Source organism: Hyperolius riggenbachi, chromosome 10 (assembly GCF_040937935.1).
Source record: "Hyperolius riggenbachi isolate aHypRig1 chromosome 10, aHypRig1.pri, whole genome shotgun sequence".
Lineage (NCBI taxonomy): Eukaryota > Metazoa > Chordata > Amphibia > Anura > Hyperoliidae > Hyperolius > Hyperolius riggenbachi.
The window spans coordinates 237,384,349-237,456,437 of record NC_090655.1 but is presented as its reverse complement, the minus strand read 5'-3'; the positions used below and the strand labels follow the sequence as shown (position 1 = coordinate 237,456,437).

Genomic DNA, 72,089 nt, shown 5'->3' with positions numbered 1-72,089 from the left:
TATAACATCATAGTACCAACAAATTAGGAGGAGATACTGTACACCATATGAAAGGTCCATCTCCATTCCTCAGTATAACATCATAGCACCAACAAATGAGGAGGAAGCACCAACAAATGAGGAGGAGATACTGTACACCATATGAAAGGTCCGTCTCCATTCCTCAGTATAACATCATAGCACCAACAAATGAGGAGGAAGCACCAACAAATGAGGAGGAGATACTGTACACCATATGAAAGGTCCATCTCCATTCCTCAGTATAACATCATAGCACCAACAAATGAGGGGATACTGTACACCATATGAAAGGTCCGTCTCCATTCCTCAGTATTACATCATAGTACCAACACATGAGGAGGAGATACTGTACACCATATGAAAGGCCCCTCTCTATTCCTCAGTATTACATCATAGTACCAACAAATGAGGAGGAGATACTGTACATCATATGAAAGGTCCATCTCCATTCCTCAGTATAACATCATAGTACCAACAAATAAGGAGGAGATACTGTACACCATATAAAAAAAGGCCCCTCTCTATTCCTTAGTATAACATCACAGTACCAACAAATGAGGAGGAGATACTGTACACCATATGAAAGGCCCCTCTCTATTCCTCAGTATAACATCATAGTACCAACAAATGAGGAGGAGATATTGTACACCATATGAAAGGCCCATCTCCATTCCTCAGTATAACATCACAGTACCAACAAATGAGGAGGAGATACTGTACACCATATGAAAGGTCCATCTCCATTCCTCAGTATAACATCATAGCACCAACAAATGGGGAGGAGATACTGTACACCATATGAAAGGCCCATCTCCATTCCTCAGTATAACATCATAGCACCAACACATGAGGAGGAGATACTGTACACCATATGAGAGGTCCATCTCCATTCCTCAGTATAACATCATAGTGCCAACAAATGAGGAGGAGATACTGTACACCATATGAAAGGCCCATCTCCAATCCTCAGTATAACATCATAGCACCAACAAATGAGGAGGAGATGCTGTACACCATATGAAAGGCCCATCTCCAATCCTCAGTATAACATCATAGCACCAACAAATGAGGAGGAGATGCTGTACACCATATGAAAGGCCCATCTCCATTCCTCAGCATAACATCATAGCACCAACAAATGAGGAGGAGATGCTGTACACCATATGAAAGGCCCATCTCCATTCCTCAGTATAACATCATAGCACCAACAAATGAGGAGGAGATACTGTACACCATATGAAAGGCCCATCTCCATCCTTCCGTATTACATCATAGTGCCAACAAATGAGGAGGAAATACTGTACACCATATGAAAGGACCATCCTAGTTCCTCAGTATAACATCATAGTGCCAACAAATGAGGAGGAGATACTGTACACCATATGAGAGGTCCATCTCCATTCCTCAGTATAACATCATAGTACCAACAAATGAGGAGGAGATACTGTACACCATATAAAAGGTCCATCTCCATTCCTCAGTATGATAACATGGTTGTGGTAGCTGAGTCAGAGGCAGGTCCATCCCCATTCTATGACATCTAAAGGTACGCATACACTTGCTTGATTTTCCTGACAGATTTGATCTTTATAGTTAATGATTTATTTCCAGCTATAATCAATCAGAACTATTGATCAAAAAGGCTGTAAATATATATTTTGCTGGAAAGGGGGCAGCTGGGTGTGTGGCAGTAGTGGGCGGCATTCGATTCCAGGATGACCAACAGACCTCTGGCCGGTCTCTGCCCGAAGTAAAATGTTCTCACCTCCTTAGTGTCTTTTCATCACCCCCAGGCACCTGCACCCCTTGACCCAATGGCATGTACATGCTGTCAGGTCATAGGGTACAGGTGACCTTGGCAGCGATGAAGAGAACACACAGTAGGAGAGCACTAGCGGCAAAACAGGTAGGCACCCTGGTAAAAACAGTATTGCAGCCTATGGCAGCAATGAAAATATCTGCACATAGGGGTCGGCTGTTGATGTCTTTAGGGTTAGGCACCAGTGGGGGGGAGTCCTTAGTGTTAGGGGGGGCGAGAGGTTAGGCACCACCAGAAGTTTTTTTAGGGTTAGGCAGCACCAGAAGGATCAGTTAGTGTTCGGCATGGATGGGAGGGCTCTGTGTGAGAAAAGGGTTAGGTTAGGACATAGTACAATATTGGTAAAGATTACCGATATTTTACAATCATAATTAATTAATAGAATATCAGTAATTTACAGATATTGTACTAGCTGCTAGCTTTTATCCATGTCCGTGCCTTCGTACTCGGGGGGCACACATAGATGGTGCAAATCTGGGGTGGCATTTGGAGGTGACTGCACAGCCTGTTGCGGGCACCCATAGATGGTGCAGACCTGGGTAACGCAGCAGGTGGAGGTGACTGCATAACCCGGGGGGTGGGGCAGGGCACGCATAAATGGTTCAAATCTGTGTGTGTGTGGCAGGTGGAGGTGACTACATAACCTGGGGGGGCACACATAGATGGTGAAAATCTGGGGGTGGCAGGTGGAGGTGACTGCATAACCTGGGAGGGGGGCACGCATAGATGGTGCAAATCTGGGGGGGGGGGGGGTTTGGCAGGTGGAGGGGACTGCATAACCTGGGGGGGGCACGCATAGATGGTGCAAATCTGGGGGTGTGTGGCAGGTGGAGGTGACTGCATAACCTGGGGGGGCATACATAGCTGGTGCAAATCTGAGGGGTTGGCAGGTGCAGGTGACTGCACAGCCTGTTGCGGGCACTCATAGATGGTGCAGACCTAACACAGCAGGTGGAGGTGACTGCATAACCCAGGGGGGCACACTTAGATGGTGAAAATCTGGGGGGGAGTGGCAGGTGGAGGCGAGGTGACTGCATAACCCGGGGGGGGAGGGGGCACGCATAGATGGTGCAAATCTGGGGGGATTGGCAGGTGGAGGTGACTGCATAACCTGGGGGGGCACACATAGATGGTGCAAATCTGGGGGTGTGTGGCAGGTGGAGGTGACTGCATAGCCTGGGGGGGCACACATAGATGGTGCAAATCTGGGGGGGCAGGTGGAGGTGACTGCATAGCCTGGGGGGGCACACATAGATGGTGCAAATCTGGGAGGGCAGGTGGAGGTGACTGCATAACCCGGGAGGGGGACACACATAGATGGTGAAAATCTGGGGGGGGGGGGGGGGGGGCAGGTGGAGGTGACTGCATAGCCTGCGGGGGCACACATAGATGGTGCAAATCTGGGGGGGCAGGTGGAGGTGACTGCATAACCCGGGAGGGGGACACACATAGATGGTGCAAATCTGGGGGGGGGGGGGGCAGGTGGAGGTGACTGCATAACCCAGGAGGGGGACACACATAGATGGTGCAAATCTGGGGGGGTAGTGGCAGGTGCAGGTGACTGCACAGCCTGGTGCGGGCACACCTGGATGGTGCAAATCTGGGGGTGTGTGGCAGGTGGAGGTGACTGCATAACCTGGGGGGGCACACATAGATGGTGCAAATCTGGGGGTGTGTGGCCGGTGGAGGTGACTGCATAACCTTGGGGGATCACATAGATGGTGCAAATCTGAGGGGGGGTTCAGGTGGAGGTGACTGCATAACCCGGGAGGGGGGCACACATAGATGGTGCAAATCTGGGGGGGTGTGGCAGGTGGAGGTGACTGCATAACCCAGGAGGGGGGCACACATAGATGGTGCAAATCTGGGGGGGGGGTGGCAGGTGGAGGTGACTGCATAACCCGGGAGGGGGGCACACATAGATGGTGCAAATCTGGGGGGGGGGGGGGGCAGGTGGAGGTGACTGCAAAACCCGGGGGGGGGGGGCACATATGGATGGTGCAAATCTGGGGTGGCATTTGGAGGTGACTGCACAGCCTGGTGCGGGCACCCATAGATGGTGCAGACCTGGGTAGCGCAGCAGGTGGAGGTGACTGCATAACCCGGGGGGGCACACATAGTGCAAATCTGGGGGGGGGGGTTGGCAGGTTGAGGTGACTGCACAGCATACATATGAAATTGCTGCCGGGAGACTTGGGCGCAGGATACAGCCGGTATGTGGCTTATCCTACTGCTGCACAACTCCCAGCGGCGTTAATTACTATTCCCTCTCCGGGTCCACGTGGAAAGTGGGGAATGATGTAATGCGGCTTTACAGTGTTTTAAAAGTTAGTTCAGCTCCATCTTCGGATGCCGCTGAAGTTACTCACTGTGCATCGCTTTAGCCGTAATTCCTATTGCGGTCTATGGTGGCGCCGGCTGCGCTCAAATCTCCTGCGCTGTTATTACAGCACTTGGGGCTCGATTCACAAAGCAGTGCTAACCCAGTTAGCATGCCTAAAAGACTTTAGGCGTGATAACCATTGCACCATGCTGGTGAAAAGCCAGTTTAGGCATGATAAGTTTAGGTGTGATAAGTTTAGGCATGATAAGTTTAGATAAGTGTAGATAGCGTGCAAAGTCCCGCACGCAAAGCAGCGCCATTAAACTCTATGCGAAGTGCACCAGACTTTGCTAGCGCAAAACTTTTGATCAGCTGTGCACTGCGGTGCTAACGCAGTTGGTTCTTAAACTTATCCTGCCTAAACTTATCACACCTAAACTTATCATGCCTAAACTTATCACACCTAAACTTATCACACCTAAACTTATCATGCCTAAACTGAGTTTAGGTGTGATAAAGGGCTTTTCACCAGCGTGCTAACTGTTAGCACCGCTTTGTGAATCAGGCCCTTGGACTGCATGGCCTGGGGCGGGGCACATATAGATGGTGCAGACCTAGGGGGCGGAGCAGAGGGAGGCAACTGCATTGCTTGGAAAAGTGAGTGTGTGTGTGTCTGTTTGGGGGGGGGGGATGGCACACATAGATGGTCCCTGGAATGTGCAGCAGGTGGAGGCAACTGCACAGCCTGGGGGGGGGGGGGGGGTTACACACATAGATGGTGCAGACCTGGGGGGTGCAGCAGGTGGAGGCAACTGCATGGCCAGGGTGGAGGTGGGGCCAGACATATATGGAGCAGACCTGGGGGGGCACAGCAGGTGAAGACGAATGCACAGATTTTCAATAGATTTCATATTGCTGAAATCTAATGGAAATCTGTGTATAGTGTGTGTGGCGGTAATGCCTGGTACACACAATACAATTTTCCATCACCATATGAAATCAAATCGATTATTTCCGACAGGTCCAATTTGCTTTTCGATAATTTCAAACACTTCTATACAAAATCAATCAGACCTATTGGAAATAATTGATTCGACCAGCAATCTTACAAAAAAATTGCATTGTGTGTACCAGCCATAACATATCCCTCTCTGATCAGATTTAATCAGAGAGGAATCTATCTGATGGTCAAATCTGACGGCCATCTATAGGTGTATGGCGACCTTAACAGTCATTAAAGGGAACCTTAACTGAGAGGGATATGGATGTTTCCTTTTAAACAATACCAGTTGCTTGTCAGTCCTGCTGATCTCTTTATCTGCAGTAGTATCTGTATTACACACCTGAAACAAGCATGCAGCTAATCCAGTCTGACTTCAGTCAGAGCACCTGATCTGCATGCTTGTTGAGGGGCTGTGGCTAAAAGTATTAGAGACACAGGATCAGCAGGAGAGTCAGGCAACTGGTATTACTTAAAAAGGAAAAATCCATATCCTTCTCCGTTTAGGTTCCCTTTAATGGTCTTGGTTTCCCCGTCTACCACGTCTGGTTTGGTTGTGTCATTTCTGTGATAGAACTCAGTGACACTGATGACCACTAGGCCTACATACATGATTTCTGATTGCAGACAATTAAACAGTAACATTTTCCCTCCAGCAGGGGGACACAACGTCGGGAACAGGTCAGAGGGACATCTTGGGCTTGATTCACAAAGCCATGATAACTTTTTTTTTTGCGCATGCTATAATTCGAGTAACGTTTTTGCTTGCAAATGTGAATTTGTGCGTGAAATCGTGGCCGTTGTTGCGCAAAAATGGCCGCTATTTCGCGCACAAATTCACGTTTGCGCGTGAAAAACGTTACACACGTAAAAACGCTAGAATCAAGCCCCTCGTGTCACAGCCAGACGATGCTGCAGAAGATAATGGTGTCATACAATGTTTTCCTATTTCTGTAGACACACAGCAGAGAGGTCACAGTGCAGATGGTAAAGTGTCTCCCTCGTTTTCAGAGAAAGCACAAGCTTTGCAGTCAGACATCCAGCAGCCATGCCACAGAGCCGATACAAGAACAGATTGCCCTAATCTGGAGAAATCTTCTTGTGATCCACCACGTCAAGCACAGCCGAGCGCGCACTCACAGGAGCTGACATTGTCAGAGTGTGGGAAATCCTTTAAACCTCAATCGAAACCTGACAGACACAAGAGCGTTCATATCACGGAAAAGCCGTATTCCTGCTCTGAGTGTGAGAAAGTGTTTAGAATAAAGGGCCAGCTTGTTAAACATCTGCGAAATCACACTGGGGAAAAACCCTTTGCATGTTCCGAGTGCAACAAATGTTTTACAAGTAGTACCGGCCTACAAAAACATGTTAAGCTTCATGGTGGAGAAAAGCCATTTTCCTGTCCAGAGTGTGGGAAACTTTTCTCTGATAAAAGCAACTTTGTTAGACACCAGAAAATTCACACAGACGAGCGTCCTTTTCCGTGTTCAGAGTGTGGGAAAAGATTCCGCCAGAAACAATATCTAGCTAGACATCAGATACATCACACCGGAGTGCATCCTTTTTCCTGTTCAGAGTGTGGGAAAGGTTTTTGTGAGAAAGGTCGACTTCTTGTACACCAGAGAAGTCACACAGGTGAGTGTCCTTTTCCCTGTTTAGAGTGTGGGGAAAGTTTTTGTAGTAAAAGTGCACTTGTTATACACCAGAGAAGTCACACAGGTGAATGCCCTTTTCCATGTTCAGAGTGTAGGAAAAGTTTCAGTGAGAGAAGACTTCTGCTTGTCCACCAAAGAGTTCACACAGGTGAACGCCCATATCACTGCACAGAATGTGAGGAATCTTTCCGTGAAAAAAAAGAACTTATCAGTCACCAGAGATGTCACACAGGTGAACAACCTTTTTCCTGTTCAGTGTGTGGGAAATGTTTCACTCGGTGGAATAGCCTAAATAGACACCAGAGAATTCACACAGGTGAGCTTCATTTTACCTGTTTAGAATGTGGGAAAAGTTTCAGTCGGAAAGACAGGCTTCTTGTACACCAGAGAAGTCATACAGGTGAATGTCTGTATTCCTGTTCAGAGTGTCAGAAAAGTTTCATTGATAAATTTCAGCTACTTAAACACCAGAGAATTCATATGGGTGAACAGTCTTTTTCCTGTTCAGAGTGTGGGAAATGTTTCAGTTGGAAAAGTAACCTTCTTGCACACCAGAAAATCCACAGTGGGGAGAGACCGCATTCCTGTTCAGAGTGTGGGAAATGTTTCATTAGCAAAGCAAGCCTTGTTATACACCACAGAAGCCACACTGGTGAGCGTCCTTTTTCCTGTTCAGAATGTGTGAAATGTTTCAGTAACAAAGCAAGCCTTGTTATACACCAGAGATCTCACACTGGTGAGAGGCCTTTTTCTTGTTCAGAGTGTGGGAAATGTTTCAGTAGCAAAAAACCCTTTGTTATACACCAGAGAAGTCACACCGGCGAGCACCCTTTTTCCTGTTCAGAATGTGGGAAATGTTTCAATAGCAAAGCAAGCCTTGTTATACACCAGAGAAGTCACACCGACGAGCACCCTTTTTCCTGTTCAGAATGTGGGAAATGTTTCAGTATCAAAGCAAGCCTTGTTATACACCAGAGAAGTCACACTGGTGAGCGTCCCTTTTCTTGTTCAGAATGTGGGAAAAGCTTCAGAGAGAAAACATGTCTTGCTAAACACCTGAAAATTCACACAGGTGAATTATCTCTCTCTAGGAAAAAGCTTTAATACACACATGACAATTCACACATGTAAGATACCTCTCTTGTTCAGACTGTGGGAAATACTTCAGTAGCAAAGGAAGACTTGTCATGCACCAGAGAAGTTACACAGGGCAGTATCCTTTTTGCTGTACAGAGTGTGACAAATTTTTCAGTTGGACAGCCAGCCCTGTTCACATTACACGAGTTGCCGTCCGTGTTTTGGCGACACATGCGGGAGGCAGAAACGCGCGACATCAGAAGTGCATAGACTGCACTGTATAATGTTCACACTGCATGTGTTCTGGAACAGTGCAGTCCGCAAGCGCATGCTGCTCGCATTTTTTAACAAAACGCGTGGCTGACCCATTCAGTATAGTGAATGCATGCAAACACAGATGGCGTGCGTTTGTATGCATTGTGTTCCGATTGCACCGCCATCCGTGTTTGATAATGTGAATGTGGCCTTGCTGCACACCTGGAAATCCACTTAGGTGAGCGAACTTTCTCATATTCATCAGCTGGTACACCCTCTGGAGGAATGGCTCCGCCCAGTCCTGGGGAAACACAGACGCAAAGTATAAAAAGCTCCCACCCTCCCCTAATCCCCAGTTCATTTGTGTTTCCGCCCGGGAACACAGGGCTTTTTTTCTGCTCCCAATTTGTTTTTTTATATGGCTCACCGGAGGGTGAGTTTTGTCTATTCCTGGCGGTAGTACCTGTTTGAGGAGGTTTTCTGTGAGCCGCGCCGCCAAAATCCCGGCTTCTGTGAGTGGTGCTGCCGCCATTGCCTCTGAACGCCCACGGTTGGAATTGGGTCGTCAGAGTTTCTTCCGCCTTCCTCACGCGCAAGTGCCTCTCTGGACTTATCCCTTGCACGGAGGTCACTTCTGCCGACGTCAGTGGAGGCGGACCGGAAGTTACGCTATACGCGTCCTCTTATTCTCCGGCTGGGCGTGCGGGCGGCGGCAAGATGGAGGAACAGAGCTCTAGCGTGGTCGCCGCCGCCGCTGCTGCCCCCGCTACTGCTACGGAGGGCAGGGCTACCAGTACCAATGCTGCCTCAGCTGTCCCTTCTGCCTCATCAGCTGCTGCTTCCCGAAATCAGACTGATGGTGTGGTGAGTGGGGGGTTTCTTCCTCCCATAAATGATGCTTCCAGTTCTGATACAGATGAATGGTTTTTTTAACTGGAATGTACTTTGTCTCCTCTTTTCTGTTTCTTCTTACAGACGAGAGTGGAGTCTGGGTCTTCTTCTAGTAGTAAACCCAGATCTAAAAGATGCTGTCAGTGCTTAGCAAAACTGTCTTCTAGCTATACTAAATCTTTATGTCAATCATGTATAGATGCAGTAATTTCAGCAGAAACTTCCTCAATTTTTAAAAATATAATGAGGTCAATTAAAAAGGACATGGATGGAACCTTAGGAAAATTCAAGGAATCTTTATTATCCAATCCTGATTTAGCTGGGGCAGGTCCCTCATCAGCACCTGTTGTTAATCCTCCTGCACCTTCACCGGTTCCTGCTTCAGACACTGTACCCCAAATTCCTTTAAACACAGATTTTCTGGGGGAGGAAGGGGAAGAAGAGGAAAGAGAGGGCAGGGAGGATGTTTCTGACTTAGAGGAAGGGGAAAATGCCTTTTCAGAGGAGGAATCTGATAGCGATTCACGAAGAGCAGCTAGATTTCTCTTTAGTACTGAGGAAACAAATGAATTACTTAAAGCAGTTTATGCCACGGAACAGATCCCTGAAATACAGAGGGAGGTTACAGCACAGGATCAGGTATATTCTGGCCTGGCTCAACAATCTGGCAGAGTTTTTCCCTTTCATAACTCACTTAAGGAGATTATTGTATCCCAGTGGCAGGATCATGAACGTAAATTGTTCATCCCTAAATCTGCAAAAAGGAAGTTTCCTTTTTCTTCTGCAGATATTGATCGGTTTACTAAATGCCCAAAATTAGATGCGGCCCTATCCAAGCATTCAAAAAAGGCGGATCTGTCCTTTGAAGATACAGGGGTTTTAAGGGATGCTATGGATAAGAAAATTGATTTACTGTTAAAGAAGGCCTGGGAATCGGCTTCATTTGCCTTTATTCCTGGTGTTGCTTCTACTTGCATTTCTCGTAATTTACGTGTGTGGATGGATAACCTAATTTCCCATGTTAAATCCGGATCTGACCTTAATTCTTATGTGAAATCTCTACCTGTAGTGTTAAAAGCCGTCGCTTTTTTGGCCGATGCAGCAGTGGAAATTGTGCGCATTTCGGCACGTACAACTGCATTGGTCAATTCGGCCCGCAGATTTAACCTCTAAGAACAAACTGTGCGCAGTTCCTTTTGAGGGTAATCTTTTATTTGGTAAAGAATTAGATAATATACTCTCAAGATCTGCAGAAAAGGGAAAACAATTCCCTATTAAACATAAAACTTTTCGTTCTACCAAGCCGAATTTATTCAAAAAACCGTCTCAGGAACAAGCCAAACAGCCCTCTCAACAAAGGAGGTGGTCTTCTCCGGCCGGTAGGGGCCGGGGGGTTTGCTCTTGCAAAACCAGGCGAGCCCAAAAATAAATGACAATTTGCCAGTGGGGGGGAGACTAAGTTATTTTTTGTTCCACTGGGAAAAAATCAATCCGGATCCCTTTATACTAAGAATCATAAAGGACGGGTATCGTCCACAATTTTCTGTTACCCCTCCCCCCAGAATCTTTGTGAACAAATTTACGAAAGATCCAGGCAAGGCACAGGGTCTTCTGACAGAAATACAAAAATTGATTTCAAAGGATGTGATAGTACCAGTTCCGCAAACGCAGGAATTCAAGGGTTACTACTCCCATGTTTTTTTGGTGACCAAAACCAACGGGGAATTCAGGTTCATACTAAACCTAAAGTCATTAAACCCCTTTTTAGTTTACAAAAAGTTCAAAATGGAGAACATTTTTTCGGTCAGAGCAGCCCTACAGGGACAGGATTTTTTTGCGTCAATAGACTTGCAGGACGCGTATCTCCACTTTCCAATCGCCAAGTCTTATCAAAAATTTCTAAGGTTTGCGATTCGAATGAGAGATCGAACGTGTCACTACCAATTTCAGGCTCTTCCCTTTGGGATAGCGTCAGCTCCACGCATATTTACAAAGGTTCTGGCGGAGGTAATGAAAGTGATAAGAGAACAGGGAATAAATATCATTCCCTACTTGGACGACCTGCTCATTTTTGCCAAGACAGAACAGGACCTAAGGATACATACAGATTTAGTCATTCAGATTCTGTCCCAGATGGGATGGATAATAAATTACCCCAAATCAAACCTGGTGCCTTCCCAGTCGATAGTATTATTGGGGTACGCGATCAATTCTATACACGAGAGTTTTTTTAACCACAGAGAAGGTGGAAAGACTACAAAGTGGTGTCAGACAGCTACTCTTACTCCAGGAAATTTCGGTAAGAGAAGGAATGAGAGTATTGGATCTCATGACGGCCTCCATTCCTGCGGTAACTTGGGCACACTTTCACTCCCGAGTTCTTCAAAATTGGGTGTTGGAAGTATGGGACAAGAATCAGGAGTCCTTGGACTCTCAGGTTGGCATACCAGCGCAGGTGAAGAGAGGTGTTCACTGGCGGCTGCAGTCAAACAACCTAACTCAGGACAGAGTCTGGAGGCAGGAGTCCCCTATGAAAATATTCACGGATGCCAGTGCCTGGGGTTGGGGGGCCACGTCCATGGGTCAGCATTGCCAGGGGAGGTGGTCCAAAACAGTAGCCAGAAGATCTTCCAACTTCAGGGAACTCGCAGCGGTGAAAGAATCACTATTGATGTTTCAGGACATGATACGATTCAATCATGTCCTGGTCTTTTCAGACAACACTTCCACAGTAGCTTACCTCAACAAACAGGGAGGGACCAGGTCTCCGACTCTGTCCCTTCTGGCGACGGAAATTTTTGTTTGGGCAGAGGCCAACCTTCGGTCGATAGAGGCGATCCACGTAAAAGGGTCGCTCAATCTCGAGGCAGACTTTTTGAGCCGCCACGAGATCGATCACTCCGAATGGGAATTGAATCAGGAGGTCTTTCTGGAGATCACGGAACAACTGGGACTGCCAGAAATTGACCTCTTCGCATCTCCAGCGAATGCCAAGGTTCCTCGGTTTTATTCGCTTCACAGAAATGCGAGTTCTCTGGGGTTGGATGCTCTGTCAATCCCTTGGAGTTTCAAGCTGGGATACGCCTATCCACCTCTAAAATTGATTCCACATGTACTAGACAAGATTTAGAGGGAAAGGGTAGAGCTAATACTCATAGCTCCTATGTGGCCCAAGAGAAACTGGTTTTCCACTCTGCTACAGTTGTCTGTCCGAACTCCTCTGAATCTTCCGATCAGGCCAGACCTTCTACGTCAGGGGCCGCTTTTCCATCCCAAGCCAGAGTTATTCTGTCTGGCGGCCTGGACCCTGAAAGGGTGATTTTGAGGAGTAAGGGAGTCTCTGATAAGACTATTGACACTTTATTAAAGTGTAGAAAACCTGTCACTCAAAAAATTTATAGAAAGGTTTGGAAGATATACACATCTTGGTGTACGACACATAATCGAGTTCAGAGTAACATTGGAGCTGTTCTTGACTTCTTGCAGGAAGGTCTAGAGATGAATCTGGCCTTAAGTACCTTGAAAGTCCAGTGCTCAGCCCTGTCAATTTTATTAGACAGACCTTTAGCACAGGAAAAACTAATTAAAGATTTTTTCCGGGCAGTTCAAAGATCCACTCCTATCAAACAAAAGGTTATTCCTCAATGGGATTTATCCCTAGTCCTGAACGTTCTAACCAAAGCTCCCTTTGAGCCTCTAGATCAGTGGTTCCCAACCCATGTGCCGCGACACATACATGTGTCGCGGCAGCTTTGGGTATGTGTCGCGGCTCTCGGAGGGGAGCAGCGCAGTGGAGGGAGAAGAACTGTGGGCAGCGGCGGAGAAGGGGGCCATCTCCCCCCCTTCTCTCACCTTAGGGTGCTCTGCCTCCCTCACTCTCCCCTCCGATACTAAGTGTGGCGGGCTGGCGGCACTTGGCAGTGGGCGGGACTTACCTTCCGTGTCGCTCCATGCGCCGGCCGGAAGTTCTGGCTCTGCAGCCGCTGCTCTGGTCTGGATCAGGCCAGAGTAGTGGCAAATCATCCCGCGCCGGCGACGAGACCAGACGGGACAGAGACACGGAAGGTAAGTTCCGCCCCTCTGCCAGCCACCACACTTCGTTCCGGAGGAGAGAGCGAGAGCACCCTGAGGTGCCGCTCTCCTTCCCTCGCTCTCTCCTCCTGGGGGGGGCACCTGGCTACATATACTGGACACATATATCCCTGGCTACATATACCCCTGACTACATATACCGGGGACATATACACCTGCCTACATATACTGTGGACATATACACCTGCCTACATATACTGGGGACATATACCTCTGGCTACATATACTGGGGACATATACACCTGCCTACATATACTGGGGACATATACACCTGCCTACATATACTGGGGACATATACACCTGCCTTCATATACTGGGGACATATACCCCTGCCTACATATACTGGGCACATATACCCCTGGCTACATATACTGGGGACATATACCCCTGGCTACATATACTGGGGACATACACCCCTGGCTACATATACTGGGGACATATACCTCTGGCTACATATACTGGGGACATATACCCCTGGCTACATATACTGGGGACATATACCCCTGGCTACATATACTGGGGACATATACCTCTGGCTACATATACTGGGGACATATACCCCTGGCTACATATACTGGGGACATATACCTCTGGCTACATATACTGGGGACATATACACCTGCCTACATATACTGGGGACATATACACCTGCCTACATATACTGGGGACATATACCCCTGCCTACATATACTGGGGACATATACCCCTGCCTACATATACTGAGGATATATACCCCTGCCTACATATACTGGGGACATATACCCCTGCCTACATATACTGGGGACATATACCCCTGCCTACATATACTGGGCACATATACCCCTGGCTACATATACTGGGGACATATACCCCTGCCTACATATACTGGGGACATATACACCTGCCTATATATACTGGGGACATATACCCCTGCCTACATATACTGGGGACATATACCCCTGCTTCATATACTGGGGACATATGCCCCTGCCTACATATACTGGGGACATATACCCCTGCCTACATATCCTGGGCACATATACCCCTGGCTACATATCCTGGGCACATATACCCCTGCCTACATATACTGGGGACATATACCCCTGCCTACATATCCTGGGCACATATACCCCTGCCTACATATCCTGGGCACATATACCCCTGGCTACATATCCTGGGCACATATATCCCTGGCTACATATACTGGGCACATATATCCCTGGCTACATATACTGGGCACATATATCCCTGGCTACATATACTGGGGACAACTGGCTGTTTGTCATTATGTGCATTTACTGGTGAAAAGCTGTCTCCTATTATGTGCATTTACTGGTTAAAAGCTGTCTCTTATTATGTGCATTTACTGGTGAAAAGCTGTCTCTTATTATGTGAATTTACTGGTGAAAAGCTGTCTCTTATTATGTGCATTTACTGGTGAAAAGAGGTATTTTATTATGTGCATTTACTGGGGAAACGCTGTCTCTCATTACGTGCATTTACTGGTGAAAGGCTGTCTGTCATTACCTGCATTTACTGGTGAAACGCTGTCTCTTATGTGCATTTAGTGGGGAAACGCTGTCTCTCATTACATGCATTTAGTCTACGTGTCACGGAGATCAGAACGTTTGGTTTGATGTGTCACGACTCCAAAAAGGTTGGGAACCACTGCTCTAGATGGTATAGAACTAAAATTTTTGACGCTAAAAGTAGCTTTTTTGGTCGCCATTACTTCGGCTAGAAGGTTGGGCGATCTTCAGGCCCTTTCGATTAAGGATCCTTTTTTGACTGTTTTTCCAGATAAAATTATATTACGTCTAGATCCAAATTATTTGCCCAAGGTCTCTTCAGATTTCCACAGATCCCAGAATATAGTCCTTCCTTCTTTCTGTGATAATCCTTCCTGTCCAAAAGAACAAGAATTCCATTGTTTAGACGTCAGGAGGGCTCTTCTATCATATCTAGCTAGGACTAGAGAGTTTAGAAGATCATCACATTTATTTGTATTATTTATGGGTAAGAATAAAGGTCAGCAAGCTTCAAAACAAACTATTGCTAGGTGGATATGTGAGGCCATTTCTCTCACTTATAAGACTTCAGACTCCACTCCACCATCCAACATAAAGGCACACTCCACTCGATCAATGTCTACGTCATGGGCAGAGAGAGCAGGCGCTACAGTCCAGCAGATATGTCAGGCGGCAACTTGGGCGAGTTCTTCCACTTTCATCAAGCATTATAGAGTGGACGTTCTTTCTCAGCAGGATTTGTCGTTTGGCAGGAAAGTGCTCCAGGCTGTAGTCCCTCCCTAGGTGGGTATTTACTTTGGTATCCCTCCAGAGGGTGTACCAGCTGATGAATATGAGAAAGCACCAGTTAGTCTTACCGGTAACGGTGTTTCTGTTCAGCAGCTGGTACACCGTCTACTACCCAACCCTATTCTGTCGCATTTCCTTGTACCTATGTCTGTTCATTAGTGGGTCACTTGGAGGTGCTTCGCTCCTCCCTTTTTTCCTGGTGTTCGGGCTTTTTTACTTTATATACACTGGGGATTAGGGGAGGGTGGGAGCTTTTTATACTTTGCGTCTGTGTTTCCCCAGGACTGGGCGGAGCCATTCCTCCAGAGGGTGTACCAGCTGCTGAACAGAAACACCGTTACCGGTAAGACTAACTGGTGCTTTTTCTTGTTCAGAGTGTGGGAAATGTTTCCACTGGAATGTTACTCTTGTGATGTATCAGAGAAATCATGTAGGGGAAAACACTCTTTTCCTGTTCAGAGTGTGAGAAATGCTGCACCAGAGAACCAGCACACATCAGCATAAATGTTTCACTCTGAAGGGACACTTTGTTCCATACTAGTGAACCTCCCATTACTGTTCTGTGTGCAGGAAATGTTTAACTGAAAAAAACAACAGAGAAGTCGCTGGATGAGGAAAGGAAGGAAAGGGGATGCATCCTTTTTCATGTGCAGAGTGTGGGAAGCTCTTAAGTGATTTAAGTCGCTGTGCATCTAGACCTGTTTTCCTCTTCTGATCTAGAGCACTTTTGTCTAGCCATGCCTCTTTTTTATCAGCAATACTTTTATTGCTACTTATGACACCTTATTGATATATACATAGTTGTTGTTTTTTTGGAAGGGGAGAGTAAAGGGGGAAAACTATGGCATCCTGCAATCTTGGAGAATAAAAAAGGGTTTGTGCTCAGACCAAGCACCACCTGACCTATATACTGTCTGCCTCATTTCTACTGACTAATCAATATGGAATAACATTTGGAAATTGTATCTGCTTGCCAGAATATTCAGGATCTAAAACTATCCTGCAGGAGTCAGCCCATGTAAAATATTTGCATCTGAACAGGGCCTCCTTGTGCCCCCAAGAAATGTCGAGCAGCGTAGACACCCACCAATGCACTCTCACTGCCCAGGAGCGCTGTGACTGTCCCTGGGAAAAGGAGAGAAATGCAGATAGAACCCCCCTCCCCGGACGTGGTCAATGTCCATCCCCGTTGCCCCTCCCCCAAAGGGTAGGTTCCTTACCTTTTGTGAATTCTGCCCAACTGCAAGATTATGTAAATGCAAGCCCTGGGAGCAACAACAGTACAAAGTGGTGCGGGGAGGGGTGAAACAGACAGACACCCCCCAGCACTGCCACCACTGGGGGGAGCTGTGTGTCCACACCTCCTCCCATCCATCCTCAAGTATTAAGGGAGGTAAGATTCGTTTTTGATAAACCCTTTTTCTCAGCATCCCCAGCATGGGTTTATGAGATGCAAATTTCACCACCCTCAGCAATGTCCCCAGCCAAGCCTCTCCCTCTCTCCTAGAGCCTTTATCCAATCAATGGACAAGGCGCTCTTTCCCACCTCTGGTGCCCAGGAAGAGGTGGAAGCTGACAACACCTGGAGGGAGTCATAGTGGAATCTGGGAGTCCCCTTGACACTCTCGCATCCAGCTCCCGCTGTCCTCCCTGTGTGTGTGTGGTGGCCGGCTTGTGTGGTGCCCGGCGTATGCGCGGCAATCCTCAATCAGTTAGAGGATATTGGTGTGGGATCTTTTCTGAGGATATTGGCATGGGATAATTAATTAAATGTACAGTAAGTATTTGGTTATTTAAGTTTAATAAAATACTTTACTCGTGTTTTTATTTATTTTTAACTCTTTGTGGAAAAGGGTAAGGTAGTACTTATTATCCCTATGCTCAATTCACCTTGGGAGGGGGCTGGAAACTGGGGGTTCCCTTTTTAAAGGGGACTCCCAGATACCCCTGGCGTTGTCAGTCCCCACCTTCTCCTGGGTGCCAGAGGTGGGGAAGAGCCCCTTGTTCATGGATTGGTCAAGGGCTCTAGGGGAAAAGAGGAGGCTTGGCCACCTCTCTCTTCCAGAGTCCCCACCCCCCCCCCAAAACCATGGACCACACAGACTGTCTGGGGCTCCACATTCTGGCTATCCCAGCCTGCATGGGGGACAAGAGGTTAAAGAGGTTCGGGAGGGGGGACCCCACATCATTTTTCTTTTATTTCTCACACTCTAAACAAAAAACTTTTAATGGGCCAAAAAATAGATAAAGTTGCCAGGGTTCCTTATACAGCCATATTGTGGCTGTATAGAAATCCCTGGATGAAGCGTTGCCACATTTCCACTGAGTTTCCAGGAGGTCATTACGCACTGCATACTGACCACCGTGAAACCCCATCATGAAATTCACTGTTCTTTCTTTTGATATACTTTATGTAAATTTACACTGCCAATAGGTTGATACATTATCTGTCATTTAACCACATTTACAAAGTATTTTTTCCTCTCATAAATGTAAAATCAATTTTCTCAAAAGCTACAAGTTCCCACAGTTCTCCTTAACATACCCTACAAATTTGGTGTTTCTAGCATGTACGGGGGCTTTGCTGTTAACCGCTAAAGTCAGCAGCCATTGACTTTAACTACTTATGAGCCCGGACACAGTATATCTATACCCCGGCAGACTTCGCTTCAATGCCTGCGGCGTAGACATACGCATCCCTGCCGCGACCGCCGCTGTCCATGCTCCCACTCACTCGTGTGCGCATTCCTGCGCATACTCGCTGCCACCTGCTAGCCCAGAGATCAATGAATGGGAAAGCAGTTCCCATACATTGATCTAAGTCCCCACTGCTATGATCGCCGGCTTCAATGTGAAGCCGCAATCATTATGGGGGGGAAAAAGTTACACATACATGCTTTACTTCCTGTAAGCGTAATAGTACACTTACAGGACTCTTAAAAAAAAATGAATGAGGACATCATGTAGCCAAATAGTAAAATTACACCTACATACAATTATTTTAACAAAAAGACACACAATTACATTTAAAATGAACTCCTTCCCTCCCATACTATCCTATAGTACCTAAATAAAAATTGGTAAGAAACAAATACTCCTTTTAGGTTGAGAGTGGACCAATGAAGGGGTAATGAGTGTTTAGGGTATGGCTCAGGTTATGGTTTATATAGGTTAAGTTGTTTTAAAATCGAATCAAAGTTCTCTCCTAATTTGGTCTTTGTTTCTTCGTATTCTCATTGATTAAAGCGGTATAAAACCCTGACATAATATTCAATAAAACATGTTTTCCTACTTTATATATGCCATACGGTTATCATATTTACATTTGTGCAGAAGTATTATTATTCATTTAGAAATTACAAGTTCCCAAAAGTACAGTTTCTTGCTTTGATAGCTGCCTTTGCATTTTATTCATAACTGGTTTTATTCATGTTGTATTGAAGGCAGAAATGTTTTCAGTGTCTCTCTGTGTCCAGGAGCTTCTGCACAGTCAGATAATGTCACATTCCTCACTTGATACAATAAAGTAAACACAAGATAACATTATCTACAATTTGGATGCGTCCAGATTTCTCTGCACTGAACTTTCAAGCTCTGTATTTAACTAATTGAATGCTGTTCTAGTACAAAAAAAATTGGTGGTAGTATATAATATGCTGTAAATATTTTTTTAGAGCAAAGAAGAGATGCTGATTTTCATTCCGCTTTAAGATAAGTTTAAAGTGAACCCGAGATGAAAATAAACTTATGAGATAAACAATTGGATCTGTCCTCCTACTCCTAAAATTGACTTTTTTTTAGAATCCTGGAGTTTTATTTCCTGTATAAACTTTTACAAATTAGATTTAATGTTTTATATTCTCTGCTCAATTGCAGTGTCTCAAGAGTCCCAGGAAAGTATTTTTTTTAGTTGTAACTTATCAGTGAGGGAAAAACTGTCAGTTGCATTGCTGAAATATTATCTCTTTCAGGCAGGGAAAAGGAGTACAGCATAGGTGTCTGTGTTGTTGCCACTGTATATACATACAGTATGTCTATCTCATCATATCACATGTCATCTCAGGTACACTTTAAACATGTAGAATGCAATTTTGTAGACCATACAGTATCCCAACATTGAAATGGATACATTCTAGTATGTTCTTAGTATTAATCTGACCGCCATTAACAAGGTTTCTTGTGGCAGATTCTTTTGTACTGATTGGTTAAAACTATGATAACTGAATAGTGTACTAGTTAAGGGCTCTGCCTCTGACACAGGAGACCTGGGTTCAAAACTCGGCTCTTCCTGTTCAGTAAGCTAGCACCTGTTCAGTAAGGAGACCTTAGGCAAGACTCCCTAACGCTGCTGCTGCCTGCTGAGTGTGCCCTAGTGGCTGTAACTCAAGTGCTTTCAGCCTGCCAGGAGAAGAGCACAATATAAATGTTATTTGTCTTCTCTGCTTGTAATAAAGGCATCATTGTGCATTATTGATGTGTATTGTATTTTTGAAAACTCAATAAAAAGTTTTTGAAAGGAAAAATAAAAAAAAGGGTTCAAATGTGGCATTTCTTGTTAAAATTGGGGGATGAATGTTTCTTTCTATAAACCAAACCATGTAACTTTTTCTCCGATCTCCCCCATTATTGTTTTAAAATAAAAGGTAAATAAAAACACTTTTATGCCATTTATCATAAACCTTGGGTGGCTGGATAGTGTGTTAAGGGCTCTGCCTCTGACACAGGAGATCAGGGTTCGAATCTTGGCTCTGCCTGTTCAGTAAGCACCAGTAAGGAGTTATTTGGGCGAGACTTCCTAACACTGCTACTGCCTACTGAGTGCACCCTAATGGCTGCCTCGCTTTGAGTCCAACAATATAAGCACTATACAAAAAAAGGAATTAATATAAACCTTACATTTTGTTGCTGCTGTAATGTATGGTGATGATATGAGTCTGTTTGTCTGCATTGTGCACTGTTTTCTCCCAGTACTGCAATGATAATAAGAACATTTCTACAGTTAAAAAAGGAACGTGAAAGGTTTATCGAAACAGTAATTAGTTGTTTTATAACATAGGGGGTGTGATCTCAAAAGTGGCACAGTTATAGGAGGTAGCTAAATGGTATTTTTTATTGTATTAGCTCTCTATAATCTTCCTGCTGCATTCCCTATATTACGCACCCTATTGCAGTGTCCGTCCATTTATACCGCCCCCCTATAGTCTCCCCTTTGCTCCCTTTTCATTGGCTCTGTTGATGACTCTGGTGGTCTAGTGGTTCCCTTTTCCCATTTATAGCTTTTTATTGTGGTCGCCCTTCCTCCTTGTAGCTTTCCCTGGTGGTCTAGGAGTCCCACACCACTTCATCTAGCTTTCTATGTTTGTCTAGTGGTCTCCCTATCCCCATATAACTGTTATTAGTAGTAGTGGTCCTCCCTCTACCTTAATAGCTTTCTCTGGTAATCTACTATGTCCCCATACACCCTAACAGCTTTCTTTGGTTGTCTAGTGGTCCCGCCTTCCACCCTCTTAGCCTTCGATGGTGGTCTAGCGGTCCTCCTTTCACCCTAATAGCTTTCTCTGGTAGTCTAATAATCCCCATCCCCCCTCATAGCCTTTCCTGGTAGTTTAGTGGTTTCCTCTCCTTCATACAGCTCTCCATGGTTGTCCAGGATCTAACAGGGATGCTAGCTAATTTATGACAAATTGATAAGATTGTAAGCTCGCAAGGGCAGGGCTCTCTCACCCTTTTGTGACTTGGAATTTGTTACATATTTATCCATATTCATTTTGACACTGTAATTACCAATTCTGTATTTTGTACCGATTCTGTATTTTGTACCAACTGTATATTGGTGTATACCATTGTTTGAATGACTGAATTAGGAAAGTAACTATAAAACACTGACTAGATGGTACAGGTCCCCAGCTGGGAAAATTAATGATTTCCATTGTCAAGTGTGACAACTCGGGATCTGTAGGGATGGATTTACTATAAGGCACTGTAGGCACGTATGTACAGGTGCCTGATGATGAAATGGCCGCTCAATCCCCTCCCAAGAGCACCCCTAACTCCTTCCCTATGGAGAGTCCCAAGTGGAATGTAAATGAGAGGTTACTCACCTGGGTCTCGGCATTCCACTGACCACATCTCCCTTCAGCTGGGAGCACCTCTAGCTACCTAATACTAAGGGGCACCTGTAGCTATTTATGACGGTCAAGGGAACTAAGGGAGAATTGACAGCTGGGCCAGCCAGCATACTTGTGGTGCAGTTCAGTGGGTGTTTGTAGGTTCATTGAGGGATGCCTATAGGCTCCTGTGATGTAAATTTGGGCCTGAGAACCTGTAATACAGAATTTATAATGAGGTTCAACACCTCAGATTCAACGTTGGCAGTAGTGATGCTCAAATACCCCTTTTTAAAATTCGAGTTTGGTCGAATTCGAATAGTAAATTATTCGAGGTCAGTCGAATATTCGAGTCGAATAATTTTTACTATTCGATTCGACCTCGGACTTCGAGCTCACTATTCGAGTCGGTATTCGAGCTCACTATTCGAGCTGACTATTCGAATTGGCCTTAAATAGCTTCCAACACTTGTTTTGAGGGTGAATGATGCAAGAAACATCTTTTTTTCCAAGTAACAACAGCAAGTGATTATGTGGGGATGTTCCTTTAAAAAAAAATGTGGAAAGAGAAGTTGTGTCCTTAATTTTGTTCAGTAGTGTTACTGTATATACTTGTTCTTCTTCTTCTTTATCTTTCTTCTTCTTCTTCTAGATCTTCTTCTTCTATATCTTCTTCTTCTTCTTCTATATTGTCTTCTTCTTCTTCTTCTTCTTCATCTTCTTCTTCTTCTTCTTCTTCATCATCTTCTTCTTCTTCTTCTTCTTCTTCATCTTCTTCATCTTCTTCTTCTTCTTCATCTTCATCTTCTTCTTCTTCTTCATCTTCTTCATCTTCTTCTTCTTCTTCTTCATCTTCTTCTTCTTCATCTTCATCTTCTTCTTCATCTTCATCTTCTTCATCTTCTTCTTCTTCTTCTTCTTCATCATCTTCTTCATCATCTTCTTCATCTTCTTCTTCTTCATCTTCTTCTTCTTCATCTTCTTCTTCTTCATCTTCTTCATCTTCTTCTTCTTTTTCATCTTCTTCTTCATCATCTTCTTCTCCTTCTCCTTCTTTTTCAATATCGTCTTCTTCTTCTTCACGTATTTCTCTTTTCAATTTTTTTTTTAAAGAAATGCAGCTATTTTTGAGCGTAACAAATAGCTGGTGGGCGCACGCATGTTGGAAGCGCCATTGTATGTGCTCCCTGGCAGTGGAAACACAAAGACAGCAGGAGGTAAATTCAGCAGCAGGAGGAGGAGGATGAGTGTGTGGCAGCAGGCAGTCAATGAGGGAGGCAGCTCGCCGTGACATAATAGCCCTGGTACCTAGCGGTGATACCAGGGCTGTAAATAAACACAACAGGAGGTCCCAGACAGCGGTCGTGCAGCCCACATTGTGTCCAATACACAACTGGGACAACACAGTTTTCAACCCGGGCACCTCAGAAAAATTAAACCTTTTTTTTTTTTTTTAATGGTTTGTTTGGTTTTGGTTTTGCAACCAATATAGCTATTGTTTGACGTAATAGCTGGTGGCAGAGTGGCAGCAGAAGGTAATTCTGTGTACCCTGGCAGTGGGAAACACAGACAGACAGCAACAGCAGCAGGAGGAATGGAGGAGTAATGTGAGCAGCTATTGTTTGACGTAATAGCTGGTGGCAGAGTGGCAGCAGAAGGTAAATCATCTGTGTAGTGTACCCTGGCAGTGGGAAACACAGACAGACAGCAGCAGCAGCAGCAGGAGGAGGTATGGAGGAGCAGTGTGAGTGTGGCAGCAGGTAGGCAGCGTGACATAATAGCCCTGGTACCTAGCGGTGATACCAGGGCTGTAAATAAACACAACAGGAGGTCCCAGACAGCGGTCGTGCAGCCCACATTGTGTCCAATACACAACTGGGACAACACAGTTTTCAACCCGGGCACCTCAGAAAAATTAAACCTTTTTTTTTTTTTTTAATGGTTTGTTTGGTTTTGGTTTTGCAACCAATATAGCTATTGTTTGACGTAATAGCTGGTGGCAGAGTGGCAGCAGAAGGTAATTCTGTGTACCCTGGCAGTGGGAAACACAGACAGACAGCAACAGCAGCAGGAGGAATGGAGGAGTAATGTGAGCAGCTATTGTTTGACGTAATAGCTGGTGGCAGAGTGGCAGCAGAAGGTAAATCATCTGTGTAGTGTACCCTGGCAGTGGGAAACACAGACAGACAGCAGCAGCAGCAGCAGGAGGAGGTATGGAGGAGCAGTGTGAGTGTGGCAGCAGGTAGGCAGCGTGACATAATAGCCCTGGTACCTAGCGGTGATACCAGGGCTGTAAATAAACACAACAGGAGGTCCCAGACAGCGGTCGTGCAGCCCACATTGTGTCCAATACACAACTGGGACAACACAGTTTTCAACCCGGGCACCTCAGAAAAATTAAACCTTTTTTTTTTTTTTTAATGGTTTGTTTGGTTTTGGTTTTGCAACCAATATAGCTATTGTTTGACGTAATAGCTGGTGGCAGAGTGGCAGCAGAAGGTAATTCTGTGTACCCTGGCAGTGGGAAACACAGACAGACAGCAACAGCAGCAGGAGGAATGGAGGAGTAATGTGAGCAGCTATTGTTTGACGTAATAGCTGGTGGCAGAGTGGCAGCAGAAGGTAAATCATCTGTGTAGTGTACCCTGGCAGTGGGAAACACAGACAGACAGCAGCAGCAGCAGCAGGAGGAGGTATGGAGGAGCAGTGTGAGTGTGGCAGCAGGTAGGCAGCGTGACATAATAGCCCTGGTACCTAGCGGTGATACCAGGGCTGTAAATAAACACAACAGGAGGTCCCAGACAGCGGTCGTGCAGCCCACATTGTGTCCAATACACAACTGGGACAACACAGTTTTCAACCCGGGCACCTCAGAAAAATTAAACCTTTTTTTTTTTTTAATGGTTTGTTTGGTTTTGGTTTTGCAACCAATATAGCTATTGTTTGACGTAATAGCTGGTGGCAGAGTGGCAGCAGAAGAAGGTAATTCTGTGTACCCTGGCAGTGGGAAACACAGACAGACAGCAGAAGGGCAGTACACAGCAGCCCACTGTAGGTGTAAAATGTGTGGCTGCAGGCGACGTAATAGTCAAAGTGAACCAGGCTGGCTTAGTGAGCAGGAGCCAGGAGGTGGTAAAGGGTGGTAAGGCACATTAACGATGGTTCCGGCAGCCAGTTCATGTCCCCCTCTCGCCGACAACAGGGGCCAGGAACTCGCCTTCCACCCACGCCTGGTTCATCTTGAGAAACGTCAGTCTGTCCACAGACTTGTGAGACAGACGTGAGCGTTTCTCGGTGACCACGCCACCAGCTGCACTGAAGCAGCGCTCGGACAGCACGCTGGAAGGGGGGCAGGACAGCACTTCCAGGGCGTACTGCGCCAGCTCGCTCCAGATCTCCATGCGCTTGACCCAATACTCCATGGGATCAACAGGGGCATCGCTGTCAAGCCCGCTGTACGACCCCATGTAGTCAGCCACCATGCGGGTCAGGCGCTGGCTGTGACCGGAGGAGGATGCTGCTGCATGCATCTCCTCTCTAGTCACTGCTGCCGGAGCCTCTACAGTCCTGTAGAGCTCGTGGCTGAGAGACAGCAGGTCTGTGGGGCGCTTGCTGCTGCTGGATGCAGGCACCTGCTGCTGCCTCTGTGCTTGCTGCTGGACAGTGGGGGTGGAAGGCTGGGGGAAGGCTTCCTCCAAGCGCTCAACAAGGGCCTGCTGCAAGCTCCTTATTTGTTGCGCTGGGTCTCCTCCTGCAGGCGGCAGGAACTGGCTCAACTTCCCCTTGAGGCGTGGGTCCAACATCATGCTGATCCAGATGTCCTCCCTCTGCTTCATCTGGATCACCCTGGGGTCCCTGCGCAGGCACGTCAGCATGTGCGCTGCCATTGGGAAGAGGCGGGCCACGTGTGCTGGCACATCGACGTCAGTGCTGTCCTCATCCTCCTCCTCTGCCGCCTCATCCTCTCTCCACTCCCGCACCAACTCAGCTGCGCTGTGCTGATCCCCCTCATCAGCAGCCAGGTCAGGGACCTCCACCAAGTCCTCCTCCTCCTCCCCCTCAGAGGTGGACTGCGCAGCTGGTTGCCGCTCCTGCTGGTCCAAGGCTGCCGCTCCCTGTTCCAGCAAAGCATCGAGGGCCCTGTTCAGCAGAGAAACCAGGGGCACCCACTCGCAGACCATAGCATGGTCCCTGCTCACCATGTTTGTGGCCTGCAGGAAGGGAGCCAGCACTAAGCACACCTGCTGCATGTGCCTCCAGTCATCATCGGGGACGATGGACGGGATGTTGCTGGTCTTGTCCCTTCTCTGAGCTGCGAAAACAGTGGCCAGGGCAAGGTACTGTTTGACAGCGTGCCTCTGTTCAACCAGACGCTCCAACATCGCCAGGGTGGAGTTCCAGCGAGTCGGAACGTCAAGGATCAGCCGATGGCGTGGCAGATCCAGCTCCTTTTGCACGTCTTCCAGGCTCGCACAGGCTGCAGCCGAGCGCCGGAAGTGACGCACAACATTCCTTGCCGTTTCCAGCAGTTCGCCCATCCCCTGGTAGGTGCGCAGGAACTTCTGCACCACCCGGTTCAGCACGTGGGCAAGACAGGGGATGTGGGTCAGGTTTCCCCTGTCTATTGCGGCAACCAGATTGGCCCCATTGTCGGCCACCACCTCTCCGACTCTGAGGCCTCTGGGGGTCAGCCAAATCCTCTCCTGCTCCTGGAGTTTGGCCAACACATGGGTTGCCGTCAGCTTGGTCTTCCCAAGGCTGACCAAGTGCAGCAGCGCTTGGCAGTGGCGGGCCTTCACGCTGCTGCTGAGGCGGGGGGTTTGGCCAGGTGTGCCGGAGGATGGCAGAGGATCGGAGGAACCTGCTGCAGTTCCCCTGACCCTGCGGGGTGGCACCACCCTTTGTGTTGCTGCTGCTGCTGTGCCCGCTGCTGCTCTCCCATCCTCACCCCCTTCCACCAAGCTGACCCAGTGGACAGTGAAGGACAGGTAGCGGCCTGTCCCGAAGCGGCTGCTCCAGGAGTCCATGGTGACGTGGACCCTTTCACCAACCGCGTGCTCCAGCCCTCGCTCCACATTGGCCATCACAAAGCGGTGCAGTGCAGGAATGGCCTTGCGGGCAAAGAAGTGTCTGCTGGGGAGCTGCCAGTCTGGGGCTGCGCAAGCAAGCAGCGCACGAATGTCGCTCCCCTCCTGCACGAGCGTGTACGGCAGGAGTTGGGAGCACATGGCCCGTGCCAGCAAGCCGTTCAGCTGCCGCACGCGACGGCTGCTGGGAGGCAGAGCCCTAACCACCCCCTGGAAGGACTCGCTCAAAAGGCTCTGGCATGGCCTTTTGCTGACACGGGAATCAGCAGACACAGCAGAGGAGGCCACTGAGGACTGGCTGCCAGAACAGGCCTCAGTGTCGGCGGCAGGAGTTGCAGAGGGGGGAGGAGCAGTGCGTTTCCGCACTCCTGCTGGTGCTGCTGGAGGAGCAGGAGGGCGGGTGGCTGCTGTTGCTGCTGCTGCTGCTGAAGGCTGTGCAGTGATGGGTGTGGTGCCACTGCCAGCAGCAGATGCCTTCAGCCTCTGGAACTCCTCATGCTGGTGGAAATGTTTAGCCGCAAGGTGGTTGATGAGCGAGCTGGTGCTGAACTTTAAGGGGTCTGCACCTCTGCTCAACTTCCGCTGACAGTGGTTGCAAGTGGCGTACTTGCTGTACACAGTGGGCATGGTGAAAAACCGCCAGATTGGTGACAGAAACTTCCCCCTACGGCATGGAAGCGCTGCTGCCTGTCTCCCTGTGGTGGTTGGGGGGGGGGGCTTGGGTGCGGCTGGTGGTGGTACTGGCTGATGCTGCTGCTGCTGCTGCTGAGCCTGAGACACCAGCAGGCTGTGGGACGCTGCCAATGCTTGCAATGATGCGCCTCCTTGCAAGGCCCACAAGCGCATCCTCCTCCTCCTCCTCAGAGCTGCTGAGGACGACATCCCCTGGAGGTGGTGGCACCCAGTCTCTGTCTGTCACCGGGTCATCATCATCATGCCCCTCCTGAAACATGTCCTGCTGGGATGATGACCCCCCAAACTCCTCTCCTGATGCATGGATGGGACGCTTGACTGTCGCCACAGTCTTGCTGTCCAATCCCTCCTCCCCCAAAGTGCCCATCAGCATCTCCTCCTCAAAATCGCCAACAACAGCAGACAATACCCTGATGGTGCCTGGGGTAAAAAGACTGCTGAGTGACAGGTCGGCGACTGATGGTGAACTGGCCTCCTCCCCAGGCCCTGCTGGGCGGCTGCTGCGAACAGGGGTGGTGGTGGTGGTGGTGGTGGTGGTGAGGGTGGAGGCCTCGGATGCAGAGCTGATGGCGGGCTGCTCATCCTCCGTCATGAGTTGCACCACAGTGTCTGCATCCTTTTCCTCAATGGGACGTTTCCGACCCGGCTGGAGGAAAATGGGAGCAGGTGCTACACGCTGCTGCTGCTGTGTCTCTGCAGCGTGAGTTGCAGATGCTCCTGCTGGGCGGCGCCCAAGGCGTCCACGGCCAGTGGCTATGGGAGGAATGTTAGCCACTGACGCTGCTGCTGCTGCTGCGGAACTGTGCATGGTGGCGCGCCTGCGGCCGCGGCTTGCCACAATGCTGCTCCCTCTCCTCCTGATTCCCTTGCTGCCCTTCCCCTTGCCCAAACCGCGCTGGCTGCCACTTCCAGACATCTTCAATGTTTTGGGCGTATAGACAAAAGTTTTTTAAAAGGGCGGGTGAAAAGTGGGGTACTTTAATGGAGTGGGTTGGTTGGTGAGGTGACTGAGTGAGTGTCCCCTAGTACAGTAAGTAAGTAGTAACAGTCAGGAAGTACAACTAGCAGTTACAATAATCAGTAGTAATCACAAGTAAATTTAGTGTGTGTACACTCAGACAGTGAGTGCACGCACGCAGGAGCTAGTAGCCTATGAACACAGTGACTGAGTGTCCTAGACTCCTAGTACAGTAAGAGTAAGTAGTAACAGTAAGTAGAACTAACTAATTACAATAATCAATCAGCGATCAGAAGGAAATGGAGTGTGGGTGTGTGTACACTCAGACAGTGAGTGCACGCACGCAGGAGCTAGTAGCCTATGAACACAGTGACTGAGTGTCCTAGACTCCTAGTACAGTAAGAGTAAGTAGTAACAGTAAGTAGAACTAACTAATTACAATAATCAATCAGCGATCAGAAGGAAATAGAGTGTGGGTGGTGTGTGTACACTCAGACAGTGAGTGCACGCACGCAGGAGCTAGTAGCCTATGGACAGTGACTGAGTGTCCTAGACTCCTAGTACAGTAAGAGTAAGTAGTAACAGTAAGTACAACTAACTAATTACGATAATCAATCAGCGATCAGAAGGAAATGGAGTGTGGGTGTGTGTACACTCAGACAGTGAGTGCACGCACGCAGGAGCTAGTAGCCTATGGACAGTGACTGAGTGTCCTAGACTCCTAGTACAGTAAGAGTAAGTAGTAACAGTAAGTACAACTAACTAATTACGATAATCAATCAGCGATCAGAAGGAAATAGAGTGTGTGTTGTGTGTGTACACTCAGACAGTGAGTGCAGTGCGCACACGCAGGAGCTAGTAGCCTATATGAACAGTGACAGTGAGTGTCCCTACGGGTACAGTAAGAGTAAGTAGTAAGTAAGTACAACTAACTAACAATAATCTATCAGTAATCAGAAGGAAATAGAGTGTGTGTACACACAGACAGTGAGTGAGTGCACACACGCAGGAGCTAGCTAGTAGCCTATAAACAGTGACAGTCAGTGAGTGTCCTACTCCTAGTACAGTATAACTACAATACTATTAGTAAAGGACAGCAGAAATACTGGTATAGATGAGAGAAATAAACAGAGGACAGCTGCCCACAGAGGCAAGGCCCCCCTGAGGCCTAAACCTGTAAGCTTGCAGCAGCTGCCTGTCTCTAATGTAACACACAAGCTACTAACTAAAATACAATGTCTATCTAACTAACAACAATAGAGGTGTATGTGAGCAAAAACGCTAGGTAAATGACCACAATAGAGCTCTTGCTAAGCCAAAGCACAAAGGAGCAACTCTCTCTCTGTACAAGTCTCAGGCAAGCACGGAGAAACGGAACATGGCGGCCGCTATTTATAGGGTAGGGGCTGGCCAGGGTCCCCCTCTGTGATTGGCTGCCGTCAGAGGGCCTGGGAGCCCTCTGATTGGCTCTAAGGACATCAATCTGGGCTATGACGCTATTCGAGCTCGGTACCGAGCTCGAATAGCGCCGGGTTGCTCGAATAGCTCGAATAGTGAATGGGCTATTCGAGTGTACTCGGATAGCCCATTCGAATAGCTCCAGCTATTCGGAGCTCGAATACCTGAAAAAGAGCTCGAATATTCGAGCTACTCGAATATTCGAGCTCTGCTGAGCACCACTGGTTGGCAGTATGGACTCTCAATGAGTAGGCCCTGGAGCCCTTAGAGCACATGTGTCAAACTCTGGCCCGCAGGCCAAATTAGGCCCTCAGCGCCAGAAAAGTTGGCCCGCAAGTGCTTTCTTAATTAACATTGATTTTGGCCCGCGGCCATGCTCCCGGCTCCGCCCCCTCCCACTGTAAGTTTGCACTGCCTGCCCTCTCTCCTTGTATGAGTGCTCTATCAATCCCTTGCTCCGCCCGAATGGAGGGGTTTTAATTGCTGGCCGGCGCTCCGTTACCTCCTGGAGTCGGCGGCCCGTCCTGCACAAAAGTCCGTTCCCCTAATGCTCTTCGCATGCCTGGCGCCATGGCATGCAACAATGATGTGAATGAACACAGCAGAGCTGCTCCCTCAGTAACATCGAGCATACAGGAAGTACTTCCTGTATACCCGCCTTCTAAGTCGGAGCTGCTCTGCTGTGTTGTTCACATTACTGCTGCATGCCATGGCGCCGGACATGCGAAGAGCATCAGGGGAACGGACTTTTGTACAGGATGGGCCGCCGACTCCAGGAGGTAACGGAGCGGCGGCCAGCGAGAAATGGGCAGCAGGCTGGCTACCTGCTGGAGGAACCTACCTATCTAATCTATATTGGGGACAGCTACCTATCTAATCAATACAGGGGGACAGCTACCTATCTAATCTATACTAGGGGGACAGCTACCTATCTAATCTATACAGGGGGACAGCTACTCATTTAATCTATACAGGGGGACAGCTACCTATCTAATCTATACAGGAGGACAGCTACCTATCTAATCTAATCTATACTGGGGGGACAGCTACCTATCTAATCTATACAGGGGGACAGCTACCTATCTAATCTATACTGGGGGGGGGGGCAGCTACCTATCTAATCTATACTGGGGGGACAGCTACCTATCTAATCTATACAGGGGACAGCTACCTATCTAATCTATACTGGGGGGACAGCTACCTATCTAATCTATACTGGGGACAGCTACCTATCTAATCTATACTGGGGGGACAGCTACCTATCTAATCTATACAGGGGGAGAGCTACCTATCTAATCTATACTGGGGGGACAGCTACCTATCTAATCTATACTGGGGGGACAGCAGGGGCGTAGCAATAGGGGGTGCAGCGGTAGCGACCGCATCGGGGCCCTTGGGCCAGAGGGGCCCCATAGGGCCCTCCTTCAACTACAGTATTAGCTCTCTATTGGTCCTGTGCTCATAATAATCACTTCTATAGATACTTTGAATAGTGGTAATCATTAACACACTGTTCCCCATCCCCTTCTTGCACCTCTGACACTGTAGTTGCCATTGGCAGGTTTTGGGGCGCCGTATCAATTGTTATGTATAGAGTGCTCGGGGGCCCCATTGTAAAACTTGCATCGGGGCCCACAGCTCCTTAGCTACGCCACTGGGGGACAGCTACCTATCTAATCTATACAGGGGGACAGCTACCTATCTAATCTATACTGGGGGGGATAGCTACCTATCTAATCTATACTGGGGGGGACAACTACCTATCTAATCTATACAGGGGGACAGCTACCTATCTAATCTATACAGGGGGACAGCTACCTATCTAATCTATACTGGGGGGACAGCTACCTATCTAATCTATACAGGGGGACAGCTACCTATCTAATCTATACTGGGGGGACAACTACCTATCTAATCTATACAGGGGGACAGCTACCTATCTAATCATACTGGGGGGACAGCTACCTATCTAATCTATACTGGGGACAGCTACCTATCTAATCTATACTGGGGGAAGAGCTACCTATCTAATCTATACAGGAGGACAGCTACCAATCTAATCTATACAGGGGGACAGCTACCTATCTAATCTATACTTGGGGGACAGCTACCTATCTAATCTATACTGGGGGGACAGCTACCTATCTAATCTATACAGGGGGACAGCTACCTATCTAATCTATACAGGGGGACAGCTACCTATCTAATCTATACTGGGGGGACAGCTACCTATCTAATCTATACAGGGGGACAGCTACCTATCTAATCTATACTGGGGGGACAGCTACCTATCTAATCTATACTGGGGGGACAGCTACCTATCTAATCTATACTGGGGGACAGCTACCTATCTAATCTATACTGGGGACAGCTGCCTATTTAATCTATACTGGGGAACCTACCTAGCTAATCTATACTGGGGGAACCTACCTTTCTAATCTATACTGGGGAGACAGCTGCCTATCTAATCTATACTGGGGGGACAGCTGCCTATCTTATACAGGGGACAGCTACCTATCTAATCTATACAGGGGACAGCTACCTATCTAACCTGTACAGGGGACAGCTACCTATCTAATCTATACTGGGGGGACAGCTGCCTATCTTATACAGGGGACAGCTACCTATCTAATCTATACAGGGGACAGCTACCTATCTAACCTGTACAGGGGACAGCTACCTATTCATGGAAGCAGACATATTGTAAACAGCCTGTGCTTTCAAATTGTCTTATCTGCCATAGGCAGTCATGTGACACAGGGGAGAGATCAAATTACAACTAGTGATTAGACACAAATGATGGGGGAATTACACAGGCTAAACTCTTCAAAGAGACTCTGAAGTCTCCAGAAAACGCAGTTTTTATTTTACAATGTTGTTAGGCATGAATGCCCCATCTGAAACGCTGCATCACCTCGGCTGAAATCTCAGTTATCCCCCTGAATCCCCTGGGGAGGATTCGGGATTGCTTCCGCATAGAGACAGAGCTTTGAGCAGTAGCTCTGCCTCTAATCCGTCAATCTGCACGGATCTCCGCCTCTCCCCGCCCCTCTGTCTTCTTTCACTGAGAGGGCAGGGGAGAGGCGGCGATCAGTGCAGATTGACGCACATGGAGGCAGAGCTACAGCCCAAAGCTCTGCCTCTCCAGACAGCAAAAACCACTACCAGAAAAGTTGTGGATTTTGCCCTGTGGTTTGAGGGGGATTAATTGAGATTTCAGCCGCGGGGAAGCGGCGTTTCAGAGGGGACATTCATGCCTAACAACATTATAAAATAAAAACTGCATTTTCTGGATGCTTCAGTGTCTCTTTAAATACATACAGGGTGCATTTCTGTTATGTTTTTCTTGTGTCCTGTGCAAGAGTTCAGGTCCACTTTAAGAAAACAGGAGTCAGCGTATCTATTTGCAAAGAGCAGCAGTAAAATGCTTTATCAGGGCGATATGCCCTAAAGACACTTTTATCTGGTTATTCATGGATAATTAAAGGGATACTGTAGAGGGGTCGGGGGAAAATGAGTTGAAGTTACTTGAGGCTTCTAATGGTCCCCCGCAGGCATCCTGTGCCCGCGCAGCCACTCGCCAATGCTTCTGCCCCGCCTGTGGTTCACTTCTGGAATTTCAGACTTTAAAGTCTGAAAATCACAGCGCCTGCGTTGCCGTGTCCTCACTCCCGCTGATGGCACCAGGAGCGTACTGCGCAGGCCCAGTATGGTCTGCGCCATGCACTCCTGGTAACATCAAGGGAAAGCGAGGACACTGCAATGCAGGTGCAGTGGCTTTCAGACTTTAAAGTCTGAAATTCCAGAAGTGAACCACAAGGCGGGGCCGGAGCATCGGTGAGTGGCTGCATGGGCACAGGATGCCTGCGGGGGACCATTAGAAGCCCCGGGTAACTTCAACTCATTTTTCCCCGACCCCCCCCCCCCCCCCCCCCCCCCACTACAGTATCCCTTTAAACAATGTAAGCAAAGAGTAAAGAACTTTGAAGTCATTTGCTCCTAGGGAAATCAATATCTCAGCATTTTAACCACTTCAGGACCAAATGAATTGAAACAAATCAGCACTGCTCCTATTCGTTCGCCAATAACTTTATGGCTCCTAAACACACCTAAATGATCTATCTATTGTCTTTTTTCAGGACCAATTAGGCTTTTAGTGTGTGATACGTCTGTTTAGTAATTACCTTATTTTCAATGCATTTTAAAGGGAAAAGTAGAGAAAAAACCCCTGAAAAACATACTATTTCTCCATGTACCTCCATTATAGCTTTACAATGAACAGTGCTAACTATAAGTTAAACCCACACATTTTATTTGCTTATTCATCCTGGTTATAACAACATTTAGTTTATGTTCCTAGCACAATGTATGGTGACAATATTGTATTTGAAAATAAAGGTGTCTTTTATCTGTTTTTGGTTTTTGTTTTCTCATTGTATGCTATTGATGATTATAAGACCTTATTTGCAAAAAATAATAGTAATATACCCTCATGACATACATATTTAACCTCTTGAGGACTGCTGTGTTAAACCCCCTAAAGACCAGGCACATTTTCATTAAATTGGCCACTGCAGCTTTAAGGCCAAGCTGCAGGACCGCAAAACACAGCACACAAGTGATTCCTCCCCCCTTTTCTCCCCACCAACAGAGCTCTCTGTTGGTGGGGTCTGATCACCCCTCCCCCCCCCAGTGTTTGTTTGTTTATTTGTGTTTGTTTTTTGTTTGTTTTTTTTAAATAAAAACTGTGTTTTTTTCCCCCTGTTGTATACCCCCCTCCCTCCCCCCGCCGGCCAATCCCTGTGATCAGCTGTCATAGGCTTCAGCCTATAACAGCCGATCACCTCCGTGGCTCAGGAGGGGACAGCCGTGTCACACGGCTGTCCCCAGTACAGCGCTGCTGCTGATCGCATCACTGTACGGGTAATTAGACAGCGATTACGCCGTCTAACAGTCTCCCGAGCGGCAATAGCCAATCGGAGACTGAAGAGGGGGCGGAGCTCCGCCTTCCGAGAATGAGATGCGCGCGATCTCATTCAAAACCCCAGGACTTTACGCCAATTGGCGTTAGGCGGTCCTGGGGCTGCTGCCGCGGCCACGCCCATCGGCTTGACGCGGTCGGCAAAAGGTTAAAATTTCAAGTTTCTAAGGTAACAATATATGTTGACGAAAATTGAAGCCGGCACCATCAAAGTAACGTATATGCTCTTTTATTGAATCATAATCAGTATGATCTGTCACATAGAATGCGACGTTTCGGGGAGCACCCCTTTCTCAGGCAAGTGACAGACTGAATAAACATACAAGTTTAGTGCAGGATATATATACACACTCCACCAATACATACAGCCAATCAACAGCCTGAGAAAAACAGGAAAATCACAGGTCCTGTTACTACATGCGGACCTGATAGAAAACTTGTGGAGAAAGAGGGAACCAATAGAGACAGTACAAACTCACCCCCATGATGTCAGCCATGAAAACGCCGCTCCACCGCAGTCCCGGGGCCGCCAGACGCCATCTGTGGTAAGGATCCGCCCACCGAAGGCGGGCCGAGCCCCCACATTGGTGCGCGACTCAGAGCGACGTCACGCGGACAGCCAGTGATTGGCTGTACACTGCTTGAGGCAAAGCGTGGAGCGCAGGAGTGTACTTCCGCACGGCAAAGAGTTTGCACATGCGTCCGTCACTCCAGCGCCTCGACGTCACCCCAAAGGCGCCGCCCATATCGCGCAACCATGGCAACGGACGCCATCGGACGCTGCAGCAGCGGGAACACGGCCAACAGGGCATGGAGATGGCCGGTGCTGTATAGAAATGAATGGATGCATGCATAGCAATATAACAACATATAACCATTCCAAATCTATGTGGGACACAGATCAACCTCAAAAGACGTGGTACCAAATTTTACAGAAAAAAGAATGGAGCAGGTCACCTGTACCAAGGTGGTCCCAGCACTTAAAGGGAAATAGGAAAACCATAGTATAAGTCATAGCAATGGCGTCAGATCATATTCTCTGTTGAGGCCCCTGGGATCAAGACAATCAAGTGTCCTGATCCAATAGGCCTCCCTGGAGAGCAATTTTTTAATCCTACTGCCACCTCTAGTCATGGGTGAGATACCCTCCTCAATGATCTGGCATCGGAGCTGATTAACACTGTGACCACATTGGACAAAGTGAGCTGGAACAGCCTGTTCAATAAGTTTGTTACGGATAGCTGACTTGTGAGAAGAGAGTCTCACTTTAAATTTAGAGGTAGTTTGACCCACATAAATTAGGCCACAAGGGCACTTAAGCAAATAGACTACATATTGGGAGTCGCAGTTATAGCATCCCTGAATGGGATACTGTTTGCCTGAGTGTGGGTGAACAAAATAAGGAGACCTAATGATGGATTCTCTTGATCCCAGGGGCCTCAACAGAGAATATGATCTGACGCCGTTGCTATGACTTATACTATGGTTTTCCTATTTCCCTTTAAGTGCTGGGACCACCTTGGTACAGGTGACCTGCTCCATTCTTTTTTCTGTAAAATTTGGTACCACGTCTTTTGAGGTTGATCTGTGTCCCACATAGATTTGGAATGGTTATATTTTGTTATATTGCTATGCATGCAGCCATTCATTTCTATACAGCACCGGCCGTCTCCATGCCCTGTTGGCCGTGTTCCCGCTGCTGCAGCGTCCGATGGCGTCTGTTGCCATGGTTGCGCGATATGGGCGGCGCCTTTGGGGTGACGTCGAGGCGCTGGAGTGACGGACGCATGTGCAAACTCTTTGCCGTGCGGAAGTACACTCCTGCGCTCCACGCTTTGCCTCAAGCAGTGTACAGCCAATCACTGGCTGTCCACGTGACGTCGCTCTGAGTCGCGCACCAATGTGGGGGCTCGGCCCGCCTTCGGTGGGTGGATCCTTGCCACAGATGGCGTCTGGCGGCCCCGGGACTGCGGTGGAGCGGCGTTTTCATGGCTGACATCATGGGGGTGAGTTTGTACTGTCTCTATTGGTTCCCTCTTTCTCCACAAGTTTTCTATCAGGTCCGCATGTAGTAACAGGACCTGTGATTTGCCTGTTTTTCTCAGGCTGTTGATTGGCTGTATGTATTGGTGGAGTGTGTATATATATCCTGCACTAAACTTGTATGTTTATTCAGTCTGTCACTTGCCTGAGAAAGGGGTGCTCCCCGAAACGTCGCATTCTATGTAACAGATCATACTGATTATGATTCAATAAAAGAGCATATACGTTACTTTGATGGTGCCGGCTTCAATTTTCGTCTGCTAGATATCCGTTTGGTCAACGGACAGCCGTGGCACATCACCATTTTCTACAGTAGGAGTGCCTCCTCTACTTCGTAACAATATATGTTGTTTCTTTCATATTCTGTCACTTTGTTTTCATTTTACAAGTCTTTTATTTTGGTACAGCCTATACAAATAGGCAATTGCCCTTGATTCAGTTTGTGACTAAAAAGAATACACAAGACATGGGCCTCAACCCTAAAACTTTTTAAACGCTATTCTATTACTTATCACGGTTAAAATGTTACTACATACGTCTCTTGTAGTTTTGCTAAAACTTTCCCAAATTTGATCATAATTTAGAAATTGACTTTTTTAATGTTGAATTGAGTTTGTCCGTACCTATTTTTTTTATGTGATGTGTGTCCAAGCTTTAAGACACACCAAAATGTATTCTACAACTCGTCTCGGTTAAAATGATACCATATGTGCCTCAATTAGTAACAAACTGATGGTGCACTCTACACAAATACACTGGACGTTTATAAACGTCGAGTTGTCATTGAGTGGTTAAAACTTGCAAAAACAGAAGGCTTCTATGATTATGTGATAGATTGAGAACCTGTCATCCCTAAACTGTATTGGCTATATATATGTAACCTTATTAATATTCTTTATTACAAAATATATTGAAAAACTCCACACGATTCGATAGAAGAAATATTACTATTGAGCGCAAAGATCAATTCGATAAGTATCACTCAATATGTGCTGTCTGGTTAGACTGTCAGGACTCAGAAGATTATAAGCAAATAATGTTCTCATTGGTAAGTTACGTTGCTGCTAACATCATGTTAGACTTTCAGAGTGAACATCACACATATATGCGGTTTAGTGATGAACACAAACTTCGCATAGACGTGATTTTGCATAGAAATTCACAATTACAAAGTGTAATCGTAATGCAAAATTTTGGGAAAATCGTTATTTAATGTGTAATTGGAATCATTATTAATTTCGTGTTTTTTGCGTAATTTTGTGCTGACTTTGCTGGTGAATAGCAAAGCCCCCATGAAAGCAGGAAGTAGACACACAGCAGATTTATTGCAGGATTTGTATCAGCTGTAACAAAGAAATGTTTTTCTTTAGCTCTCTAGCGGTATTAATGGTTATACACGTCAATACAAAACATGCTGTGAACAGTATTGACAAGCATACACTTTAATACTCTCCTGCACTGTATACTAGATCCTTGCTTGACACATTTTTGCAAGTTACAGGGAAGAAAAGGTTATGAAAATTAATTGGATCACTTTTTGCACAGAAATCCTGGGGAAATGGAACGCCAGGGAGGTTAATTAAAGGTTATTATGCTGTTGCATACCTTTTAGAGCAGTGAGGAAGTTCTGAGTTCAGGTCCACTTTAAATAACCTTGGCTGTGTGATACGTATATAAAGCGAGCTCCTTGATCTCCTTGGGTGTTGTGCTAGATGACATTCCTGGATTAATTGGGGTCTGCAGACTTGGAACCCGATGGTCAGATTTGATGGAGGTCCAGTTTGAAAGTCAGGTTGATGGTGATTGCACTAGATCTAGAACAAGCAGGCGCACTGACAGACTTAGTAGCAAAGCTCCGAACTGTCCCTTTTTTTTGGAGGGACAGTCCCTCTTTGGCAACCCGATCCCTCTGTCCCTCTTTCTTCCTCGTTTGTCCCTCTTTCAGGACTGATGTACAGAGATATGTGTAAATATTTGTATTTTCCTACTTAAAATATGTGTTTATGCTTGGTGCACGCAAATCAATGTATTTCCGACTTATCCAATCTGTTTCCAATCAATAACGAGATCGATTTTCCAAAGTTATCATGGGAAAACCAATCCCCGCTTGGGAGCAGTTTGGACATGTACACACGATAAAACTTCATGTCAAATCATAGCAGGATCAACAACCAGGTAACCCAGGCAGTTGCCTGGGGCCTAGTGGGTGACAAGGGTCCCACCTGCTATCTTCTTCGACCTCTCTTCTTTTCTTCAATTTACCAAATGGATCACAACACAAGCGGGTCCCAAATCCTTGCCTTGGGCCCCATTACATTTAATCCATCTCTGCGTCAGATGCTGCAACAAGCATGCCCGATTGAGGACTTGCTTTGGGTGGGAGTTTTGGGTGCTGCTTGCTTTGGGTGCTGCTTGCTTTGGGTGGGAGGTTTGGGTGCTGCTTGCTTTGGGTGGGAGGTTTGGGTGCTGCTTGCTTTGGGTGGGAGGTTTGGGTGCAGCTTGCTTTGGGTGCTGGCTGCTTAGTTTGGGTTGTAGTTTTGGGTGTTGCTTGGTTTGGGAGGGAGTTTTGAGTGCCGACTGTGGTGCTGGGGGCCCCCCTCCCACCCTGCAGAGTTGCGAGCGGACTAGTTGGCTTGTCACAGAGGGGACCCCTTCCCGCCCTGCAGAGTTGCGAGCGGACTTGTTGGCTTGTCACAGATACACACGTGCTTCAGGGCAGGCTCTAGCAAGTAGTGGCAGTGAGGCACTGACTACTCGCTGTTTGCTGTTAGTGTCCTATCTTCTGGTGGTGCCTCATATGACGTCATAGGAGGTGCCGCAGAAACCATGGGGACAGGAAACCAGAGAAAGGGAGAGCAGTGAGAGGGGCAGTGCTGGAGCCTGGAGCATGTGAGTAATTAAAAGGCAACTGAAGTGAGAGGGGTATGAAGGCTGCCATATTTATTTTCTTTTAAGCAATATTAGTTGCCTGGCTATCCTGCAGATCCTCTGCCTCTAAAACTTTTAGCCATGGACCGTGAACAAGCATGCAGCAGATAAGGTGTTTCTGACATCATTGTCAGATCTGACAAGATTAGCTGCATGCTTGTTTTGGGTGTCATTGAGACACTACTGCAGCCACATAGATCAACAAAGCTGCCTGTAAGGCCCAGTGCACACCGGGCGGATCCGCCGGCCGAATCCGCATGGCTAATGTATCTCTATGGGCTGGTGCACACCGGCGGTTTGAGGTTTTTAGCAAGCCGCAAACGTGCCTCTTGCTGCACGTTTGTGGTTTGCTTAAAACCTCAAACCGCCGGTGTGCACCAGCCCATAGAGATACATTAGCCACGCGGATGCTGATGCGGATGCGGCCGGCAGATCTCATACAAAATCCACTCAGTGTGCACCCGGCAAATATCGGCTCTCTGCTCCCAAAACCGCTAACGTTTTGACGATCTGCTAGCGGTTTTGGTGTGCACTAGGCCTAACTGGTATTGTTTAAGCTCTTGAGGACCGCCTCTTTAAGGTCAAGCTGCAGGGCCGCACAACACAGCATACAAGTGATCCCCCCCCTTGACTCCCCACCAACAGAGCTTCCTGTTGATGGGGTCTGTTCCCCCCTGTGTTTATTTTCTTTAATACAAATAGTTATTTAATTTTTTTACTAATAAATTTCCCTATTTTTTATTTATTTTTCCCCTAGGCCAGCCCTCCCTCCCCCCGCCAGCCAAACATTGTTATCGGCTGTCATATATGCGCTTTGAGTCCTATGGGAAAAAAGCGCTTTACAACTGTTATTGTATTATTGTATAGGCTTCAGCCTATGACAGCCAATCACCTCTGATCCCCTGGAGGGGACAGCCGTGTTACATACTCCAATGGCAGAGGCTGTCCACAGAGGCGCTAAGCTTTGGAATAGACTTTATGAGTTATATGCTCCCTTGTATTGCCTGAGGAAGTGGGATATACCCGCAAAACACGTTGCACCCTTCTGGAGTATGTAAATAAGCTTGTTTTTTGCATTGAAGGGGTAAGTCCACCACTGCCCACTTCATTTTAGCCTTTTTAATCAACTGTTTTTACTCTTCTGGCGCCTCGTACTACTGCATTGTCCTTGAGTTCACGTACCTCCCTCCAGCTCCAGCGGTGGTGTGTGCGGCTTGTCCAGGGCTCCACTCCCTGAGGGAGTGCTCTGGTGGGAAAAGTGGCGGTGGGCAGCGTGCGTGGATGTGTAGAAGCCCCAGGTGAGTAAAACTGATTTGTTTTTTCCAGGCTTAAGTATCCCTTTAAGAAGAGTACAAAATATGGTAATAAAAATTCACTACTACCTGCTTTAGTGAAATCACTGCCCCCTTGACCGCTTGCTTCGCTCGCTGGACTGCAGGCTAAGTCCTCGCATTGCTCGCCTGGCGGCAGGCTCAGTCCTCACTTCGCATGTCGGGCTGCAGGCTCGGTCCTCACTTTGCTTGCTGGGCTGCCAGTTCAGTCTTCACTTCGCTCACTGGGCTGCGGGCTCGAACCTGGCTTCGCTCACTGTGCTGTGAGCTTGGTCCTTGCTTCGCTCCATGGGTTCGAGCTCGGTCCTTGCTTTGATCACTGAGCTGCAAGCTCGGTCTTCGCTTCGCTTGCTGGGCTGTGGGCTCGGTCCTCGCTTCACTCGCTGGGCTTCGGGCTTGGTCCTCACTTTGCTCGCCGTCTCTCGGCTGCAAGCTCCGTCTCTGCTTCGACCACTGGGCTGTGGGCTCAGTCCTTGCTTCGCTTGCTGGGCTGCGGGCTCAGTCCGTGCTTTGCTTGCAGGGCTGTGGGTTCGGTCCTCACTTCGCTCTCAGGGCTACAGGGTTCGGTCCTTGCTTTGCTCTATGAGCTGTAGACTCAGTCCTCGCTTCGCTGGCTGGGCTGGGTACTTGGTCCTCGCTTTGTTCGCTGGGCTGAGGGCTCAGTCCTCGTTTCACTCGCTGAGCTGCGGGCTCAGTCCTCACCTTGCTCGCTCAGCTGTGAACTTGGTTCTTGCTTCGTTAACTGGGCTGTGGGCTCGGTCCTCACTTTGCTCACTTGGCTGCAAGCTCGGTCCTTGCTTTGTTGTCTGGGCTTTGGGCCCAGTCCTCGCTTCATTTGCTGGGCTGTGGGCTCTGTCCTCTCTACGCTCACTGGGCTGCAGTCTTGGTCCTCGCTTTGCTCGCTGGGCTGCGGACTCAGTCCTCGCTTCACTCGCAGGGCTGCGGTATCGGTCTTCGCTTCGCTGGCTGGGCTGTGGGCTCAGTCCTGACTTCGCTCGCTTGGCTGCGGGCTCGGTCCTTGCTTCTCTCACTGGGCTGTGTGCTCGGTCCTCGCTTCGCTCGCTGGGCTGCGGGCTCAGTCCTCACTTTACTCAGACAACTTTTTATTCCAACTCTGTGTCCACTTGGATGATAGAGACTGCACACCTGGACCCTCGCTTGCTCGCTATGCTTGAGTGTAGCGAGCGAGTGATTGTCCTGGTTTGCAATCACTACTATCCAAGTCAGAATAATAGCTGTCCAAACAAAGCAAGGACCGAGCCAGCAACCCAACAAGCGAAGCAAGCAAGCCAGCAAATACATTTTATTTATTTTTTTTTATAAATTTATTTTTTAACTATATTATTACTTAGATAAATGTATATATTTTGTCATTTATTATTTTATTTCTACTTTACCACTTTATTTAGTTTTTTTCCCTTCTACTTCCACTAGGTGGCGTCAGTAGAAAAGCTATTTTTTTTCCTCTGCAGAAAACCTATCACGCCCCCAGCAGAGCATTCCTCCAATCAGGAGGAAAGAGACGCCAACAGGAAAATGGCCAACGGAGAGTGGAGTGCCGCAGTTCGGAAGCTTTTATTCGGTAACAACACCTTCTTCAAAGTCATTTGTATGTATTTCGTTAGAGAATTTTAAGAGTTTTAATTTGCTATATGACTTGTCGGGTTTCTATATGTGTACAGTACAGAGCGGAATATGTTTACTTTTCACAGTTTATGTCCACTTGGATAGTGGAGATTGCACATCAGCACACAGGCAGCTAACTGTGGTTGAAAAGGTTAATGCTGCTGATGGGTATTATGGGGTTAATGTATGCCCTGCATGACTTTGCACATGCTCAGTAGCATTTGTATGCTATTCTGTCGGGTATGCTAAAATGTTGGAACACTGTTCCGGTATTCTGTCGCTTCAGACTACCCGTCCGAAATAGCTACCTTGTGCACCAGTAGCTAAATCTGACAGTGAGTCAGGAAAAGCTACCCTGTCAGAATAAAATACCATGGGAAAACAAAACCCCAAATCTTGTGTATATGTCGTAGATTAGCCAATATATTGTTGTGTGATGTCTTTTTTCAGACATCACACTGGCCCTTGTCTATGGGAATCCCTGCTGGGTCCCCTAAAGTAGACTAGTACCGCTTTGGCTGCATGGAAACAAATAGCATGCCTTATCAGAGTTAACACACTTTATTAGAGTAGCATTGCGAGCGTTACGAATTTATGCCTGCTAATTGGCAATGAGGAGAGCTCCACTCGTCCTGCCCTGAGCCTAGGGTGGCCACTTGCAGAACCCCAAAAAGGAGGACATCACACCCTGAAAAGGAGGACACCGTACCGAGCATGCCAAAGTGGACGTGGTCTAGCATAAAGTAGGTGTGATCATGGGTGGGGCCAAATATACATGACCTTAGCAGTGGTGTAAATGGTCTGCTGGGGAAGATTGAGCTCTGCCGTAGTGTAGCCCCCAAAAATAGATGTAATCTGACAGTATCCAGTCTCCAAAAAGACACATAATCTGGTAGAAGTTCCTCCAAAATATAGATAATATGGCAGTGGTTCCCCCAAAATAGACAATGGGCTCTATTCACAAAACCATGTGCGGTAACTCTCTTTTTTGGGTGAAAAATTACCTCCAGTGATAATTCACTAAAATAGTGAGTATTCACTAAAAATGTACCAAGTGTGATAAATGTTTGATAAAAGTGCGGTAAAACAGGTGATAAAACTGTCAGTAATATGTACAGAAATAAAGCTTTTTTGACCACTGTAGGGCAGCCCATATACTTGCCACCCATTACACAGAGACGACCCAGGAAAGCCTGTCACATTTAAAGTGGGACCTCAACTCTTGTGCAGGACAGAATGAAAACTTGTGCAGGACAGAATGAAAACATAGAAATGCACCCGTATGTATTTAATTTAGCCTGTCTAATTCCCCCTCATCTGTGAATAATCACAACTGTAATTTGAGCTCTCAGCTGTGACAGCTGGCTGCCTCAGCAGAGCAGCTAATGTGTAAACACAGGATGTTAACCCTGTGTCTGCTTCCATGAAAGCAGGAAGTACATACACTGGAGATTTTTTGCTGGATTTGTATCAGCTGTAACAAATAAATGTTTTTCTTTAAAGGTAATTACGATGTTGCTTATCTTTTAGAGCAGAGAGGAATTTCCTCCTCAGCATCTATAAAATCATCTAAAAGACTGTACGAGGTGTGAAAGTGCGCCTTGAGATTAGACACACTCGTCTTTTCTGCCTTCTATGTAAAGTTGACATAAACTCGAGCAAAGAAAGCGCAAAAGGCTCCATCCTGAAGGCTAAAAGCAGAGAAGTGGAAATTATCATCTACCAATTGTAGGTGATAAAAAATCCTTAATTAACACCAACTTTTCAATTGAGAATCTCAAATTGGAGATACATTTTGAGGTAATTACCACCCTTTTACCTCACTTTTACCGCATGAGGTAATTTAGGGAGAAAAAAAATTGTGAATTTGAAAATGGAGATATTTTGGTGTTTATCACTACCTAATTTAACTCTTGCGGTTGAGAATAGAGCCCAATGTGGCAGCAGCAGTTCCCCCAACATACACATAATCTGGAAGCAGTTCCCCAAAATACGCGAATCCTGGCAGCAGCCGTGCCCCTAACATACATAATCTGGCAGTGGTTCCCCAAAATACTCTTAATCTGTTAACAGCGGTTCCAGCTTTCCGGATCGATAAAAAATGGGAAATCTGGATCCGAATCTGAATTTTCAGTTGAAATGAAAATTTTTTAAAAAGAGCTTTCAATTTTTTTCGGGAGATCGGATCATATTTATCAAATTGCCATAAACTGAATCATTTTATTGTATCGTGTGTGGCCACCTTAATGCTTCCTCATGCTCCCTCCCTGCTCTCACTTACCTGTCCGACTGGCCCGCTCAATGTCGGACTGAGAGGTGGAAAAGCTGAGGGAATCCACCTGCTGGCCAAGCAGCAGTAACCCTGTGTTTTTGCTTCCAATAGAAACATGCAGCAAGTCTTCACTGTGAGCAGCAACACCTGATTACTGTTGCTTGGCCAGCAAGTGGTTTTCCACCTATCAGCCCAACACTGGGTGCGCCCCCTCCTGTGTGCTTCTGTCCTCTCCCGATGCTGTTACTCTGTGACCCGGCGGTGTTATATGAGTACGCACTTACTGCCGGGTCACAGAGTATGGCCACTGGCAGAAGATGGAACAGGTGAGTGAGAGCGCACCCCACTGTGCTAATACTCTGCAGGGAGGACACCCTGAGGGCCCCCATCAGTGGCCCGAGGCATAGATCAGGGCTAGGCACACTGTGCACGGCCCACGCCGCATGCTGCAGACCTGCTCCCTCCCTCCCTGCGAGTGGAAGGAAATCGAGGGTTAACATTCACCTATTCGCTGCGTCGGGCTGCATGGCCACAGGGTGTCAGGTGGCACGTGTCATGTGACATGCCGTCAGGCAAATTTTAAATGGGGGTGACGGTACTGGAACAAGTGGGGACAAGGAAAGTTCTATAGGATCCAGAGCCTTCCCTGTCCATAGGTTAGTTTCAGACTTTTCTTTACCTCGGCCGGAGCTACAATAGGAAAATATGGGCAATTGCCCCAGGGCCCCAGAACCTGTAGGGGCCCCCAAGGTGTCCCTCCCCCATCTTAACTGTTGCTCCTAAGAGTATTTGGAGGGATAGCGTCTCATCTGTGCTGGCGGGCAGGTGAGACACTACACTGACATATAGACACTGCAGAGGTCCTAGGGAGCACCGTTAAGTTGGAAGGTGATTGGGGGAGGGTCAGCAGCCAGTTCAGGGGCCCAGGAGGGAAATTTGGCTGCAACAAAGGGCCCCTAATGACGCTTTTTGGTCAGGGGGGTTGTCTGTTGGGGAGGCACCAGGCTAATTTTGCCCGAGGGCCCAATTGTTACTTGAACCAGCCCGGTTTTACCTCACTTAAAGAGGACCTAAACTGAGAAGTTCTCACACTCCTGGTGGTTTGAGTCACCCTGAGCTGCTTGGTTACTGTGTTGTACTGGTCTAAGCCCTATCCCATACAGCCTGCCATGTACTGATGAGGACCAACGGTCCGAAACAGGCTGTCTACATGTGGGTTTGATGTGGCTAAAGCTATAAGCTTGCTATACACCAGCGGTTCTGGATGCGAGCTTTGCTTACAGGGGCGAAAAGAGATAATTAGCATATTCAGTAGTGGTGCATTGTGGGTCACCATAAAGGTTCACTTATAGCTGAATTATTGCAAATTTCCTTCTGTTTTAAGAAGGCAAATCACATTAAACTGAGGATATGAATTTTTCCTTTTAAAATAATACCAGTTGCCTGACTTTCCTGTTGATCCTGTGTCTCTAATACTTTTAGCCACAGCCCCTCAACAAGCATGCAGATCAGGTGCTCTGACTGAAGTCAGACTTTATTAGCTTCATGCTTTTGTCAGGTGTGTGATTCAGCCACTACTGCAGCCAAATAGATCAACATGACTGACAAGCGACTGGTATTGTTTAAAAGGAAAAATCCATATCCCTCTCAGTTTAGGTTCTCTTTAACATGTACTTTAATAGTGAAATCTGAAGGTCAATAGAACATAAAAAGCAGTAAGTGTATTGCTGCTTTAATTCTCTGGTATTAGAGGAAAGTCCTCTGTAGGAGTAGAACTATACATACTATTGTCTTATCAGTATACTTTTAGTACCAGTTTCCTTTAATAAAAGATATCTGGAAATACATGGGTTAACCAGGATAGGTTCCTTCCTCAGCCCTGATAGGCTCCTCCCTCACCCAGCCTAGTGACAAAGTCCAAAATGAGCTACATTGTGACAGGTACAGACCTGCGCCATGTAATAGCTGTTCCTGCTGTAGTAGGAAAAATATGGTGGAGGAGGTCAGGAGGATACGTACAGCTGCTGCACTGGTGAGATATACGAATTGCATCTGCATTGGCTCTATGTATGTCTATGAATTGCAGTATTTACTGGCAATAAGTTGAAGGAGCCTTGAGCAATAAGTGATCTGCAAACTTGGCTCTCCAGCTGTTAAGGAACTACAAGTCCCACAATGCATTTGCCTTTATGAATCATGACTGTGGCTGTCAGACTCCCGCAATGCACTGTTCCTTAACAGTTTAAGAGCGACGTTGGCAGATCACTGATCTAGTGCAATTCTTGCTACATTGCATCTGTATATACCCACTGCAAGCTCACTATGCTTGTGTAACTGCATATCAGCATGTGTTTGCATTGCTTGTACACCAGAAGCTGTTTACTTGTGGCTTAGTAATACCTTAGTAAGGCCTAAGTTTGCGGACACACGTTCGAGGCATGTCACCAGTGCGGGGGAGGGGGGAACCATCCCTTTGTGTGACATTACAGGGCCACAATGGTCTCTGCCGGCGTTTGGCCAAAGCGATGCACTAGGCTGATCGCTGGCTGTCGGGGGCGCTGTACAAACGCTAGATTCTCGGCAGAAGTGGTTGTTATTGACTTCCTCAGCCGAGTTTGTATGAATGCAGGGAGGCCATCTGTAAGACAGCTAAAGCCTGGCTGGATTTGATCCCCCATTTCTGCTGTACCTTATTAAATGAACATGCACCAGTATTGCTGATGGCTCCCTGCAATCCCCTACGTCCCCATAGCCCATCCCCAGCTTCCACATGGGATCCAGTACACCCTATAGCCTGCACCCACATAGCCCATACCCAGCTTCCACATGGGACCCAGTACACCTTATAGCCTGCACCCACATAGCCCATACCCAGCTTCCACATGGGACCCAGTACACCCTATAGCCTGCACCCACATAGCCCATACCCAGCTTCCACATGGGACCCAGTACACCCTATATCCTGCACCCACATAGCCCATACCCAGCTTCCACATGGGACCCAGTACACCCTATATCCTGCACCCACATAGCCCATACCCAGCTTCCACATGGGACCCAGTACACCCTATAGCCTGCACCCACATAGCCCATACCCAGCTTCCACATGGGACCCAGTACACCCTATATCCTGCACCCACATAGCCCATACCCAGCTTCCACATGGGACCCAGTACACCCTATAGACTGCACCCAGCAATCACATAGCCCATCCCCAGCTCCCACATGGCACCCAGTTCCCCCTATAGCCTGCACCCATATACAGTAGCCCATACCCAGCTCCTCCATGGCACCCAATACTCCCATAGCATGTATCCAGCAATCACATAGCCCATCCCCAGCTCCCACCTGGCACCTAGTTCCCCCTATAGCCTGCACCCATATACGGTAGCCCATACTCATCTCCTACATGGCACCCAGTACTCCCATAGCCTGCAGCCAGCAATCACATAGCCCATACCCAGCTCCCACATGGGACCCAGTACCCCTATAGCAGTGATGGCTAACCTTGGCACTCCAGCTGTGACAAAACTACAAATCCCATCATGCCTCTGACTCCCCGAGTTGTGCTTAGGTCTGTCAGAGTATTGCAATGCCTCATGGGACTTGTAGTTCCACCACAGCTGGATTGCCAAGGTTAGCCATCACTGCCCCATAGTCTGCACCCAGCACCCATATAGCCCATACTCGGCTTCCACATGGCACCCAGTACCCCCTATAAGTTGCACCCAGCACTCATATAGTCCATACCCAGCTCTCAAATGTCACCTAGCACCCCCTATAGCCTGCACCAAGCACCCATATAGCCCATACCCAGCTCTCACATGGCATTCAGTACCCCCTATACCCTGCACCCACGTAGACCACACCCAGCTCCCACATGACAAAGAGTAGCCCCTACAGCTTGCACCCAGCACTCACGTAGCCCACACCCAGCACCCTCGTGGTACCCAGCACACCACATAGCCTACACCCAGTACCCATGTAATACCCAGTATGATCCTTAACCTTCACCCACCACTACACCCAGAAGCCCCATAGACCCCACCCCAGCACCCACTTGCCACCGAGTACCCACCAAAAACTGCTCCTACATACCTAGCACCCACACGGCACCCAGTACCCCCCCTCCCCATAACCGGCACCCACACAGCACCCAGCACTGTTACGGAAGATGTTGGGCCTATATAAATAACAAAAAATAACAATGCAAATTATCACAAATATTCAATTTTCTGCACCTGCAGAATCCTTCCGTGTGTGTAATGTGTCCAGCCACAGCTAGGTGGGGCTGCAGACACTCCCCAGCTTTCAGCGGTACTAGAACAGCAAGCATCAGAGCTTTATAGATCAGCACTAAGCATCCTACCTGCCCCGTCCAGCATTCAGTAATATGGAAATACTGCATACTGTAACTAACATAAATAACAAGATACTTCAACCTTGATGATTATTATCTTGTCATTCAGCTACAGGGAGGATCATCTTGCAGAGATCATCACATGACCATGCCAACCGGAATGGATGAGGACCGGCGTCACATGACTGAGCGGATATTCAACCTCACCCTGGAAATCATCTACATGCTGATTGGAGAGGTGAGGATAACTCTGGGAGGTCACATGACATCACTGTTATTTCTGTTAAAGGGGCACTGTGGCGAAAATGAGGCTACTAGGACAACCCTGGTAGCATGTACCTAATATTAGAAACATCAGATACTAAGCAGGTTTTCTCAATTTTTTTTTTTTTTTTTAAATGGCTTCTTGAATTGTTATGCAGAACACATGCAGAGATCCTGTCCATCCCCTCCCCCCCCCCCTTCCTTTGCTGACTGGCTGCCCTGTAAAGACCTGTACCCACCTCGCGATGTGGGTACAGGCGCACAATCACGCAAATGTCAAATTACCGCTGTGCGGCAAAAACGACCATCACAGCGGATCAGATTTTTAGAATCCCTGAATGTACCGCGCTAGATGGAAGTCTCGTTCGAACCCGTCATGTAACATTGCGTGACATCTTGCATATCCGCCATGGGCATAACAATAGGGGATGCAGCCCATGCTCTCGTGGGGAGGGGGGGGGCCTGGGCCCCCCTTGGGGCCCGCTCAGGACCGTTTTGGGGGGGCTGGAGGGGTCGCAGCATAAGGAGAGAGCTTGGTAGCACCTCGGTGGGGAGGGGGGACGGTCCCCCCCCCTCTCTCACCTCGGGCTCTCCCCTCTGCGCTCCCCTCCAGCATTGAATAAAGTGTATGCAGGCGGCGGGCAGTGGCAGATACATACCTTTCCGTGCGTTCCAGCACGGCTGTTTCTCCCTCTTGTGCCTGACGCGACTTCCTGTTTATACAGGAAGTCGCGTCAGAAGCTAGAGAGAGAAACATCCGTGAAACGCACGGAAGGGTATGTATCTGCCGCTGCCCCGCCGCCTGCATACACTTTATTCAATGCTGGAGGGGAGCGCAGAGGGGAGAGCCCGAGGTGAGAGAGGGGGGGACCGTCCCCCCTCCCCACCGAGGTGCTACCAAGCGCTCTCTCTTCATGCTGCGACCCCTCCAGCCCCCCCAAAACAATCCTGAGCGGGCCCCAAGGGGGAGGGGGGCCTGCTCAGAATTTCTGCAGGGGGCCGGCGATTCCTAGTTACGCCCCTGATATACACCATCCAGAAAATGGATCAGGAAGCGCTCGACGTCAGGGAGATATCACTGGACTCACCTTCCTGCGTTGCGAGGGGAGTATGTAGCGTAACAGCTCTCTCCCTGCTGAAGCGGACATTGGTAGGTTGAAGATCTTAGAAAAACCAATAAGCAAGATAAATGACTTTGCTATCTGTTTTACCCTGGCTCAGCTCCTTCTGCTCCCAGTGCAATGATCTTCCCTGGTACGCAGCCTGCATGTCCCGTACAGCTTGAGCAGGGAGAGAGGATAGGAGAAGGCAACTGTTATAACACAGCCTGAGTCAGCAGAGGGGGAGTACATGTCGCATAGCTTGAAGAAGTGAAGCCAGGATCTCTGCATGTGCTCTGTATAAACTTTCAAGCAGAAATAAAAAAGAAAACTGCTTAGTATCTAATGCTCCTAATATTAGGTGCATGCTACCAGGGTTATCCTAGTAGCCTAATTTTCGCTATAGTGCCCGTTTAATAAAGCTGACACCCAGGCCCGGATTTGTGGCAATGTCACAAAGTCTGGGCCTGGGGCACATTTAGGCAGTTAACCACCCGATATGCTGGACGCCAGCACTTAGAGACCTGGCCGGTCCGCAGCAGCCCTGCTTTCTGTTCTCACTGTGGGCAGCTGGAGACTAGGCGGGTTGCGAGTGGAGGTGCAAAGCAGTCAGTCACTCACCTTTCCAGCACCAAATCTCCTGTCTTCCCCCCCTGTCCTCTGCTGTGCGCCTTTCACGCTCAAGCCGGTGTCCCTTATCATGTGACTCGCGGGTAATGTGCCGGCATGTCACATGTGAGGCGGCTGGAGAATGTGAGGCGTACAGCAGAGGAGAGAATGAAGATTTGGTGTTGGAGCAGAGCCTAGACAGGTGACTGACTGGCTGTTGCTCTGCTCTGTGTGTCGTGGGGGGTGCATATGGCTGCTTATGCTAAATGGGGGTCATCAGGCTACCTATACTGAAGAGGGCATCTGGCTACCCATACTCTGGGTTATGAACCTATTCAGACCACTGCTGGAAGAAGATGATCCCAGGCAGCCATGGTGGGGTCTGAATATGTGCAGAGGGTCCCAGTGCTGGAGCAGTGGACATCAGGAAGATCTACTAAGTGAATTATTTTTTATTGACTATATGTGTGCTGGTGGAAAAAAATATGTGTAAGTTAAGGAGAGGCGGTTTAGTTGATGTGGAAGCTTTCAGTCAGAGGGTGGCTGATGACAATGGGTTAAAAGTACAAATCTGGTCCTGCAGACACCTGACCAGGTGGGGGGGGGGGGGGGGGGAGATTTGAGGGAAGTTATGTAGTGACAACTCTTATTGTCTCTATTTAACAGAAATATGAAGTGGTGAAAAATGCACCCATTAACCAATTAACATCCAGCAGCCCTCGGCATGTGCCATCCCCCATCATAGTGTCTCCACATTTTGCCCTGACTCCATACTCCTTGACAACAGAGAGGAACAAGATGGAGAAGATCCTGGAAGCCATCAAGATGGTCACTCAGCTACTGACGGGAGAGGTAAGCATTGCTGAGAATTATGGGAAAATATCCAGTAACAATAAGGGGCGTGTCTGGATGGTGACTGTAACTATAGTGTGTGTCTCAGGTTCCTATAAGATGTCAGGATGTCACCGTCTATTTCTCCATGGAGGAGTGGCAGTATATAGAAGCACACAAGGACCTCTACAAGGACGCCATGATGGAGAATGTGGAGACCTTTAGACATAACAAGGAAGAAGAGACATTACTGGACCTAACCCTGGAGATCATCACCCTGTTGACTGGAGAGGTGAGAAATGTCACACACTGGGCATGTGTTCCCCTGAAATCCCTGGATCTGCCACTAGAGGCCACCTGAAAGCTACTTTCAGTGGCATTAAAACTAAAGGGAATCTGAAGTGAGAGGGATATGGAGGCTGCCATATTTATTTACTTTTAAACAATGCCAGTTGCCTTTTTGTCCTGTTGATCCTTTGCCTCTAATACTTTGAGCCATGGCGCTGAACAAGCATATGCAGATCAGATGTTCCTGACAAAAAATCTGACAAGATAAGCTATAAGCAGGGCCGGAGCTACCATAGGAAAAAATGGGCAATTGCCCCATTTTGTTTTTTACAATGACCTCCCAATAAGGGAGGTTTGTAACGCATGTGACCACTGGGGGGTGCGCCATTTCTCCGTCTCCTGTATCCTCCTGTCTCTGTGAAGGCCGCCACCACCGGCTGTAGCTGGCCACACTTAAAAGAATCCGCCTGTGAGTGCACTTCCAGATGCATTGCATGCCGGGAGCTTATGTACTTGACAACAAGATACTATAGCTCACGGCTTGCGTCCTCCGGCATGCAGGTACGGCTGACTGCGGCTGATAATGGCAATCCTTCATAGGGACAGGGGCTACACATGCAGCCCCCTGTAGGTAAGTAATGGTGCTCCCTCTAACCCCTGGCCCCCAACTCCATACTGTCTTAGGAACCTCCCTGTCTTGTGCTAGCCTTAGCCTGTGCTCGCCCCAAACCAGTATATGCAGCTGAGTATATGTGCACTGGTGCTTTTTTCACCTCCTCCAGGCTCCAATGATGTGCGTCCTCTACTCGCCACTCACCTCTCGCTATATTGCCTGATTCTCCTCCCGTGTTGAGTGGTTACATACAGGAGACAGAGATGCCGGGCAGTAGGATGAGAGGTGAGTGGTTAGTGGATTGTTGGAGCCCCCAGAGGAAAACACCAGGGAAGCTGGGGGGGGGGGGGGGACCAATAGAAACCAGTTATATGGGTCAGAGAGGGGGGGGAACCACAAGACCACCAAGGAATTCATGTGGGGGAGGGGAAATCACTGGACACCTGGGGATCTATTGGTGAAAAGAAGGGGGGCACCACTAGATAACAGGGAACTGTATAGGGGTGAGAGGAATGGTGACTAAATGTGTTCTTGCACCACACAGCATTATGCGGTGATAAGGAAGACCTCAGCTGAACATAACACTATGAGAAGAAGTCATCCACACTCTGCTAGACTGAGAAAAAGCCAGAGTCCAATCACTGCTTCCTGTCCCCTCTCCCTCATACCTGAGACACAACAGCAGAAGATTCTAGAGGTCACCAACCAAATCACTGAGCTACTGACAGGAGAGGTGAGCAGTGCTGGGAATTATGGGACATTATCCAGTAACAGTACGGGGCATGTCTGGATGGTGTTGGTATCTATATTGTGTGTTTCAGGTTCCTCTAAGGTGTCAGGATATTGCCGTTTATTTCTCCATGGAGGAGTGGCAGTGTATAGAAGGACACAAGGACCTCTACAAGGATGTCATGATGGAGACTCAGCAAATCCTTACATTGTCAGGTGAGAAAAGAATGAATTTTCACAGCAAAATCTCCATGCAAATAGCTGCATGTTACATTAATTACAGTAACAACTTCTAACTAAGTGATTGCGCATATGATTGTTTGACATGATACTGGCTTCTAATTTCAAATACAAACTGATTTTCAGATCTCTGCCCTGTGACAAAAAAATATTGATCACTGTTCTCTTAAAAAAGATTGAAACTTTAAGTCACCAATCTTGGGTCATCAGTATACCAACTCCACCACCAAATGTGCCCAAAAATGAGGAAGATGTCCATCTTCATTGCTCAGTATAACATATTGTTCAATATAACATAGTTCCAACAATTGAGGAGGATACACTGCACACCATATGAAAGGTCCATCTCCATTCCTCAGTATAACATCATAGTACCAACAAATGAGGGGGAGATACTGTGTTCGCCATATGAAAGGCCCATCTCCATTACTCAATATATCATAGTACCAACAAATGGGGAGGAGATAATGTACACCATATGAAAGGCCCATCTCCATTCCTCAGTATAACATCATACTGCCGACAAATGGGGAGGAGATAATGTACACCATATGAAAGGCCCATCTCCATTCCTCAGTATAATATCATAGCACCAACAAATGAGGAGGCGATACTGTACACCATATAAAAGGCCCACCTCCATTCCTCAGTATAACATCATAGTACCAACAAATGAGGAGGAGATACTGTACACCATATGAAAGGCCCATCTCCATTCCTCAGTATAACATCATAGTACCAACAAATGAGGAGGAGATACTGTACACCATATGAAAGGCCCATCTCCATTCCTCAGTATAACATAGTACCAACAAATAAGGAGATACTGTACGCCATATGAAAGGCCTATCTCCATTCCTCAGTATAATATAGCACCAACAAATGAGGAGGAGATACTGTACACCATATGAAAGGCCCATCTCCATTTCTCAGTATAAAATCATAATACCAACAAATGAGGAGGAGAATACTGTACACCATATGAAAGGCCCATCTCCATTTCTCAGTATAAAATCATAATACCAACAAATGAGGAGGAGAATACTGTACACCATATGAAAAGCCCATCTCCATTCCTCAGTATAACGTCATGGTTATGGATACTGGGGCGAGGGTAGGTCCTTCTCCATTCTATGACATCCAAGTCTTCAAAGTTCACCATTCCCCAATCTAACACATTTTGGTTTGGTTGTGTCATTTCTGTGATAGAACTGAGTGGCACTGGTGATCACTAGGTACTACACTGACTGCAGAATATTAAACAGTAACATGAGTGTAACAGTAACATTTTCCCTCCAGCAGGGGGACACAATATCGGGAACAGGTCAGAGGGACATCTTGTGTCACAACCAGCTGATGCAGCAGAAGATAATGGCTTCACACAATGTTCTCCCATTTCTGTAGACAAACATCAGAGGAGTCGGAATGCAGATGGTGAAATGGCTCCAAAACGTGACAGACACAAGAGGGATCACACCACGGAGAAGCCTTATTCCTGTTCTGAGTGTGATAAAGTGTTTAAAATAAAGGCCCTGCTTGTTAAACATCAGAGAACTCACACTGGGGAAAAACCCTTCGCCTGTTCCAAGTGCAGCAAATGTTTTATAAATTATAACAGTCTACAAAGACATATTAAGCTTCATGATGGTGAAAAGCCATTTTCCTGTCCAGACTGTGGGAAAGATTACTCTGATAAAGGAAGCCTTGTTAAACACCAGAGAAGTCACACAGGCGAGCGTCCTTTTCCCTGTTCAGAGTGTGGGAAAAGGTTTTATCGAAAATCACACCTTGATAGACACCAAACTCGTCACACAGGTGTTCGTCCTTTTTCCTGTTCAGAGTGTGGGAAACGTTTTTGTCAGGAAGGAGAACTTCTTACACACCAGAGAAGTCACACAGGTGTGCGTCCTTTTTCCTGTTCAGAGTGTGGGAAGAGTTTCAAACAGAGAGGACACCTTCTTGCACATGAAAGAATTCACACGGGTGAACGCCCTTTTTCCTGCTCAGAGTGTGGGCAATCTTTCATTGATAAAAAAGAACTTATCAGTCACCAGAGAAGACACACAGGTGAACAGCCTTTTACCTGCTCAGAGTGCGGAAAATGTTTCAGTCGAAATAAAAGCTTAGATAGGCACCAGAAAATTCACACAGGTGAGCGTCCTTTTACCTGTTTAGAGTGTGGGGAATCTTTCAGTCGGAAAGACAGTCTTCTTATACACCAGAGAAGTCAGTGTTTAGAGCACGGTGAAAGTTCCAGTAATAAAGTAGAGCTTCTTGAACAGCAGAAAAATCACATCAGTAAGCAACCCTTTTTCTGTTCAGAGTGTGGGAAAGGTTTTAGTGTGAAATCAAGCCTTGTTTCACACCAGAAAATTCATACAGGCGAACGTCCTCATTCTTGTTCTGAGTGTGGAAAGTGTTTCAGTCAGAAAACTCACCTTGATATACACCAGAGAAGTCATACCGGCGAGCGTCCTTTCTCTTGCTCTGAGTGTGGGAAATGTTTCAGTTTAAAATCAAGCCTTGTTTTACACCAGAAAATTCACACAGGTATTGATCTTTTTACCTGCTCAAAGTGTGGAAAAAGTTTCAGTTCTAAAAAAAACCTTGTTAAACACAAGAAAAATCATGAACTTGAGCATCTGCTTCCTATTCAAAGTCAAGGAAATGATTCACTCTGAAAAGACACTCTGCTCCATACTAGGAAACTTCCTTTTGCTGTTCTATGTGCAGATAATGTTTCATTGAGAAAAAATATTAAACAACAGAGTTCGTCCCTTCAGTACAGCCTTTTTTTATGTTCAGAGTGTGGGAAATTTGGGGGAAATTGAATAAAGTGTTGAGTAAATATAAAGGGTGTCACACATGGGATCCTTCTTTCTTTTTCTTATATAAAAGTGATGGAAATTTAACAAACACCTTCTTACACACTAGAGGTATCATGGAGGTCAGAATGTGGGTAATGTTTTGGTCACAAACTGATATTTTAGTTAAAGGGAACCTCAACTTAGAAGGATATGGATTTTTCCTTTTAAAATAATACCAGTTGGCTGACTCTCTTGCTGATCCTGTGTCTCTAACACCTTTAGCCACAGCCCTGAACAAGCATGCAGATCAGGTGCTCTAACTCAAGTCAGACTGGATTAGCTGCATGCTTGTGTCAGGTGTGTGATTCAGCCACTACTGAAGCCAAAGAGATCAGCAAGACTGATAAGCAACTGGTAGGGTTTAAAAAGGAAACATAAAACGGTGCATTTCCTACTTTCACTCTGTTGTGTCTTAATTTCCCTTTAAAAATGTGTTACTGCTTTTTAGTTTACCCCACAGTATGTTATCAGCTTTGCAGTATTTCCGCACCACTTGCAGAGGTAGAGGTCACCTGTGACAGATAATAGGGGCCACCTATGACCGCTGGCAGATATTGGGGGACACCTGTGACTGCAGACAGATATTGGGGACACCTATGTCTGCTGGCTAATATTGGGGGCCACCTATGACTGCTGGCTGATATTGGGGGGTCATCTATGCCTGCTTGCTGATATTAGGGGACACCTATGACTACTGGCTGATATTGAGGCCCCCTATGACTGCTGGCTGATATTGGGAGGTCATCTATGCCTGCTTGCTGATATTAGGGGACACCTATGACTACTGGCTGATATTGAGGCCACCTATGACTGCTGCCTGATATTGGGGGACACCTATGACTACTGGCTGATATTGGGGGAGGTTACCTATGACTGCTTGCTGATATTGGGGGACACCTATGACTGCTTGCTGATATTGGGGGGACACCTATGACTGCTGGTTGATATTGGGGGACACCTATCACTGCTGGCTGATACTGGAGGACACCTATGACTACTGGCTGATATTAGGGGAGGTTACCTATGACTGCTTGCTGATATTGGGGGACACCTATGATTGCTGGTTGATATTGGGGGACACCTATGACTGCCGGCTGATATTGGGGGGACACCTATGACTGCTGGTTTATATTTGATATGTTTATACTGGCTGATATTAGGGGAGGTTACCTATGACTGCTGGCTGATATTGGGGAGGTTACCTATGACTGCTGGCTGATATTGGGGGAGGTTACCTATGACTGCTTGCTGATATTGGGGGACACCTATGACTGATGGTTGATATTGGGGGGACACCTATGACTGCTGGTTGATATTGGGGGACACCTATCACTGCTGGCTGATACTGGAGGACACCTATGACTGCTGGCTGATATTGGGAGGTCATCTATGCCTGCTTGCTGATATCAGGGGACACCTATGACTACTGGCTGATATTGAGGCCACCTATGACTGTTGCCTGATATTGGGGGACACCTATGACTACTGGCTGATATTGGGGGAGGTTACCTATGACTGCTGGCTGATATTGGGGGACACCTATGACTGATGGTTGATATTGGGGGACACCTATGACTGCTGCCTGATATTGGGGGAGGTTACCTATGATTGCTGGCTGATATTGGGGGAGGTTACCTATGACTGCTTGCTGATATTGGGGGGACACCTATGACTGCTGGTTGATATTGGGGGACACCTATCACTGCTGGCTGATACTGGAGGACACCTATGACTACTGGCTGATATTAGGGGAGGTTACCTATGACTGCTGGCTGATATTGGGGGAGGTTACCTATGACTGCTTGCTGATATTGGGGGACACCTATGACTGCTTGCTGATATTGGGGGGACACCTATGACTGCTGGTTAATATTGGGGGACACCTATCACTGCTGGCTGATACTGGAGGACACCTATGACTACTGGCTGATATTAGGGGAGGTTACCTATGACTGCTTGCTGATATAGGGGGACACCTATGATTGCTGGTTGATATTGGGGGACACCTATGACTGCCGGCTGATATTGGGGGGACACCTATGACTGCTGGTTTATATTTGATATGTTTATACTGGCTGATATTAGGGGAGGTTACCTATGACTGCTGGCTGATATTGGGGGAGGTTACCTATGACTGCTGGCTGATATTGGGGGAGGTTACCTATGACTGCTGGCTGATATTGGGGGAGGTTACCTATGACTGCTGGCTGATATTGGGGGAGGTTACCTATGATTGCTGGCTGATATTGGGGGAGGTTACCTATGATTTCTGGCTGATATTGGGGGAGGTTACCTATGACTGCTGGCTGATATTGGGGGAGGTTACCTAGGACTGCTGGCTGATAATGGGGGAGGTTACCTAGGACTGCTGGCTGATATTGGGGGAGGTTATCTATGACTGCTGGCTGATATTGGGGGAGGTTACCTATGACTGTTGGCTGATATTGGGGGAGGTTACCTATGACTGCTTGCTGATATTGGGGGACACCTATGACTGATGGTTGATATTGGGGGGACACCTATGACTGCTGGTTGATATTGGGGGACACCTATCACTGCTGGCTGATACTGGAGGACACCTATGACTGCTGGCTGATATTGGGAGGTCATCTATGCCTGCTTGCTGATATCAGGGGACACCTATGACTACTGGCTGATATTGAGGCCACCTATGACTGTTGCCTGATATTGGGGGACACCTATGACTACTGGCTGATATTGGGGGAGGTTACCTATGACTGCTGGCTGATATTGGGGGACACCTATGACTGATGGTTGATATTGGGGGACACCTATGACTGCTGCCTGATATTGGGGGAGGTTACCTATGATTGCTGGCTGATATTGGGGGAGGTTACCTATGACTGCTTGCTGATATTGGGGGGACACCTATGACTGCTGGTTGATATTGGGGGACACCTATCACTGCTGGCTGATACTGGAGGACACCTATGACTACTGGCTGATATTAGGGGAGGTTACCTATGACTGCTGGCTGATATTGGGGGAGGTTACCTATGACTGCTTGCTGATATTGGGGGACACCTATGACTGCTTGCTGATATTGGGGGGACACCTATGACTGCTGGTTAATATTGGGGGACACCTATCACTGCTGGCTGATACTGGAGGACACCTATGACTACTGGCTGATATTAGGGGAGGTTACCTATGACTGCTTGCTGATATTGGGGGACACCTATGATTGCTGGTTGATATTGGGGGACACCTATGACTGCCGGCTGATATTGGGGGGACACCTATGACTGCTGGTTTATATTTGATATGTTTATACTGGCTGATATTAGGGGAGGTTACCTATGACTGCTGGCTGATATTGGGGGAGGTTACCTATGACTGCTGGCTGATATTGGGGGAGGTTACCTATGACTGCTGGCTGATATTGGGGGAGGTTACCTATGATTGCTGGCTGATATTGGGGGAGGTTACCTAGGACTGCTGGCTGATATTGGGGGAGGTTACCTAGGACTGCTGGCTGATAATGGGGGAGGTTACCTAGGACTGCTGGCTGATATTAGGGGAGGTTACCTATGACTGCTGGCTGATATTGGGGGAGGTTACCTATGACTGCTGACTGATATTGGGGGAGGTTACCTATGATTGCTGGCTGATATTGGGGGAGGTTACCTATGACTGCTGGCTGATATTGGGGGAGGTCACCTATGACTACTGGCTGATATTAGGGGAGGTTATCTATGACTGCTGGCTGATATTGGGGGAGGTAATCTATGACTGCTAACAAAGACTGAGAGGTCACTTGGGAATCCAGTGAGGGCTTTAAGATTGAAGGTCTCTGATAAGAACTACAAGGCTGCACTGTCACTCACCTGGCAATCCCTCCTGCCTGGCTTCCTCTCTAAGATGCAATTCCTGAGAATGTGGCCTTCGCATTTCCACCTCCCTAAACTGCTGTCCAATCACTAAAGCTAGCACCACACTGATCTCTCTATGATCAGAATCTCACCAGAGACTGATTCCTACCACACACTGATTTTCAATATATTTCAGCAGGAAATCTCCCAGAAAGAAAATTTACACAACTCTCTCTGCTTGGGTAGCGTACTAGAAATATGGGATACATTGTGTGTGGGAGATTCATAAAAATTTCATGTTTTAGGGTTATTTTGTGATAATGAAGTTGCATTATTTCTACAATAAAGATTTGTGCCATCTCCTGTTTGCTGTACAACCAACCTGTCAGAGGAACTTACTGTCTTGTTACCTTCTGATGTTCTCCTTCTTACACACTAGAGGTATCATGGAGATCAGAATGTGGGTAATGTTTTGGTCACAAACTGATATTTTAGTTAAAGGGAACCTAAACTTAGAAGGATATGGATTTTTCCTTTTAAAATAATTCCAGTTGCCGGACTCTCCTGCTGATCCTGTGTCTCTAACACCTTTAGCCAAATCCCTGAACAAGCATGCAGATTATTTATATTTATTTATTTATTGTATTTATAAAGCGCCAACATATTACGCAGCGCTGACATATTACGCATCGCTGACATATTACGCAGCGCTGATCAGGTAAAAAATTCATGTTTTAAGGTTATTTTGTGATAATGAAGTTGCATTATTTCTACAATAAAGATTTGTGCCATCTCCTGTTTGCTGTACAACCAACCTGTCAGAGGAACTTACTGTCTTGTTACCTTCTGATGTTAGAATTCACTATGTGGAGTTTTGGGCGGGGTAGGACTTCATGGGGGATGGTTAAGGTAAGTATACGTTAGATACAGTGGGTTGCAAAAGTATTCGGCCCCCTTGAAGTTTTCCACATTTTGTCACATTACTGCCACAAACATGCATCAATTTTATTGGAATCCCACGTGAAAGACCAATACAAATTGGTGTACATGTGAGAAGTGGATCGAAAATCATACATCATTCCAAACATTTTTTTACAAATAAATAACTGCAAAGTGGGGTGTGCGTAATTATTCAGCCCCCCGAGTTAATACTTTGTAGAACAACCTTTTGCTGCAATTACAGCTGCCAGTCTTTTAGGGTATGTCTCTACCAGCTTTGCACATCTAAAGACTGAAATCCTTGCCCATTCTTCTTAGCAAAACCGCTCCAGTTCAGTCAGATTAGATGGACAGCGTTTGTGAACAGCAGTTTTCAAATCTTGCCACAGATTCTCAATTGGATTTAGATCTGGACTTTGACTAGGCCATTCTAACACATAGATATGTTTTGTTTTAAACCACTCCATTGTTGCCCTGGCTTTATGTTTAGGGCCATTGCCCTGCTGGAAGGTGAACCTCCGCCCCAGTCTCAAGTCTTTTGCAGTCTCCAAGAGGTTTTCTTCCAAGTTTGCCCTGTATTTTGCTCCATCCATCTTCCAATCAACTGTGACCAGCTTCCCTGTCCCTGCTGAAGAGAAGCACCCCCAGAGCATGATGATGCCACCACCATATTTGACAGTGGGGATGGTGTGTTCAAAGTGATGTGCAGTGTTAGTTTTCTGCCACACATAGTGTTTTGCATTTTGGCCAAAAAGTTCCATTTTGGTCTCATCTGACCAGAGCACTTTCTTCCACATGGTTGCCGTGTCCCCCACATGGATTGTGGCAAACTGCAAACGGGACTTCTTATGCTTTCTGTTAACAATGCCTTTCTTCTTGCCACTCTTCCATAAAGGCCAACTTTGTACAGTGCATGACTAATAGTTGTCCTATGGACAGAGTCTCCCACCTGAGCTGTAGATCTCTGCAGCTCATCTAGAGTCACCATGGGCCTCTTGACTGCATTTCTGATCAGTGCTCTCCTTGTTCGGCCTGTGAGTTTAGGTGGATGGCCTTGTTTCGGTAGGTTTACAGTTGTGCCATACTCCTTCCATTTCTGAATGATTGCTTGAACAGTGCTCTGTGGAATGTTCAAGGCTTTGGAAATCTTTTTGTAGCCTAAGCCTGCTTTAAATGTCTCAATAACTTGATCCCTGACCTGTCTGGTGTGTTCTTTGGACTTCAGGGTTTTGTTGCTCCTAATATTCTCTTAGACAACCTCTGAGGCCCTCACAGAGCAGCTGCATTTGTACTGACATTAGATTACACACAAGTGCACTCGATTTAGTCATTAGCACTCATCAGGTAATGTCTATAGGCAACTGACTGCACTCAGATCAAAGGGCCCGAATAATTACACACCACTTTGCAGTTATTTATTTGTAAAAAATGTTTGGAATCATGTATGATTTTTTTCCACTTCTCACGTGTACACCACTTTGTGTTGGTCTTTCATGTGGCATTCCAATAAAATTGATTCATGTTTGTGGCAGTAATATGACAAAATGTGGAAATCTTCAAGGGGGCCGAATACTTTTGCAACCCACTGTATTTATGAACACCAGGATGCTCCTTTCTGAAAAGGTGAATAAAACCTGGTCTCTGGTTCACGAAACACATAGGGCTTGATTCACAAAGCGGTGCAAAGTGTTTGCACGCCTGTGAAAAGCTCTTTATCACGCCTAAACTCAGTTTAGGCGTGATAAAATGAAACTCGCGCGAAATTCCCGCGCGCAAAGTTTTGTGCGCACAATGGTGCGGCGCACGGTGCAGTGCGTGCGATGTGCCCATTAAACCCTATGGGCGCTGCGTGCTGAATTGCGCGATTGCGCGTGCAAAACTTTGCGTGCGGGACTTTGCGCGCGATAAAGAGCACAAAGCGGTGCTAACTCAGCGGTGCAAAGGTTATCATGCCTAAAGTCTTTTAGGCGTGATAACTGAGTTATCACCGCTTTGTGAATCGGGCCTATTGAGTTTTTTTCAGCTCAGCTTCATGGTCAATATAATATTTGCTGAAAAGTGGGGACTACCTCTCCTAACTGATCCTTGGAGGTGTAAGCTATACATAAGCACCCCCAATAGGAAAAAGCACTCTTTCTTCTTTTCCCTATAGAATGTCAGGGAAATTCTATGTGTGTGTATAACTAATAATATACAGTATAATGGTATTTAGTATGTAACTTTTTCCTATTCTTAAAGAGAAACCGTAACCAAGAATTGAACTTTATCCGAATCAGTAGCTAATAGCCCTTTTTACATGAGAAATCTATTCCTTTTCACAAACAGATCATCAGGGGGTTATGTATGGCTGATACTGTGGTGAAACCCCTCCCACAGGAAACTGTGAGGACCATGGTCCTGGCAGTTTCCAGTCTGTGAACCTCATTGCATTGTGGGAAATAACAGCTGTTTACAGCTATTTCCAACTGCTAAAAAAGCAAGCAGCACCTCCTTCCACTGACATCACCTGCCAGCAGTAAAAATGTCACCATGTGATAAATGTCAGAATGTAAGTCAGGGAGAGGAAATATTTTACAATGGACAAACACTGACTAAATCATTTATACATAATTATTGTAAAAATTAAGCACTTTTTTTATTACATTATTTTTACTGGAGTTCCTCTTTAACCACCCTGGCGTTCTGATTAAATCGCCAGGGTGGCTGCGGGAGGGTTTTTTTTAAATAAAAAAAAAACAATTTCATACAGCCAACTGAAAGTTGGCTGCATGAAAGCCCACTAGAGGGCGCTCCAGAGGCGTTCTTCCGATCGCCTCCGGCGCCCAGAATAAACAAGGAAGGCCGCAATGAGCGGCCTTACTTGTTTTGCTTACATCGTCGCCATAGCGACGAGCGGAGTGACGTCATCGACGTCAGCCGACGTCCTGACGTCAGCCGCCTCCGATCCAGCCCTTAGCGCTGGCCGGAACTTTTTGTTCCGGCTACGCTGGGCTCAGGCGGCTGGGGGGACCCTCTTTCGCCGCTGCTCGCGGCGGATCGCCGCAGAGCGGCGGCGATCAGGCACCACACGCGGCTGGCAAAGTGCCGGCTGCGTGTGCTGCTTTTTATTTGATGAAAATCGGCCCAGCAGGGCCTGAGCGGCAGCCTCCGGCGGTGATGGACGAGCTGAGCTCGTCCATACCGCCCAGCTGGTTAAAGAGACTCTGAAGTCTCCCTAAATGAGGTTTTTGTTTTAAAAACCTCATTACCATAATAGTCCCTCTTAAAACGCCGCATCCCTGCGGCTGAAAACCCCCTCGACCACCCCAAACTCACGGGTGCACGGCGGGCTCCTTCTGCATAGAAAAACAATAGACCGACTGCGCTATAACAATGGTTTTTTCATTTATTGCAGACCATTGGTCTTGGATAAAATAGGTACAATAATAAAGGGTAGCATAAAAAAAGTTAGGGAATCTTAATTATACCCAACTAATCTAAAAAATATGCCTGATAATTAAATGCACAAACTAGTGTAAATAGTACATTAAAACCTGTGGGTTAATATTCCAATTTGGATAATATGTTATGAATACAATGTGGTCGTTGGCAAACAAGTGGTGCTATTGCACTTTCGCTGATAATGGAATTTGTTGGCAAGTTGCTATTAATAGAAAGCATCAGCTGATAGCTGTAAACATTAGTGTTCCTGCTGTAGATAAATCGCAAGGTTGTCATTAATATTGCACTTCTCCTTTAGTGGCGGTGAATTTTTTATTTGTTGTTAGTTGTTAATTGATGTAGGGTAGTACTCCTGAGGTAACTGGATGTTTATAAAGTGCACTTTCTTCAATTACAGTAGAAATATTCTCAGTACAGTTTCAGCACATGCATGGCTAGCGTTGATAATATTGATGTACTCACGCTCTTTGTAGTGTAGATTGTTCCTCTTATTTCACTGCGGGGAGCCGCTCAATCTCTAACGCCCCGGCCGGCGGCTGGAAGAGAGAGTCTGGGACTTAACTGCTGATGGGCGCAGTGTCGGGCAGCGTGCCCGGCTCCTTAGATGTATGGGGAGCGTGCCCGGCTCCTTAGATGTATGGGGAGCGTCCTCCCGTAACGGGAGGACGCTCCCCATACATCTAAGGAGCCGGGCACGCTGCCCGACACTGCGCCCATCAGCAGTTAAGTCCCAGACTCTCTCTTCCAGCCGCCGGCCGGGGCGTTAGAGATTGAGCGGCTCCCCGCAGTGAAATAAGAGGAACAATCTACACTACAAAGAGCGTGAGTACATCAATATTATCAACGCTAGCCATGCATGTGCTGAAACTGTACTGAGAATATTTCTACTGTAATTGAAGAAAGTGCACTTTATAAACATCCAGTTACCTCAGGAGTACTACCCTACATCAATTAACAACTAACAACAAATAAAAAATTCACCGCCACTAAAGGAGAAGTGCAATATTAATGACAACCTTGCGATTTATCTACAGCAGGAACACTAATGTTTACAGCTATCAGCTGATGCTTTCTATTAATAGCAACTTGCCAACAAATTCCATTATCAGCGAAAGTGCAATAGCACCACTTGTTTGCCAACGACCACATTGTATTCATAACATATTATCCAAATTGGAATATTAACCCACAGGTTTTAATGTACTATTTACACTAGTTTGTGCATTTAATTATCAGGCATATTTTTTAGATTAGTTGGGTATAATTAAGATTCCCTAACTTTTTTTATGCTACCCTTTATTATTGTACCTATTTTATCCAAGACCAATGGTCTGCAATAAATGGAAAAACCATTGTTATAGCGCAGTCGGTCTATTGTTTTACTATTTTCATATTATTAGGGAATTGGGACATCCCCTGACTAGACTTAGCAGCTATCCATCTAGGCGCATCCTTTTTCTAATTTTGAACATTATCATCCTTCCGCATAGAGGCAGTGCAGCTCTGCCTCTATGCGCGTCAATCAGGGTGGCTCGCCACCTCTTCCCCGCCCCTCTCAGACTTCCTTCACTGAGAGGGGCGGGGGAGAGGCGGAGATACACGCTTATTGACGCGCATAGAGGCGGCAGCAAAATCCATGACCGAGAAAGTTGTAGATTTTGCCTGCCGTGTATCCCGTGAGTTTGGGGTGATCGAGGGGGTTTTCAGCCGCTGGGATGCGGTGTTTTAAGAGGGATTATAATGGTAATGAAGATTGGTGAGGGAGGAGAAAACACAGACAAATCCGGGAGCCCAATCTGGTGCAATATTGTTAGTGGATCGGGGTAAATTCTAAAACAATAGAGACTATACTCACAAAAGTGGGTTGCAGCAGAGGCAACCACTCTTAGTCGCAGGTGGGGAGAAACCATCCCCACTCGGCCTTTGGGTTCCTAGATGCAGGGCCGGGCCGAGGCATAGGCTGGAGAGGCTCCAGCCTCAGGGTGCAGTGTAGGAGGGGGAGCACAATTCATTCAGCTGTCATTCCTAATTGTGTAGAAGCAGAAATAAATAAGAAATGGGGATACATAGCAGTGACTGCAAGCCAGATAACTAGATATTAAGGTGTTGGGGAGGTTGTGGGCCCTGTGGCCCTCTTAGTCTAATAGCAATCAGTGTGTGACAGCTGAGGTGGGAGGGATGGAGGGGCGCACTCTGGTGTCTCAGCCTTGGGTGCTGGAGGACCTTGTCCCTGCTCTGCCTAGATGGTCGCTGCTCCAAAAATTGATTCGTCAGTCAAGGCAAGGTCCCTCGACTCAATCACCCTTAGTACATAAGTGTATAGTACCTCAGCGCAAAAAGGGGTGTGGAACTTGCCCCGGGCTATGCAAGCTCACTCGAGATGTAAGCAGATAACAGTACAGTACCTTAATAGAGGTTACATCTAGCTGCCCAAATACTTGCTGTAATCCCGATCTCTGTATTTCAAGTAATCCCGATATCACAGCAGCGGGGGATAAGAGCTAGCTCGCTCTACCACTTCCTGTTTCCGGTCCGTCCAGCCCTACTGCCAGTAGGGTGCGTGCTGCACTGCAATGTAGTTCCGTGCGCCAATAAAATCGCACCGGACAGCCTAAAAAAGAGATAGGCAACATATAGTGCAGAGAGTAGCGAAATGAGTGGCCACCGCTTAGGAACCACTTACTAAAAGCAGAGCTTGTTTATTGCACGTAATAAAACACGTAGACTCCTCTCCCGACTCGAGTTTCGGCTGTATGCCTTCCTCAGGGGGAAGGCATACAGCCTTAGTACATAAGGGATATCAACAATGTTTAGAATACCGTGTCAAACATCTATAAGGTAGGACGACTTTACCTTGCTACTGTTATATCTTACCGCATAGAAATTTATATAGAAATTATTCCAGTAACATAGCAGCCCCCTCAAACCTAGACCGGGCGCCTTCTAAACATTATAATGGTAATGAGGTTTTTAAAATAAAAAACTCATTTTAGGGAGACTTCAGAGTCTCTTTAAAGTGAACATGTGAGTTGATTAAATGTAGATAACAGATACTAACCTCGTTAGGGGGGGACCTCTGGTTCCTCCAGAGGCTTCCCTCATCCTCTGCCACCGGCCACTCCAGCAGTGAGACCCCTGAAACTTAGGCACTCTGCGCTTGTGCAGGACCACCCGACCTGCTCAGGCTTCAGGGGAAAAAGCTGCGCCTGATGGCGTCCAAGTTACTGCACAGGTACAGGCGGCATGCGCAATAGCACAGGTCTGATCAGGCTCAGCCTTTCCCGCTGAAGCCCGGTTGGGTCTGTGCTATTGCATATGCGGTTATGCAGTGGGGATAGCTGTGGAACAGCCCAGCAGAGGATGTCAGGAGAAACCTCTGGAGGGTCCAGAGGCTTCTCTCTCCCAAGATGAGCACCTGTTTGGGGCACTTTTTCTGCTCACTGGTTTCCATTCATCTGTTTTAGTAATAAATACATTTTATTAACCCCTTGCGTACCAGCAGTCTTTGTCCCCTTAAGGACTAGAGACTGTTGGCACCAGAAAATGGCGCTTACATCGCCACACATACCCGCCGCTCTCGTCGGTTACGATGATCTACCATCGCCTCAGGCCCCTCTCTCTTCAGTCGCTATGATGGCAGAGCTGTGTGAGCCGGTAAAGAGCTTCTTTCATAGGCTCCTGATGCTGTCCATCAAGTAAGCCTATTGATTGGCTCACAGTGATCGTGTACTCAGGAGCCAATGAAAGTGGTTCCTGACCTGCTCACAGAGGGCGAGTCAACTGCGGCAGGTGTAGAACAGAAAGATCGACACGAGCCTGTGACAGGGAAGGTGAAATCCACGTCCTGTCTGGGCCGAACAGGATGTAGGGGAAGGTGAAATCAACATCCTGTCTGAGCCGCACAGGATGTAGGGGAAGGTGAAATCAACATCCTGTCTGAGCCACACAGGATGTAGCGGAAGGTGAAATCAACATCCTGTCTGAGCCACACAGGATGTAGGGGAAGGTGAAATCAACATCCTGTCTGAGCCACACAGGATGTAGCGGAAGGTGAAATCAACATCCTGTCTGAGCCACACAGGATGTAGCGGAAGGTGAAATCAATGTCCTGTCTGAGCCACACAGGATGTAGGGGAAGGTGAAATCCACGTCCTGTCTGAGCCGCAGGACGTAGATTTCTACCAACGTGGTCCAGAAGCGGTTAACTGAATGACCTATTTTATAAATATTTAACTTAACCAAAATTAGCATTGGGACCCGTCCTTGGATTCAAACCCTGCCCCCCCCCCCCCCCCCCCCCTTCTTCCCTCAGCCGTTGGTATCTGGTAAGACACAGACACCTACCCATCTTTCCTCACAACATTCCCCCCTCCCTTGAAGAGTAGCGCAGCAAAGCAGTGTAATATTTACCTGCTCCATCCATGTATTGTCTCTTCTGTTCTTACTGGCAGTTGCATGCTGTGTGCTTCCAAACCTCTTCCCGATGACATGACGTTCCACGGGAGGCAGAGGTATGCAGGATGGAGCATGTGTCTGTCAGGAAGATCAGAGGAAACCTGAAGCAGCACAGGAGCAAGTAAATATTAAACTGCTCCACTGAGCCTCCTCTACAGAAGGGGAAGGAGAAGCTCCCCTCCCTCCCCCAGGTTTGATACTGACCTAAGTAGAGCCTTTGCGGTCCTCAGTCAGTCCAATCATTCTTGTGCAATCCATGGTTAAAGTTCTGCTAGACCTATGGTACTCCTAGGGTATCCAATCCTTCAGAACTACTTGCATCTCCTGACATTTTGCACAGAGGTGTAACATGAGCCCCCATGTCTCCCGCTGTTGTGTTTGCTTCCTGGTGTGGACACGACAGGAAGCGGATATGTGAGGTTGCGGGCTGGTGTTGTACTTTATTTTCTGGTTGAACTCGGACGTATGTCTTTTTTCAACCCACATAACTATGTAACTGTCCTATATAATAACCCCCCTGTGTCTGTGCGTCCTGTCCCAGTGTGTGTGTGTTTGTATGTTTGCGCTACTGCGCATGTGCCGCACGGACAGCCGTTGGGACAGGAGCAGGACAGGCGTGCGCCGTGCGGGTGTGCACACGGCGGGCTCGCGCATGCACGCTGACATGTGAAGGGAGTGACAGACCTAGAGCCCATTTTTAAACTGGCTTAGGTCACTAGTGTAACATATATTGCAACCTATCAGAATTTGCATCCTATAGGAAAAGGTTAGTGTTAGGCAGAGGGGATGAGAGATTAGTGTTAGACAGAGGAGAGGGGAAGTTAGTGTAATGCAGAGGATGGGAGGAGGGTAGTTTTAAACATGGGGTCATATGCAAATAAGTTTTTCTCCTAGGAGATAATTTTTCAGCTTGTTTTTAAAGTAATTTTCAGCACTTTGCAATTAAAAAAGTAACATAAATTAGATTAAAAAGTACTAGCAATATTATTTTAGTGTTATCTCGCTTGCTGGTGGTTTAAAAGGTACTTTATTATTAATGTGTGTAAATATAACCTAGGTCCTAGGAGGAAACTCAGGAGAAAAACATTGCATATGGGCCAGGATTGGGTAGTTTGGTGTTAAGCACATGATGGGTGGAGGGTAGTTTTAGTTACAGAATAAGGTACGTTAGGCAACTGATAAGTGGAAGGCAATTTTAGGCACAGGATAGGGTAGGTTAGACATGGGATTGGTGGAGGGTAGTTTTGGGCACAGGATAGGGTAGGTTATGCATGGGATAGGGACTAGATTGTGAGCTCCTTCAAGGGACAGTTAGCGCCAAGAATATATATGCATATATACTCTGTACAGCGCTGCAGAAGATGTCAGCGCTATATAAATACTAAATAATAATAATGGGTGGAGGGTAGCTTTAGGTACAGGATAAGGGTAGGTTAGGCATGGGATGGGTGAAAGGTAGTTTTAGGCACAGGATAGAGTAGGTTAGGCATGGGATGGGTGGAGGGCAGTTTTAGGCATAGGATAGAGTAGGCATGGGATGAGTGGAGGGCAGTTTTATGCACAGGATATGGTAAGTTAGGCATGGAATGGGTGAAGAGTGGTTTTAGGCACAGGATAGGGTAGGTTAGGCACAGGATGGGTGGAGGGTAGATTTAGGCACAGGATGGGGTAGGTTAGGCGCGGGAGTGGTGGCGGGCAGTTTTAGGCACAGGATAGGGTAGGTTAGGCACAGGATGGGTGGAGGGTAGTTTTAGGCACAGGATAGAGTAACTTAGGCATGGGATGTGTGGAGGGTAGTTTTAGGCACAGGATAGGGTAGGTTAGGCATTGGATGTGTGAAAGGTAGTTTTAGGCACAGGATAGGGTAGGTTAGGCATGTGGTGGGTAGAGGGTAGTTTTAGGCACAGGATAGGGTAGGTTAGGCATGGGGTGGGTGGAGGGTAGGTTTAGGTCCAGGATAGGGTAGGTTAGGCTTGGGATGGATGGAGGGTAGTTTTAGGCACAGGATAGGGTAGGTTAGGCATGGGATGGGTGGAGGGTAGTTTTAGGCACAGGATAGGGTAGTTTAGGCACAGGATGGGTGGAGGGCAGTTTTAAGCACATGATAGGGTAGGTTAGGCATGGGATGGGTGGAGGGCAGTTTTAAGCACATGATGGGGTAGGTTAGGCATGGGATGGGTGGAGGGTAGTTTTAGGCAAAGGATAGGGTAGGTTAGGCACGGGATGGGGTAGAAGGTACTTTTAGGCACAGGATAGGGTAGGTTAGGCATAGGATGGGTGGAGGGTAGTTTTAGGCACAGGATAGGGTAGGTTAGGCACGGGATGGGTGGAGGGTTGTTTTAGGCACAGGATAGGGTAGGTTAGGCACAGGATAGGGTAGGTTAGGCACGGGATGGGTGGAGGGTAGTTTTATGCACAGGGTAGGTTAGGCACGGGATGGGTGGAGGGTAGTTTTAGGCACAGGATAGGGTAGGTTAGGCATGGGATGGGTGGAAGGTAGTTTTAGGCACAGGATAGGATAGGGTAGGTAAGGGTAGGCTAGGGATGGGTGGAGGGTAGATTTAGGCACATGATGGGGTAGGTTAGGCATGGGATGAGTGGAG

General features: G+C 47.2%; 2 protein-coding genes across 5 annotated transcripts in view; both read left to right on the top strand.

The window, feature by feature from the left end:
• The window catches only part of LOC137534942 (zinc finger protein 605-like), a 23,972-nt gene extending 15,827 nt beyond the window's left edge, over positions 1-8,145 (top strand). The window contains exon 7 of the mRNA XM_068256673.1: positions 6,121-8,145. Within this exon, the coding sequence (XP_068112774.1) occupies positions 6,121-7,925 (1,805 nt within the window). The 3' untranslated portion in view covers positions 7,926-8,145. The remainder of the gene's footprint in view (positions 1-6,120) is intronic.
• A 34,246-nt stretch (positions 8,146-42,391) lies between these two features.
• On the top strand, positions 42,392-60,998 carry LOC137534944 (zinc finger and SCAN domain-containing protein 2-like). 4 transcript variants are annotated; one of them, XM_068256678.1, is made up of 7 exons: positions 42,392-42,628; positions 49,387-49,515; positions 51,917-52,102; positions 52,191-52,373; positions 53,527-53,715; positions 53,804-53,927; positions 55,251-60,998. In XM_068256678.1, the coding sequence occupies exons 2-7, from the start codon at positions 49,420-49,422 to the stop codon at positions 56,630-56,632; spliced, it is 2,160 nt and encodes a 719-aa protein (XP_068112779.1). In that variant the 5' UTR covers positions 42,392-42,628; positions 49,387-49,419; the 3' UTR covers positions 56,633-60,998. The 4 variants fall into 4 exon arrangements, with proteins under 4 accessions (XP_068112779.1, XP_068112778.1, XP_068112777.1 ...); XM_068256677.1 differs by having other exon boundaries at positions 42,393-42,601; XM_068256676.1 differs by lacking the exon at positions 42,392-42,628 and adding an exon at positions 46,871-46,949 and having other exon boundaries at positions 55,254-60,998.
• Positions 60,999-72,089: the final 11,091 nt, after the last annotated feature.

What these genes read in the sequence shown, in the direction of transcription:
- LOC137534944 (XM_068256675.1), top strand. Translation starts at nt 46,908, where the DNA reads ATGGTGGAGGAGGTCAGGAGGATACGTACAGCTGCTGCACTG. An exon ending in TCTACATGCTGATTGGAGAG is followed by an intron (nt 49,516 to 51,916) that starts GTGAGGATAACT and finishes TCTATTTAACAG; the next exon opens with AAATATGAAGTGGTGAAAAA. An exon ending in CTCAGCTACTGACGGGAGAG is followed by an intron (nt 52,103 to 52,190) that starts GTAAGCATTGCT and finishes TGTGTGTCTCAG; the next exon opens with GTTCCTATAAGATGTCAGGA.